The following is a 64415-nucleotide window of genomic DNA, read 5'->3' on the forward strand; positions in this document are numbered from 1 at the left end:
AACTGAGCCATGGGTCTAAGCCCGTGTTGGTTCAAGTCAATCCCCTCATGTATCACTCATTGTTTACAAATTCAGCTTTGATGATGTTTTCTAAGCAAAATAATGATCTTATTTATGGAGGGTATTTTATTCATTAATTGAAAAAACAAGAGTATTATCATTCGGAAATCTTGTGATGAAATGTGCCCATTTTCTGGCTTATGTGTTTGGTGGGAAGCGCTTCTCAACAGGCGGATTTAGATTGGGGGCACTTGCCCCCCACAAGAATTTTCGAAGTCTATGAGGATACCCGAGTTATTGCAACATAAACAACGACAGGTAAGAAAATCCGTTGCTATTGCCCCCACAATTTTTTTTTCTTCTTCTATTGGTTGCCCCCACGAGAGCTAAATCCAGGCTCCACCCGAGTTCTAAAATTTGGTACCAAATGCTAATTTGAAATGAGAAATGCTCTTCAAATGTGCAGATGCGTTCCCAGGCAGGATTTGGGAATAAGTCATTGACAGAAAATTTCAATAAAATCAAACTAGGGTTGTGGTTGTGTAATTATTTCTACAAAGTGGTGTTCTCGTATTATATCATCAAAACTCATATTAATCTACAATAATTAATCACCAAATCCTATATTTATATCATCCATGCACCCCCCACATGAATCCCCATCAAGATTCATTAGCCAATCAATATCTTCCTCATTTTGATCCTAATTATCTTATGTTTTATCATAAAATATTCACCATAAATTCATTTAGGTCATATTCTTCTACTCGTGCATTGATATCATATTTCAGTTTAATCGCAAAGTTTGTGAAAGTCTTGATTAAGTCAATGAAGGTAAAAAAAAAAAAAAAAAATATATATATATATATATTATATATATATATATATATATATATATATATATGATTAATCGTGACTTTTTCAATCGAGCAATTTGATTCTTATGCATAGGTTGATTTGTATGAGTCAAATTGTAATATATCATAAACATTTAGATAATAATTTTTAATATTTTTAAATAAATATTAATCTTGATTTGTTTTTTCACGAAAATATTATATATATATATATATATATATCTATATATATGTGGGAAATGTTCAGCACCGAACATTTTTGCAAAACATTGGTTAGAAGTTTTGGAATGGGCTGAGTTTTGGTGAGGATGATCTCTACGGTGAGGAGATCATCATCACCAAAAATCAACACATTCCATAACTTCTAACCCCATCAAAAATGATTTACAAAAAATGGACGGTCTACGATTTTTCAACTTGTAAACATGGGAGTAGAAGTTTTGGAATGGGCTGATTTTTGGTGAGGATGATCTCCTCACCATAGAGATCATCCTCACAACAAATCAGCCCATTCCAAAACTTCTAACCCATGTAAGACAAAAATGATTGGCTAAAATGTTGGCCAAAATGTTTGGTGCTGAACGGGGCCCTATATATATATTCAGAGGCACTAAAGAAAGTCAAACATTGTGCCAAACATTTTTCAGGAATTTACGAGTTGAATCGTTGAATAGAGGACCTCTCTAGGAGTTTTACCAATCAAATTTAGGGTTTGAAAACACTAGAAGTCCAATTCAATCGAATTGTCTCCACGTATACTACAAAGTACTACAAATTATGGTGTCATATTTAATTCCATTAACTGGTATGTTGACTTAAGATCCGACAGCAAAGGATGACTCGACATGTGTCAATTTTCTAACAACACGGAAGAATATTTATTTTAGATTGTTGCCACATGTGAACTTTGCCCTATATAGGTGCCCAACACCACCAACCCACCCTCCCTTCGTAGATCTCCAGTTCTTGCGATGGCGAAGAATATATTAGTTATAGGCGGAGTAGGATGCATTGGAAGCCACACAGTTATCCAGATTTTGTCGGGAGGATTTAGAGTGGGGGCAATGGGGGCACTTTCCCCCATAAGAATTTTCAAACTTTCTTTGAAGTAATGAACTATTGTAATAAATAATAATAGTGAACAATGAACTATTGCTCTCCCAATTTATTTTACACTCTTAATTGTCCCCACAAAACAGTTTTCATTGTTACGTTGCCCCCACAAAAAAAATTACAATCTTTGTTGCCCTCACAAAAAAACTTCTACTCTTACATTGCCCTCACATGAGTTGAATCCTAACTTCCCCCCTGGTCGTTATCATCGATAATCTCGATAACTCCTCTGAAATCGCCATTATGAGAGTTGTAGAGCTTTTTGGTGATCTTGGCAAGAATCTCGTCTTTCATCAGGTGAGCAACAGATCATGTTCTTCTTGTTTTGTTGTAGATCAAACTTTGTTACTCTGTTTCTGTTAACGCGTAAATGTTTGATCAGAGAGAGAGTTTTGCGTCAAGTGTGTGCCACGTCAAGCCTAACAAGGATAGTTTCGTAAATTGAAATTTTAATTGATACAAGCGGTCACATGTGATTGGTCGATCACAGATTCTGTGAGCACTATCAACCAAATTTTGTGAGCAAATTTTTTTTTTTTGAGTCTTGATAATATGACTCACCAGTTTGCATACTCAATCGATTACATGACGTGGAAAATTTGATAACAGTAGATATGTATGCCTCGGGATACACTTTTGAGGGAAAGTGCAAAATGTATCCCAAGGCCTTCAGATCTACGAACTTGTCATATCATGAAGTTGATTGAGTATACCACTCGCGAGCCATATTATCACTACTCTGGGTTATTTTTTTATTTTTTATTTCTTTAGAAGGAGTAGATACAGCTAGGGTGTCAATGGATAGTCGAAATCCGAATTCGAATTCAAAAAATCGGATATTATCCGAAATTTTCGGATATCGAATTCGGATTCGGATGTTATTTTAATATTCGAATGAGTTTTGAATATGAATTCGGATGTTGCGAAATCCGATTCGATAATATAATATATATATTATATATTCATGTTTTACAACAAAACTTTAATACATGTATATATATGGGACTGTGTATTCCTGTTACATAACAAAACTTTACTTGCAAAACTTTTATTTTCTCTCAACCTCAAACCTAAAACGCGCAGAAGCAGTCGAAGTAAACGGTAATGGAGGGTTTCGACTGTGCGAGGCTGTGAGCTCCATAACCGTCGTCGTCTTCTCCGAAGAGCATCAGATACATACAAAACTCTCTTCTCTCTCTCTCTGTCTGTCTCTCTCTCTCTGTCTCTCTCTCTCGGTAAAACCCATTTTCTCGACTTGTGCGAGCTCCATAACCGTCGTCTTCTTCCTTCCTTCCTTACTGACTGAGTTTTGTTCTCCAAAACTCAACAAAATTTCTATCTGAAGCATCGTGAGAAATAATGGGAAAGAGAAAGATTCAAATAGAGAAGATTGAAAGCCAAAGCAAATTACAGGTAACTTTCTCCAAGAGAAGAACAGGGCTTTTCGGAAAAGCTGCTGAGTTTTGCCGTCTTTCTGACGCACAGATTGCCGTTATCGTCTTCTCACCCGCTGGAAAACCCTTCTGCTTCGGTCACTCTTCTGTCGATTCCGTTATCAACCGTTACTACAATGGAGGATCTAATTCTAATTCCAATTCCAATTCAACAGTCTCTGATTCTGATTCTAACCACAAAAGATCAGAAGATCAATCGGTAGTTTTTGATCAAATTAGGGATTTGGAGTTAAATCTGAGGAAGATGGAGGAAGAGAGGACTAGGTTTTGGTGGGAAAAGATACAGGTTGAAGAGATTAATTCTCTGGAGAAACTTGAGGTTCTGGATAAAAAGTTGAGTGAACTTAGAGAGAACGTATTGAATCGGCTTGATCAGAAACAAAAGCTTGAGGAAGAATCCCCGAGGAGGATTGTTGATCCAAATTGCAGTGATGATGAAAAGATGGAGGCTTTCTTAAAAGAGATTATCTGTGATGATGATGTTGAGTGGCCTGTTGCTGTTGAAGAAGAAGAAGAAGAAGAGGATTCTTTGCTCATCGAATTTCCATCACTTTGATGGTTTGATTCTTTATGTACTGTTTTCTATTTTAATTCTTAAATTTTGGAGAAAATAAAGATGTTGATTCTTTGTATTTGTTTCATAAGGTTTGTAGAGATTTTTCTATTTTTCTTTAAATATATTTTGGTTCTGTACTTGATTCTTTGTGTTCTTTTTTATGATTTTGCTGGTTTTTTTTTTTTTTAAATTTTAATTAACGCGGTATTTGAATCCACATCTCCTTCCCTCCAACTCCAAGTGGAAGGACTTTATAGTGTTGATTACATATGAAAATCTCAATCCAGTCAAATTAAGTCAACAACTCACGAGTCAACTCTAATCTGTCAAATAATAATGTGTTAAGTTTTCATTAATAGTTTAAAATAATTATATATATTCTATTGGCACACCAACTTTTACTTACAACACACCAATGAATCAAACCATTGTCCACATACAAGATTGGTGTGTTATAAGTAAAATTTTGTGTGATAATTGAAGCTCTCAGTATATAAATATGTGGGAGGTAATTTTCCAACCAGTGGTAAAGTAACGTGTCACCATCAGATTGGCTTAATATTACTCTTGTTCAAAATGCATATAAGTGCCATAGCCAGATTCCGTGGAATCTTAAAGTGAAGGAAAAATTACTTAATGATCCCTAACGGAAGGTTTTCTTTCTAATTAGTCCTTAAGTTTTAGGCTTCTCTTATTAGTCCATTTAGTAAAACTTTCTTTTCTTAATGGTCCCTCAACCTCATCTTAGGTTATAATATTTTTGAAATACCGAAATTATCCTTTTTTCATCTTCATAATTGGGTTTTCCAATAGCGATTCCAATCATTTCCAACGATTTTTTTTTATCATGAATGATGAATGAAAATGATATACTTCTCATTTTGAATTTTTAAAAGTACTTTTTTTTTCCAACGATTTATAACAAAAATAAAGCCAGGGGTTTTCAATTGTTTTGATTTGTTTTTGCATGAAATTGTATCAAGGATGGTTATTTTGGTTTGAAATAATCTACACAAATCGTTATGTCAAGTTTTAAGTTGATCTTTCCATGCATTTTAGTTGGAAAAACTTGAGAAAACAAAAAAATGGGTGGGTTTTACCATGTTGAGTTTGACAAATTTTATTTTTGAGTTCAATATTTTTATTGTCTAGTTTCGACACTTTAAGAAAAAAAAGTTGTTGACCTCACCAATTTTTAATTATTGTCGAGCTCAGTGTGAGTTTTAGCATTCTAGGGATGATGAGTAACCAAGACACATGTGATCTTTGGGTTATGCCACAGTCAGACACAATCTCACACATTTAAGTGAGAGAACTAGATATATCAGTAGCTAAACCGACTTGGGTAGAAATTCTGGGAGCGAATCGGTAAACTTCTCTCTATATTTGTGCAAATGATCATATACCATTTACTCTTTTGACAACCCTGTATCACTTATCTTTCATGGTGTTGAACGTTGATTATAACGTTGCATTTTCCTTGTTTAGTGGTTCGTGACTTCTCTAATAGGGCACCTTAACTAAATTAATCTTCATATGCTTATTTAAGAAATTGACTAGCATACAGGGGCGGATTTACAATGGTGGGAAAAATATTAAGCAGATCATGCTTTGGAGCTTAAATTTACGGTGTTATAAGATTATAAATGGTCGATAATTGCTAAAAGGATTTCATTTATTATTATGTATTATTGTGTGTTATAGTGAATAGCTGCATTGATGTGTCCTGCAGGCTATAAATAAAGAATGCACATTTGGTTTCCGATCTTTTCTGTCTTTTGATTCACATTGGAGTATAATAGACCAGGTGAAAGGGTTGACTTGAGGAAGAGAAATCCTACTGATTTTGCTATATGGAAAGTGAGTCCATGGACAATAACTGCTTATTTTTTTCTTCAGCTATTGACAATGGATATAAGATCTATTAATAAAAACAAAGAAAAGAGTCGAGAATACCTACCTCATAAAAACACAGACTAGGAAGGCAACACTCAACACACACCCCAAAACCACCACACACAAGGCCATGACAGTCTACAAAATAACCATTTTGTGTTCTTAAAATGTATATGCACTCTGCAAAGGAGGGTGAACCATTTTGGGAGAGTCCATGGGGTGAGGAAGGTCGGGATGGCACATCGAGTGCTGCTTATTTGGGTAACTCTTTTGACATACATGGTGGAGGGATGGGCCTTGTGTTCTCTCACCACGAAAATGAAATTGCGCAGAGTTGTGCTGCCTGTAACAAGAGCAATATAAGCTACTCGATGCATGGTGGATTTTTCACTACTGATTCTGAGAAAATGTCAAAGTCGCTAGGGAACTTCTTCAATATTCGACAGGTAAATACCGAACATCCAAGTAATCTTTACCATCTACATAGTCTTCATTAAAGCTGGCTCCGTCACATCTTGAGCATTTTGACTTCCCATCTAAGCTAACTTGGCTGATGGATTATTTTAAAATTGTGAATGTGAGCCCATTCAGATTACAGACCTTTACCATCCACTGGCATATCACCTCCCTATCAATGTCGGTGAAATACTCGTAAATGGTAGCGACACAATTTACCTGGCAATCCAAATATGGATTATCTCAATTTTCAATAAACAGCATATTGTACATTGAGGTGATGATGAAATCCTTGTGGGTGTGTATTAATTCCTTCACCTCTGATGCTACAAAAGCAACTTCAAGAGATCAATGCAGTGTCAACTACTAATTCTGTCAACAACCATAAGGTAATGTGCAGTACATTACGTCATTCTGTTGTGCAGTATCTTGATATGATTGTACTTGTCAAGAACATATGCAAGACCTTGTTTATCAGTCTTCAAACTCTGTTTTTAGTATGTTGGGGAGTTATAGAAACCTTTGGACTTATAAACATCATAAGAAAAATGAATTAAATGACTTCTTCCAAGGGAAATAATATTAGCAATTCCATGTGTACCTTGTGAATTTCAACCATCTTTCTTTGTAGAGCAAGAAACCAGTATATGGTCTTAAGGGGTTTTAAAGGACTGTCATTTGTGGGCATTGAAATATGTTATTCTAGAAGATTTGCACCCACATCTTTCTAACATAATTTATTTGTAGGGTAATGGAAATATTATTTTTCAATTTTCTACGAACTTTTACAATCTTTCATGGAGGTGATGAACTCAGTTTAACTCTACCTTTACCATGTCAAATCTCTTATTTTTGAACTTAGTTATTCTGTTTCACAATATCAATAAAACTGATTTTGGGTTTAGACCATTTGATAGTATTATGATTTTTTCTCATGTCTCTTTAATCAGACCTATATGTACTGGTTGTAGGGATTTCATTTTTTTTTTTTTTCTAATTTCTTCATTTCGGTGTTTATTCCTCGGTTTACTTGTTTAAGTTATGATTCAAATTGAGTTTAAGTTTCGATTCAACCAAGTAGACTCAAGGTTGCCCTCGCTGCACTTATCCTCCTTTATCTTTGAGTATTGGAATAATGTCTTCTTCACTCTCATAAAAACTCATTGTCCTTGGCTCTTTCTTTCTGTCTTCTCCTAATTGTGCATATGCTAAATCACCCCTTCAGTATTTACAAGGAAATGCCTCCAATGTATATTTCAATCATTTTTCAGTCAACGATTTCAATTCATTTTTTGTTTAGTGTGATTCTATGGGTATTTTTGTTAATGATTTTATTAATGAAGATTAAAATTTGATATTATTTAAGTTCTGTTGTTGGGATGACAATTCTAGTGACCCATATGCAACATTTGAGAAGAACGACTTAAGAATAAAAGACATACACCCATTGAAGAGGGGTGGTCGTTTATGTAAAAGAGAACCTAAAATTAGCAAAATTTAGTCACTCAATAAATTATCATACACCCATTGAAGAGGGTGGTGGTTTATCTGACCAATACCCTTGTAACTGATGTTACACTACTTCAAATTCTGATCTACGATCAGTAACATTGCTTTTCTTAGGTAAAACCTCAAAACTTACCCACTTCATCTTTGCAAGAATAGCTCCATGACTTAATGCCTGGATTTCGCTTCCCTCTTCAGCTGCAACAAATACACCATTGGAATATCAAATAATAACACTATGGTCAGCCTTCCTTTTTACTGAAAGATTGATCCATCTATAACCCTTAAGGAGGAAGAGTACAGCGTATGGTACATGTCTCTTAGTTGTCTTCCACAAGGCATGTATTATCCCATGAGCTACTAGTACATTGTGTGTTATATATTTTTAGTTTTTGGGATAATTGCACTTTGGAAAAGGGTGATACACTACTACATAGTACCAATATCCTCTTGAATTGTAGAGTTCAAGCATTTGAAAATTTCTTTAAATTGATCATTTAAAGCACTCAAATAATTTATTTGTACTTGTCAGTCAAGTTCTAATATGTTTTCTTACAATCACACAATTAAATATTTTTTACTCACAAGTTTCCATCTTTAAATCCGGGTAAAGATAACTCCTTGAGAGTACAAATTTGGCTCTACACTAATTTATTTATCCAGGTAAATGCTGCCAGTTTGCACATGGATAGCTTAGAGATGGTTTGACTATATCCTTACTTTTCGTCTTCTAATACCTTTTTGCCGCTAGTGTTTCTGTTTTCATTCTATAGATATTGAGATTTCTGATGGCAGGTTAAGCATTTCAAATTCCTTGTAAAGAATATTGCATTAGACATCTCCTTCAATCATCTAGGAAGATTCTTTACATATATACTACAAGAAAATTGTGAATTAGGAATGAAGGTTTAAAATGGTTTTAAGCCTTTTTTTTTTGGTTGCTGATATGTTTATAGTTTTTTAGGAGACATTATTTGATGAATTTGTTCTAACTCATACCTTTGGAAGGTGGGGTAAGGCTACATTGATTCATATTCAGCCCTTTCTGGTTCATTATTTGACGAATTCATATGTTTATAGGCTACATTGATACATTGATGAATTTATTGATATATGAATAAAATCAGACTCATCATATATGATTCATCTCATAGATAAATTCTGGTTCTGTTGCAGGCTAGCATGGTTGCTGCACATGGTTTCATGTATATTGTGGATTGTAACAGGGATTAACCCGTGTTCTTGGTTTTATGCTCTCGTGTTTTGTGGATTGTTATAGGAATTAACCTCTATACTGTTATCATGTTTTAGCGGCCCATCAAATCTTAGTACAGTATTATTGCTTTACCTCTGTAATGTGATGAGTTTGATGCAGTGGCACTTTGATGCATCAAAGGTTCCTTTACAATTTTCGTTGACCACATCAACAAACAGGTATAATCCTCACATAACAACTATTTTAATTGATGAGATTTCATTCTTTTCCCTGTATCCTAAGCATATAACTTTTGTGGAACCTTCTGTTTAGATGGGATTTGATTTGTATTGAGTTAGGTAGCTCTAGCCAATTGTTTAACACATATTTTGGGGATGGTGTTGAAGTACCTAGAGATTTACAAGTTATTGTGGCGTCTCTCTACCTAAAGGATGTAGAAGAGGTATGCTTGTGTGTGTGTGTATTGTGTGGGCACTCCCTGTATGCATGATCTCTATGCCTATGAGCATCTTGGCGTTTATGAGTGGCCGAGTGTGTGCATGACTCTAAATCATTAAAAGTTATCTAACAAAATTTACAGGTTCCTTTAAATGTAGGTGGAATGATGTTAGTCTTAAATAACACCTTGACCTGTGTGATGACCATCATTTTTATGATGGTGCCATTTACATGTCTTTGTTCTTTTAAAAGGCTCAGTCTGGTAGCTTTTAAGCAAACTATATGATGGCCTTTGGTGGTTTAAACTGCTAGTTCAGATATGGAATCGACAGTGTCGAAACTTGTGAGGCCATTTAGTGGGATATTTTTTCAAGATATTGGATATATATATATATATATATATATATATATATATATAATATTGCTTCTAATTCATTGCCTTTCAAAATTTTCTTTATCACTTACGTGTCTTCAGATGTAAAATGTATGTGTATGGTGTTGATCCTGGGATATTCACCTTTTCTAAGGATCTCCTCCTGCCGAACGCAGCATGGATATTCCAGCATGGGAAAGGGGTCTGAGATTCTTGCAAGTCATGAAGCATAGCATCCCTTCTGCTGTTCACTCTATTGTGGTACACATTTCCTTGATATTAAATTTGTTCAAAATGCTGGCTGCTATGTCATACATTTACCAGTCATTTTGCCACAACAATTATGATATGCACATTTACCATAGTTTTCATCAACTACTTTTAGTGAACATATTCCACATGCTATGCCATAGACATAGCTCGTCTATTCATCATTGACTACTTAATTGATTAGCCTTCTCTTTCAGTAGGCCAGTACCAAAGCATATTAACCGGACAAATCATAGCTGTCTGATGATTGATGCAGACAGGACTGTTGACCTGGGATTCAAGAGAACAACACAAACCTTGCTCAAATTCACAGTGGGTAGATATAAGCTCTGGCATAAATTTTCAATTTTCAATTTTCAAAGCATAATCTAAAAAGTACAACCAACCAATACAAAAACCAAATGTTAACTGGCCTATGAGATTGAAAGACAAAAATGGGAGGAGTTAGGTAACCAACTGATGTTGGACAACCTAGGATTTATTGATTCTAGGATTGTGTCCCGCATTACCAACACAAAAGAGTAGTACAGGAGAAGTTGACAGAGTCATGTACTGAAACACTGCAGAGAGTGTTGATATGTGGCTGGGCTTCAAGCATTATGGATCCTCACGACCAACTAGAAAACCCAAAAGATGTGCACAAATTTATCATCATTCTTCAAAAGTATGGATTGAGTTTCCTAGATCGATTTAGTTTTCTAAATGGATTTAGTTTGCATTCCCTTGTAAAGTAAAATATCATAGAGGTAAAGAGGGCAAAGTTCTAGCCAAAACTTGCTCAGTGAGACTGGTGAAGGTGATGGGCTTTGGCTACAGATTGGCTCAGGCCTTGATGTAGAACCTCACACCGTATTCATCTAAGAATAGGGATCTCACACTTAGACCATTTTAGTGGGACCTCAGTTATGGCTTCTATCCAACATCCCTGATGAAGAACCTCATACCATACTCATCTGGAAATAGGGATCTCACACTTAGGCCATTTTAGTGGGATCTCTGTTTGGCTGAGTTATGGCTTCTATCCAACATCGATTCTCACCAGGCTGGTGAAAACTCATCTTTGAACTCGTTGCCATCCTATCTTCTCCTTTACCTGCATTTTTTATGGTAGTGATGATATAGCTTTCTCTTAGACCTTGGCTTCTTGCTTCACCGTTCAATGCCATGATTAGGTTATCCTATCTGTCTCCATTCAATTCATGTCAATAACCCAAAAATTTACATCGACAGTCTTTCCAGTCCTTGCTAGGCATCATGTTAAGATGCTGTCTTCACTATCAACCAAAGTCCCATCCTTTCCAACTTATTCAAAATTAAGAAGCTCCTTGATCTCACTTTCATCTTCAAATGGAATCATCATCAAAGATGGGGCAACCAAATTAAGGGTCCACTTTTTTTTTTTCTCTCCAGTGCTCGGAGATGTAGAGTCAAAAGGGTACGAGAAAGTTTGGAAAGTTCCCTCATGGCACGTATTGAATTGATCGACAGCTATGCAAGAGTAAGTTATCAAGGAGAGAAAACACTTGCTTCATACAGTATCTTTGTCCATTATGTTGATGAAATGATGTGATTGGTTTATCAGATTTCTTCGATGATTGAAATTGAAGTGGAATTGGATTCCGATGTTCTTGCTGCTGAAGCACTGAGCAATGTGATCTGTACCACAAAATCATATCCATAAACAGTTTTTCACGTGTTTTTTTTTTCTTTTTAATTCAGTAATCATAATGTTATGTGCAGGAAAATATTGCAAAACAGATAGAACAAATCATGGAGCTTGAGAACCTTGAACAGGCATGGTCTCCACTTTTAATTATTGTTATAAAACTTGTTGAGTCCGGTTGGATCTGAGATTAGGTGCCTCAGACATGGCTAGAGCACCAATGAAAGGTCACTTAATTATGACGAACTTAACTATTACTAAACGAGTAAACAGTCTCAAACTGAAAAGCTTTAGTTTCAGAATGACAATTTTGACCCCAAGCATTTTTTTTAAAATTTTCTATCCATTATTTAATCTTTACTATGTCAAGTTCTTTCTTGATACATGCATTGAGCTCACAAAAGTTATTTTCTTGATATGTGCATTGAGCTCTCAATGTAACTTATTTTAATTAGTAATCATTGATTTTGTTTTTGTAATGCTTTTCTATTTATGTAGCGATGGAGGATGCAAGCTGAGGCGAATGATGAGGTCGAAAGACTTCTCAGTTCTGAGCCTGTGCCTACCGAACAGATCTAGACATGTCATGGTATTGTACTTGGCCCAAGTTTAGCATTGCATCTTTCCCATAGATATATTTTAGGGTTTTGTTAGGGCACATGTTAAAGTGCAATAAATACACCTTGGGAATAAGCATCTGAGGGTATTTTGTAAAAAAAAATATTTTTTAAGGACATTTTCAGTACAAAATCCAATTTCCAAAGTGTATTTATTACATTTTGACGTGTGCCCTAAGGCACACGTTGACAAGACCCTATGTTTAATAGTGTATTAATTAATTTCTCCTAAGAGATTGCCTTGGTCATCATCATCACAACCATATCCCAAAAATTTGGAGTCAGTTGAATGAATTTTGTTCCTCCATTCAATTCTGTCTGAAGCCATGTCATTTGTTAATTGTACTGTGAATTCATATCCACTCTCACTATCTCGATCTATGCTCAGGAGATTGCATTGGTTTGACCCGTTGGATGGCAATCCTCCAAAAATTTCTAATTGATAGTTGATCGAAGATGGATAGAGAATATGATCATCAATTGGCATCATACGCTAGGAAGGAATTTTTATCGTGTACACTCATGGACAAGGGTGAGGGCTTTATTGAAATGTAGAAACCATAGCTGTTGTGGGTAGGGACTGCTCTTATGGCTTCCATTGAAGCAATGAGCACAAGTAACCAGGCAATCTGAGCGAGCGATCTTCAAGTCATCTTGCCTCAGATCACAAAGAGAGGAGCCGGTCCCAATCCTTTTATGTAAATGATGTTGGTTCAAATTTTTTTTTCTTGGATGGGTAAGCTGGACTTAAACCCCTGACCTCAAAGTTGAGCTTCAATATGTCAACCAACTGAGCCATGGGTCTAAGCCCGTGTTGGTTCAAGTCAATCCCCTCATTTATCACTCATTGTTTACAAATTCAGCTTTGATGATGTTTTCGTAGCAAAATAATGGTCTTATTTATGGAGTGTATTTTATTCATTAATTGAAAAAACAAGAGTATTATCATACGAAAATCTTGTGATGAAATGTGCCCATTTTTTGGCTTATGTGTTTGGTGGGAAACGCTTCTCAACAGGTGGATTTAGATTGGTGGCACTTGCCCCCACAAGAATTTTCGAAGCCTATGAGGATACACGAGTTATTGCAACATAAACAATGACAGATAAGAAAATCCGTTGCTATTGCCCCCACAATTTTTTTTTCTTCTATTGGTTGCCCCCATGAGAGCAAAATCCAGGTTCCGCCCTTGTTCTAAAATTTCATACCAAATGCTAATTTGAAATGAGAAATGCTTTTCAAATGCGCAGATGTGTTCCCAAATGCAAATCAATCTGTTCGGGTGGGTTGCATGGTGCCCATGTAGATTTTGGTGTTCCCTTGGTGGGTTGCAGCCCCAAGGAGACCAAAGTGTTCTACTTTTTTTGCACTATTAACATCTAAGGGCTTGTGGTGTATTGCTTAGGTTGGTATCAAATGGTTGCAAAGGTCACATGATCACTTGAGGATACCATCAGAGTTGAAATTGCCACAGAATCTTGGGAGAAAAGATGATTTGTGGGTGCAAAATGAAGTGCACCTCCCCCATGAAAGTTCGCATGGTATTACTTTGCTATCGGTCACCTAGGAATATTTATTTTTAACTTATTGTCATACATAATTTTAAATTTTAGTACTCTAAACATCAAATCAACTCAAATCCTTGTCGGGGTTTATAGTCATCGGGCGGGATTTGGGAATAAGTCATCGATAGAAAATTTCAATAAAGCCAAACTAGGGTTATGGTTATGGAATTATTTCTACAAAGTGGTGTTCTCGTATTATATTATCAAATCTCATATTAAACTACAATAATTAATCACCATGCACCCACCACATGAATCCGCATCAAGATTCATTTGCCAATCAATAATATCAAAATCAATATCATCCTCATTTTGATCCTAATTATCTTATGTTTTATCAGTAAAATAGTCACCATCATATTCATTTAGGTCATATTCTTCTACTCGTGCATTGATATCATATTTCATTTTAATCGCAAAGTTCATGAAAGTCTTGATTAAGTCAATGAAGATAAAAAAAAAATCATGATTAATCGTGACTTTTTCAATAGATCGAACAATTTGATTCTTATGTATAGGTTGATTTGTACGAGTCAAATTGTAATATATTATAAACATTTAGATAATAGTTTTTAATATTTTTAAATAAATATTAATCTTTGTTTGGAGGCCTAAAGAAAGTCAAACATTGTGTCAAACATTTTTCAATGTATGGGTTAGAAGTTTCAGAATGGGCTGATTGTTTGTGATGATGATTTCTATAACAAGGAGATCATCCTCACCAAAAATCAGCCTATTCTGAAACTTCTAACCCCATCAAAAGTGATTTACAAAAATCGAACTGTCCACAATTCTTCAACTTGTAAATTAGGGTTAGAAGTTTTGAAATGAGTTGATTTTTGGTAAGGATGATCTCTTCACCATAGAGATCATCCTCACAAAAAATCAGCCCATTATATAACTTGTAATTCTTATTTTGAAAAATGTTTGACTCTCTTTAAGGCCTTCGGACGCTTCCATATATATATATATAGGGAAATGTTCAGCAACAAACATTTTGGCAAAACATTTTTCCAAACATGGGTTAGAGGTTTTGGAATGGGCTGATTTTTGGTGAGGATGATCTCTACGGTGAGGAGATCATCATCACCAAAAATCAGCCCATTCCAAAACTTCTAACCCCATCAAAAATGGTTTACAAAAAATGGACGGTCTACGATTTTTCAACTTGTAAACTGGGGCTAGAAGTTTTGGAATTGGCTGATTTTTGGTGATGATGATCTCCTCACCGTAGAGATCATCCTCACCAAAAATCAGCCAATTCCAAAACCTCTAACCCATGTTTTGAAAAATGTTTTGCCAAAATGTTTGTTGCTGAACGGGATCCATATAATAATAATAATAATAATAATAATAATAAAAATAAAAGACAACTGAGTTGGTACAATTGTGAGATACAAACCTTTGTGTGGGACTCACTTCAACCATTTTATTATTATTTTTTTTTCTCTTTCAACTTTATTTTCACACATCTAATTTTATTATATTTTCCCTTTTACCCTTTTTAATTTATTTTCTGATTTTTCTTCTTTAACTTCAAAATTCTTTAATTAGATTATTCCAATTTTGTTTTTTCACTTTTATATCCTTAACCCTTCCATCAAGTTATAGTTTTGAAGGACCCATTTTATTTTTTTTACACTTCACCCCAATAACTTTACTATATTTCCTCTTTTATTCCTTTAACCCACTTTATTGATTTTCATCTTTATCTAATTTTAAAAATTAATTTTCAATAATACCTCAAACACACTAATTTCATGTTGATTTCAAGTCATATTCGTTGGTGATGTTAAAATTGCAACCACCTACTTTAATCTTTTTTTTTTTTTTCGCTTTTACTCCTTTAACTTGAGAAAGGATACTCGTGCTGTATGCACAGGTGAATTCTAGAAAACATAGATTTTTTTCTCGAAATACACAATTGTACGTATTTATGGTGATGTACATTTGTGTATCTCGAGAAAATCTATGATTCTAACCCATGCCACGTCAGTAAACATATGTCAGAAGGGGCGTCAAACGAATCATGGACTAAAAGTTTTAGAATGACCTGATTTTTTGTGATGATGATTTCTATAGTGAGAAAATCACCCTCACAAAAAATCAACCTATTTCGAAATTTGTAATCCTAATTTATAAGTTGAAGAATTGTGTATCCCCAATTTTTTACCGTTACTTTGTAATCATTTTTTATGGAGTTAAAAGTTTTGGAATGAGCTGAGTTTTTGTGAGGATGATCTACTCATCATAACGATTATCCTCACAAAAATCAGCTCGTTCTGAAGTTTTTTAATCATATAAGATAAAACTTTATCTACAATGTTGTCTCTAATCTTACCATATACACATATAGAGTAAGGATAAATGGACACTATTTTAGGCCAACTTCCCAACGCCCCTTTCTCTCTCCTGCCCATAGGGAAAAAAAAAAAGAAAAGTTTCTGATTTGAACACCCTGTGACATTAAAAAACATGATCGATGCAGTGGAGTTGTATATGACAAATAGCTCGGTTCACGATTCTGATCCGACTTGGTACATTTTTCGAGTTGAATCGTTGAGTAGAGGACCTCCGAGTTGACTCCAGGAGTTTTACCTGCAAATTTAGGGCTTGAAAACACTGGAAGTCCAATTCAATTGAATTGTCTCCACGTACACTACGAAGTAGTACAAACTATGGTGTCATATTTAATTCCATTAATAGGTGTGTTGACACACAAAAGTCAGTCTGACAATATTATAAGATCTGACACCAAAGGATTACTCGACATGTGTCAATTTTTCAACAAAACTGAAGAATATTTATTTCAGATTGTTGCCGCATGTGAACTTCGCCCTATATAAGTGGCCAACACCACCAGCCCACCCACACTTCGTAGATCTCCAGTTCTTGCGATGGCGAAGAGCATATTAGTTACAGGCGGAGCAGGATACATCGGAAGCCACACAGTTATCCAGATTTTGTCGGGAGGATTCAAGGTCGTTATCATCGATAATCTCGATAACTCCTCTGAAATCGCCATTAAGAGAGTTGTAGAGCTTTCTGGTGATCTTGGCAAGAATCTCGTCTTTCATCAGGTGAGCAACAGATCGTGTTCTTCTTGTTTTGTTGTAGATCATACTTTGTTACTCTGTTTCTGTTAGAGATTATTGGTTAGATTGATTGATGGATGATTACTTCGAAATGTTGGAGGTTGATTCGTTTAAAACCACATATTTGATCTGTTTATGTCTTTATGATGATCGCAGACTACCCATATGTGTACTAATTTGGAAAATTTGAGCTAATTGGTGAATTGATTAGATCTTTGATGAATCTCCTTAATTTTCAATACAGAAAGATTTCTTGATTACTGTTCTTAAACTATATTTCTGTTGGAGATTAATGGTTCTGTATTTTGTGTAGCTTCAAATGTGACCGATTACTTTGAAAACTGGGAGATTAATTCGTTATGTAATTGCGTGTTTGATCTATATATGAAGATCAGAGTCTACTTATAGGTGTATTAATTTGGAAAGTTTGAGATAGAAGATTGGTGAGTTGCTTAGCTCTTTGATCAGTCTCCTTAGTTTCCAGTACATAGATTTCTTGATTTTGAGGTGGATTCCACTTTGTTACACTGTTTCTGTTGGTGATTATTGATTCTGCTTTTAATGTAGCTTCAAATGCAATTCAGATAATGTTGGAGGTTTATTCTTTAAATAATTACGTGTTTGATCAATGTATGAAGATCGCAGTCTACCTACCGGTGTATTAATTTGGAAAGTTTATTCTGGATCCGTGAGTTGATTAGCTCTTTGATCAGTCTCTTTAGTTTCCATACAAACAGATGTACTTATTTGGAAATTTTATTAGCTCTTTAATTTATGTTTGAGTTTGATTTTTGACATATTTCTGTAGCGTATCAATTCAAAAAGTGTGAGCTTAATTGTTTGTTGATAATGAAATTCGATCTATCTCCTGAATATCCAAACCTTCGTTTAATGGTCCAGATTGCTAAATTTTCTGTTTTCCATTGCAGATTGACCTTTGTGATAAACCAGCATTGGAGAAAGTTTTTGCTTCAACGAGGTATGGTTTTGATTGAACAGTTTTGTTTAATACCAAGCCACTTCTTTCAAAACCTTTATAAAATAAGAATCTTGGCAGTTATAAATTTCTTTAATTTGCTGCTCTAATAACATGGTGCATTTTGCCTTTAGATCGGTAGAAGAAATTTATTATAGTGAGTAGAAAGTATAGTGTACCAAAAATGGGTGGGAAATGAGAGAGAGCCTCACATGGACTCAAGGCTTGAACTGAAAATAAACTGGGGAGAGAGAGAGAGAGCGAGGGGGGGGGGGGGGGGGGGCTATGAATCGAATTCTCCCATCTGACAAAGTCTTCAAAGTAAATTCCCCCAATATCTCCTGAAATATAATACCACTTGTACCATAAAGCTTTGATCATTAGAAGGTGCCACCTCGGAAAGGTGGTAAAGTTTTTGTGTGGTAGTACCACAGACTTGGGATACTTAAACCTAAAAGATAATAATGGTAATAACAGACCCTTGGTCTTTGCTTGACACTATTGAACCCTTTTCTTCTTGTCGAAAACTGATCATTCCTCATTTTCAATAAAAACCAAAATAATAGAAAAGAAAGAATCTTGTAAAGCAAGTTCCCTGTGTTAGAAAAAAATAAAAAAACTTAAGCATGTTAGCCATGGAACATGTCAAAAAAATTTCTTGGCAGCATCTTTTATGCATTTTGTCTTCCTTGATGTTAGAAAGTTTTGCATGATCTTCTCATTCATATTTGTTATTAATTTTTCATCAGTTTCTTTGATATTAGCTGTGATGGATCTATCCTTTATGAGTTTTTAGTCTTTTTGACTCGCCAAATCTTTTAAAATTGCTAAGCTTTGAGCAAGTGCTTCTGTGACCCCTAACTTCTTTTAATGACCATTAAGAGTCCTTAATATGACATTAGTGGAAGAATAATTATTTGGATATCTAAGAGAGATTCTTTACAAAGACTGAGGGTATGACTACCTGATGGATTCCTTAGGTTTGCTCTCTTGTTTTTTGCTATATTATATGCTCTAATCTTTCCTGTTTCCCTTCCCATTTGCATTGCAGTTTTGATGCTGTAATTCACTTTGCTGGATTGAAAGCTGTTGGGGAAAGTGTCCAAAAACCATTGCTTTATTATCATAACAACATTATTGGCACAATAAATCTTTTGGAAGTCATGGGCGCTCATGGGTGCAAAAAGGTATTAATCTCATCCTGTCTACTTCATCTATGTTGTCAAAAAATTTTAGATTTTATAAATCTGTGGTGATATATAATTCTTAGATTACTTCCCAGTTATGATTGCCCTTCCATTTTGCTTCAAATCATTCGTTGATATGTTAATGTTCAATTTTTTTTTCAGCTTGTATTCTCATCATCGGCTACCGTTTATGGATGGCCAAAGGAGGTTCCCTGTACAGAAGAGTTCCCCCTATGTGCAACAAATCCATATGGACAAACCAAGGTATATTTTACTCAATGATCGAACCACTAAAAGACAGATGTTGGACTTGCGACCGTGATGATGCTTTTTTATTTCCACTTCTTCGTTGCGCTGGTCTCTAACTAAACACTTATTCAAGATAATTTTTTTCTTTTCCTGACAAGTATCTTATACTCTCAAGCATCATCATCATCTGAAGATTGTGTTCAATAATCCATGCTTACCAAATTAGGATTTAAAAGAATTCTGTGCTCCACATTCCATGATGTTGCCTGCCCCTACCAAGAGTATCTTATTATGTCTATCCTTGCAGCTATTCATTGAAGAGATATGTCGTGATGTCTACCGTTCAGACTCTGAATGGAAGATTATTTTGCTTAGATATTTCAATCCAGTTGGAGCTCATCCCAGCGGCTATATAGGAGAAGACCCCCGGGGTATCCCAAACAATCTTATGCCCTTTGTACAACAAGTGGCTGTTGGCAGGCGACCTGCACTGACTGTATATGGTAATGACTATTCAACAAAGGATGGCACTGGGGTATGATTTTCATCTTCAGCATGTTCATTCATTTAATTTTATATATGTTTGTTTTCTTAAATTTCATATGGACAGGCTTTCAGTGTAGCTAAAAGTATAACAATATTTTCAAATGAAAACCCAGTTCACAGTTTGTATGCACACATCCCTTTATGGAATTATCTCCTCACAAGCAAGGCAATCAGTTCCCCAAACCCGAAAACATCAGTGGATCTTTTTTTTTTGCTTGAATATTATGCCATTGAGGTTATTATAATAGGCCAGGCCTTGGATTGGTCAGCGTCGGAAATTCTCACTATTTAGATGACCTAACTAGTAACTATCTCACTTGACTGAAACCTCCATCGAAATAAATGTGGAAAACAGTCCAGAAGTCAGTTGACACAAGTGCATTCATGGTCATCAATCCAGAATTTCCTTCTGTCACCCTCCAGATAGACATGTACCCAAATGTGCACTGTTTCCTAACTCTATGGTCAATATAATGCAAATAATGGCAACATTATATGATGAGGTGGAAATGTGCAATAAAAAATAGCTGGTCTCACCTAAAGTGGATGACTTTGAGGCCTTGGCCGGTCCAAGGCTTGGACAGAGAGTAGTGCTTCCACATCACAAATAAAGTCACTACATTTTCACGACCAATGTACATTTTCTAGTTTTATCATACATACAAAATACCAAGTTCGTTGCATTGAATTTTAAATTTCAATTTTGTCATCACCGCCCTAGTTGGTGACCGTTACTTCTATTACTCATTTCATATCTGAAATACGAATCTTCCATTTCTTAGTAGAGCTTCTACAAGTGCCTAGTCTATGATTGTTTTCAATTTTCCTTCCGTTGATCTGATCTGTTTATTCTCCAATTTGCAGAGTGAATTATATTTTTGTGTTCATTTAAATTTATTTTAACTTTTTCTTTGGGGAATTTCCTTGACAACCATTTTAAAGAAATAGCCCCTGTTCTCACCATTGCATCCACCAATTGACCTTGCACAATTGAGTGCAAATTTTCAGTATCTTTTCCAAGTCTCTTATTTCCATAAAAAGGCATGTTATATCGATCCTTGATGTTTCCTTTCAGGTACGTGATTACATTCACGTTGTTGATTTGTCAGATGGACACCTTGCTGCATTGCACAAGCTATTTGATGCTAATATAGGTTTGTGCTTTGAAAATTGTCTCTTTTGTTCGTATCTATTTCGCTGGAAGAATGTATATGAATATCTGATAGCTTAACTGTTTCAGAATAATTACTGTAGTCATGTTAATCCATACTTATCTAAGTGGGACGCAATGCAAGAAATATTTTTAAGGCCCTTCCAAAGTGCTAGGACCTGCAAAGGAGGTTGGGAAACATAATAGGTACTTTATACAATGTGTATATAGAAGACCCTAAAGTGTTGTAGAGCATCATATGAGCTTTGAAAAAATGTTGAGGAGACAAGGGAGAAGCATAAAGGACTTAAAAGACTGCCTGTAACGTGTACGACTCATTTATGAAATGTAAGATAAAGATAGTAAGTTATGTTCATGTTGCCAACTCCAATATTGGGAATAAAGCATATATGATGATGATAATTTTTATTTTTTATTTTTCATATCATCACCTATTTCCGTACTTTTAATATCAGTATCGTTTATTGTAGATTCCAAACATGGATTTTTGACATATTTCATGTGTGTCTCTCCACGTGCATGTTCGTGCAGACACAATTTTTTCCAGCATTTGCAGCATTGGCAATTCTATTCAGAATCATACAAAATTGCAATTCCATGTTATCGGCCTTCAACTTACTTTGGATATAACTAACTTTTAAGAACCATGTCATAGGCTTCACGGTTCATGCTTTCAGTGATCTTACAGTTCATGCTATTTTTTTCCAAATACGTTTCAAGTTTTACAAAGATTATAATTTTTTTTTGGTTACCTGTCCAACCAAATCCATATCTTCCCAACCAAAAAGGGAAAAATAATTCAACTTAAATCTTTATTTTTCTTCCGGGGATTTCCACTGAATGAAGGATTTAGGCTTTGCAGTTCATGCTTTTAGTGTTCTTACAGTTCATGCTATTTTTTTCCAAATACGTGTCAAGTTTTTGTACAAAGATAATACTTTTTTTTGGTTAACTGTGCAACAAAATCCATATCTTCCCAACCAAAGAGGGAAAGATAATTCAACTTAAATCTTCATTTTTCTTCCAAGGACTTTAATTGAATGAAGGATTTAAATGAATGGGTTCTGACGAAGCTGTTTGTATCGCTCAGGTTGTGAAGTGTACAACTTAGGAACTGGAAAAGGGACCTCGGTCTTGGAGATGGTTGCTGCATTTGAGAAGGCCTCTGGAAAGGTGCTCTCCTCTTTAACAATGACTTTCTAGTAAATACTTTTTAACTTTACAAAGTAAATTTCCCCCCAATTCTAATTTCCAAAGAGAGATGAGCTTTCCATTTTCATGGAAATTTAACCCATCATGAAACATATCTGAAAAATTGGACTGCCAGATTTTTTGGTGCAAGTAGTCATCACCATTTGATTTTGTTTCATCTCACCAAATAATTGTTTTGAGTTCTGAGTGTTGCTTATTTAACTTTGGCCTTTTTCTCCTCACCAATGAAATAGTTCCTATTGTGGATTTCCCTTTTTTTTTAATCCTGGATTTTGGTTTCTGACCTGAAACATTTTGCTTGTCCCAGAAAATCCCTCTGGTTATGGCAGAGCGACGACCTGGTGATGCTGAGGTTGTCTATGCTTCAACAGATAAAGCAGAGCATGAACTGAACTGGAGGTATGTCTGAACCTAAACACACATGAATATGCTAATAAATAGAAGCATGTCTATCAATGATGAACTGGAGATACTTTCATGATCGACTGTGGAATAGCCCAGTCCCTAATAAAACTGATTAGAAGATTTTAACCTTTTCTTACTTTTTTTTGTGTGGTTAAATATAGAGATTATATTATGAGGTCGAGAGGACTTTCCTGCAATAACATCATTAAAAGAGAAATAACAAAAACAGAAAATACATTATCAATGACCACAGCAAGTGATTGGATTCATTACAAACAAGCTCCCATTTGAGGGGTTAAAAACCCATTGAAGAAGACACCCTTGAATTCCTCAAATTGCTTGCACCAAAAGTAGAGAATCTCATGACACTGATGATCAATGCCTGCTAGTCCTTTTCTTTTCTTATGAAAGCTCGTCAATTGTGCTCTTTCCATATCCCCACTATGACAGAAGGGATTGGTGAACAAGGGATTTGTTTCCTGCCAAGAAAACTACATTGCTACAACTTTTAAATAAGGAACAAATTGATTTGGGGAGAACCCAAATATGAAATAGACTAAATAAATAAGACCCGATAGAATACACACAACTATAGTGAATCAGAAGGGGACTGACTGACTATTATTTTTGCATGTATTAGAATTGTGACTAAAATGATACCCCTATACCTAAGAATAAGATGTTCCAAAGTAAGAACTCTATCAAGTGTGGCAGACCAAAATTAAGAGAAAAAAATAATCTTGGAAGGTACACGTGGACTCCAAATGGAATATGCCGGAAACTCAGGGCGCAATGAATCCTTGGCTAAAACATGGTAAAAGGATTTTACAAGGAAACACTGTCCTTACTATATTTCTAATACCATTGAATCCTCATCAAGGGCGAGATTACACGGGACGATACAAAGTTGATGGGACTGCTAGCTGAACCCACTTTCCAATTATTCAAGTTCCTCCTAAAATCGAGATTCCAACTGTTATCTCCACAATGCTGATCCTTGAACTCTTGCGCTGTCAACTTCTTCATCAAGATGGAATAGATAATCAATGGAGTGTCACCACACCAAGTATCTTCCTAGAACTACGCCTTGAGCACTCCTTTCCAAAACCAACCTCCATAGGGCTCTTTAGCATCCTTGTTTTCTAACCTTTTTATTATCTTATTCTTGAAAAGTTGAAATATGGACTGCTAAAAGAAAACCAAAAATACAGGTTGAGGAAAAGAGTTCATGCATTAGGCTATTGAAAGTTTCTAATTTTTCTGATTTTCTATCTATACGAATCGATGAAGTTGCGATCTTCTTTTGATTGATTTGAACTTGCCATCTTGGCAAGTTGGTTGAAGTCTGTTTGCTGTATTGCCACCTACCTGGGTTCAATACCCTCCTTCATCTGCTTACTTATTGGGGGGTGGCCAACAAATTCAATAGTCCAGAATCCAGATTGATTAGTTGGTGGGCCATTGTTACTAGTTCATTACATGTGCAGAATTTAATTTTTGCAGTTTAGCCTTCTTCTTTTTTTTCGGTTTTAAATTATGGATTTTAATTAATGGACTTGCAGAGCAAAATATGGGGTTGACGAGATGTGCAGGGATCAGTGGAACTGGGCAAGCAAGAACCCTTGGGGCTATGGATCTCCAGACTCCACTAATTGATCAAAATTCTGAGTATCATCTCACAATAATCTCATTTCATCCTCTTTTCCTTTCCCACCATCTTTCACTTATCATTCACATTTTACTTGTGCTTTGCTCAGAAAAGCTATTGATGTTTTGAGCTCGCTATTCTCACACTTATATTTAACTGATTAACAGTGTACTTTGCATTCATGTGTTGGTAAGCTGGCTTAGGCAGAACCCAACCCAACCAGTGAAGTACTAGCTGTGTTGCCAGCATTAAAAAAAATGATATCTGGTTTTTCATTTGCTCAGTTTGGCTTGCGGGTTGCTGCTTCGTAGGGGACATGGTTCGTCAGGTTATGATAAGATAAGGAGTCGTGCTGCTTATCAAAAAGAAAAAGGTAAGGAGTTGTGCTGAAGTGACTGCGCAGTACACTGCGTTTCACACTGTGCTGATGTGGAGGTGCACACAGAATCATAGATTCTTAACTTGTATCTCGAGGAAAAAGCATCCGTGCACATATCCACGTCATTGCAGTGTGAAATGCTGTGCCTTGCACAGTCACTGGAGCATTTCCCTAAGAATAAGACTCTAATTGGTAACAGGTTATCAAGAAAAAAATGCACCCACTTGGCAACTTAGTATGGATTGGTCTAAATAGGTTCAATAGGAGGACACCGAAAGGACCCATTCAGTATCTATTTTTCCTTTAAATAGGGTGCATTTTGCAAACATGTGAGGAGGTTGGTTATATAGTAATTAGTTTATACCAACAAACAGTTTAGATTTTTCAAATGCAATTAAACTCTTAATGCCATTGTGTTAGAAAGGATTGAAATATAAGAATGATATTGAAGTTGTGAGTACACTATCCTAACTGTGTAAGCATGGAATCCAATTGTTGGGATTTACTTGTAGGGAAGCGTTCAGAGGCTCTAAAGAGAGCCAAACATTTTTCAAAATAGGAGTTATAAACTTCGGAATGGGTGATAATGGGTGATATTGAAGTTGTGAGTACACTATCCTAATTGTGTAAGCATGAAATCCAATTGTTGGGATTTATTTGTAGGGAAGCGTTCAGAGGCTCTAAAGAGAGCCAAACATTTTTCAAAATAGGAGTTATAAACTTCGGAATGGGCTGATTTTTGTTTTTTTGTTTTTGTTTTTTTGTTTTTTGTTTTGTGAGGATGATCTCTATGGTGAAGAGATCACCCTCACCAAAAATCAGCTCATTTTGAAAATTTTAACCCTAATTTACAAGTTGAAGAATTTTGAACTGTCCAATTTTTGTAAATAACTTTTTATGGGGTTAGAAGTTTCGGAATGGACAATGTTTGGCTCTCTTTAGGGCCTCCGAACGCCACCCTTACTTGATAAGGTCACGATGGTAAGTTCTGGTAGTTGGGTTTTGCATTTAAATGGTTGGTCATGTGTTTTCTCGAGTGAGTCATTTTTGTGCGACAATTGTATATATTTAGACACTTGGATTGCATATAATATGTCAAGTGGAGAAATAATTTTAAGAACTCAAAAAAAGAAAAAAAAATATATTTATTTTTGGTTGATGTATTTTAAATTTGAAAGTTTCGAGCTCATCCATTTTCAAAGATTTTGATTTGATAAAATTTTTTTTCTTATTAAACCATGAACACTGTAGAAATGAGGTGTCATTTAGGCCAATGTGACAGTAAATGTTCAAATGAATTAAAGTAATTATTAAGTAGTGGTGAACATTGACCTCAACTTCAATCGTGATTGTTTCACCAAAACAAGTACAACTAGCATCTCCTTAACGACACTGTCACCTTCCATTATCTTTTACATTACCTCAATGAAAATTCAACGTTTTCTTTTTTGGTTTTGTAAGGAGTGAAAATTCTGCATCGTTTGATAAAACTCGACCTCTCCTCTCCTTACTGTCATTTTTTTTTAAATGATTTTTTTTTTCTTTCGAATTAGCAGGAGGTCTTTTGTCAAAAAGTTAAGCGTTCAAGTCTTTTAATTAAAAAGGTAAGACTGACAAGCACACTGTACATGTCTAAATCTTGCAAAAACAAGTCTTTAACTTTTAGGCAAATACAGTTAAGGTGATAAGTCTTTTTAATATCAACTTTTTAATTTATTTATTTTTAACTATTAAATAAAGAAAATCTATAAAATAGTGGTTAGTAAAGATTTCAAATTTCCTTATATTTTAAATAATTTTAGATTTTTTTATAGATTTGTTTCATATTTATAATATATTTAGTTTTTTTTTTTTTTTAAAGCTAAAAACTTATCTTTAATCTAATACCGAAGCCCTGCCTGACAGGTTGACCCAAAACCTAAACCCTAGACGGCTTTGCCTTGGGTCCTGTCCTATATTTCCCACTAAGCCTAGACCGATTACTAGTAAGGCCCAGCCCAATTGAAGTAGCCTGGCCCATTTAAATCGCTAACCACAATGCTTATATATATGTCCATTAAATTAATATCATAAAATACTAGTCGTAATGGTAACTGTGTCAGTATCTTTGTACATAAATATAAGGAGTTGTGTGAGTACTTGGAGAAGGTAAGGATGAAGTGGATCCGGTTTCTCGATTAAATTGAGAAAATAACTATGCAAGTCATAATCATCTTCGTCTTTGAATCTATTTCCTTTTTATATCTCCCATTGATTGTAGTTTGCCATCAAACTACAAAGTCTACATGTGGACCGATTCGTTTCGTACTATATGGTTTTATGTATGTTGTGCTAATATGAAAAACTGATACACTTATTATTATTATTATTATTATTATTATTTTTTTCCTTTTTCGGAATGATCATGTGTAAAGAACATTTATTATTAATTCCTTCATTTTCATATTGATAAGGAAAAGGAAAAAAAAAATTACTTAATGAACTCTAATATAGGGTTTTTTATGTCCCCGATAACTTAAGAAGTCACTTAGTAGTATTTTATTTTAACTTTTTTAATTTTGTCGTCTCACACCTTAAGAAAAGTTTTGAAGAACTCAAAAATATTATTTCACACCTCTTTTTCCTTAAGTGGCAATTGTGATCCTTTCTGTTTCCGACTATTTTTAACAATGAATGAAGAATGGAAAATGATACTCATAATTTTGGAAGAGTTAGAGATGACTTTCTATTTTTTTTCTAATAAATTTTGACTATGAGTGATGAATAAATAATGATCTACACATAAATTTAAAGATTTAGATGTAATGTTTGATTTGAAAATCCATTTTACTATTATAATATATGCATTTTGAATATTTTATGAAGAGATCTCCAGGGCGAGCTTGTCACCTTTCAAAAATTATTAGTTCATTACAGATCCCAAGCAATGCATTCGTCACTTTATTTTTGACAAAAAAATAAATAGCATAGTTTTAGAGAACTATTAATACCACACCAATTCCGATATAAATCACCAAAGAATTGCATAGAGTTAGTGTGGTGTTAGCAAAAGTTGGTGTGGCAATAGCAACACTCTAGTTTTAATCTCCCCAGTAAAACTGGAGAGCTACTATTGTTGCACCAACTTTTACTAACACCACACCAACTATGTGCAATTCTTTGTTATATAGGAATTGGTGTGGCATTAGTAGTTCTCTAAAATTTATACTTGTAAAGAGGGGTAATCTTCTTGTTAAAAAGTAAGGGTGTCAATGGATAGTCGAAAATTTGAATCGAATTCAAATTTAAAAAATCGGATATCATCCACAAATTTTGAATATTGAATTCAAATTCAGATAGTTTTATATATTCGAATCCTTATCGGATACGGATTTAGATATTAACATTTTAAATCCGATAATATCTGATTCAATATTTAATTTATTTTTTATATAAATAATATAATATATATTCTTTTATTTGATTTATTTATTATATATATATAATATAATATATAATAATTTTTTTTAATAATGAAAAATCAATTAGATAAGAAAAAATTATGTTTTTTTTTTAATATAAAAATTATTCGAATTCTAATAAGATATTATCCGATATTCGATAAAATAATCGGATTCAAATTCAGATCAAATTTTAGAACATCCATCAGATTAAATTTTAAATTTGGATATCATATAAAATTTTTGAATTTGGATTCAGATATTATTATATCCGAACCAATAAACATCCGTTGACAGCTATATCTAAAAGTAAATGCTCGATTGAGTGAATATATGTAAAGAAAGTTGAAAAATAAAGACTTGAAGAAAAGAATTCTAAGCTTTAAAGGAGAATATGTAACTATTACTGACATTCGGGCCGACAGAGTAAAAGATTCTATATTTGAACATACGAATCTTTTGATTGCAATGTTTAGTATAAAAGAGTTCAAACTCATATTTGTCATAAAAAACTATTCTCTTTTTTGTCGTAACAGTAGGGGCAATTTGGTCAAATGACTGGTATCAACGGACTTAGAATTTCTTTCCTTGCGGTCGCATCTGTGTGTCAGATATAAAGATCACAAACACCGGACGCACAAAATACAAATTACAACAGAAAATAATTTGAAAATGGACGGTGTTGGCGTTGCCAAGACTACTCAGTCAGTTTCATAGTAGTGGGACGTTAGATTCTTCTAGAGACGATTACACAAGGTTTTTAAACTCGTCCGATACCGAGATGTATCGCCCGAGTTAATTCGGTATCAGAGATGAAAGAGACCAACTCACAAAATCATTTTTTTGATCGAGTTTATGTCTCATGTTATATTTTTTGAGTTATCTCCCGAGACGTCTCAAACGTATAGAAAAACTTGTCCGAGACGACTCGGTATTGGAGTTCAACGAGACGAGATACGATACCGAGTTTAAAAATCATGTGAATACATCAATCTTTAATAACATTCAGGTCATAGTCACAAAATCCTCCAATTTTTAAAAAATTTATAAAAAATTCTAACAAATGCAAGAAATGATGAATCAATCAACCATTAATCTATCAATTAAGGGATATGATAATATTTTTACTCTTTTGCCAAAGTTTTTTCGAAAAATTAATTAAAGGATCATGACAAAGTGAGTTATTTCTAATTAGCCCCTAAGTTTTAAGATCTCTTTTTATAGTCCATTTGGTAAAATTTTTATTTTTAATCAATCTCTAAATCCCATTTCTTACATTTCTCACAATTGAATGTCCCAACCGTTTAAATTCATCGTTTTCATCTAAAAAATTTAGATTTTTAACATCTCAATCAAGTTTTTGAGACTCTAATATATCGAAAAGGATTTAAGAAGAAAGAAAAAGTCATTTTTAAAGATTTTTACAAATATTTTGAAGACGTATGCAAAAAATTAGGTTTTTTTTTCACTTATTTTCTTCGTTTTTAGATGAAAATCGATTAAGAATGATTCTTTTGGTTTAAAATCATCTAACCAAGTCATCATCTCAAGTTTTTAGTCAATCTTCTTTTCATGTATTTTATCGAAAAAAACTCGATAATAAATAAAAAGTAATAAGTTCAATAATAAATAAAATTGTGGTGAATATGACAATAAAAAGCAGTGAGAGATTTGCTAAGAAACACAAAAACATCATTTGTGTATTTCTTGAAAATTTCCCTATCTTTAAGACTTCAACAAAACTTTTACCAATTTATGCTCCATTTAATGGTTATTGAATCCAAACTTTATTACAATTCCAAGTTAATCTAGGGATGACAATTTACCTTATATCATATTAAGTTTTTAGAGAGTTTTAAGATACCCCTCCACGTTGTGGAGAATATCAGTCTTCTATTAAAAAGATTAATAAAAACGACATGGATGCCATTACCTTCATACGAGCATTGAAGGTGAACTAAATTAAAAACAAAATATCATTTATGTAGACGTTATAGAGCTTGAACATTGCTGATTTTGGTAGAAAAATAAATGGAGTTACTATTGCCACACCAACTTTTACTAACGCCACACTAACTGTGTGCAACTCTTTGGTGATTTACATAAAAATTAGTGGAGCAATAGCATCTCTTAAAATAATGAATAATTTATCAAAATGGTAGAGTTTTCGAAATTAATTCCGAAAACGGCACACTGTAGCAATTAATTTCGAAAATGGTAAATTTACCATTTTCGGAATTAATATTTTTATCAAAACGGTAAAAATAGTAAAAAAATTTTTTTTTGGCGAAAATACCCTTTTTTTGTTTTACATATATATTTACAATTTTTACCTTAAAAAAATGAAAATCCAACTAAAAAGATTCACTCTCTTTCGGTAATCCAACAATCATATGTATTTATAATTTTTTTTTTTACCAAAATCAATTTTATTTTCGTAATTTCATTCAAAAAATAAAAAAGGGCATTTTCGGTATAAAAAAAATACATTTTACTATTTTTACCGTTTTGTTAAAAAAATTAATTTCAAAAACGGTAAATTTACCGTTTTTGAAATTAATTGCTACAGTGTACCGTTTTGGTAAATATTCGAAATGTTGTGCATGTTTTGGTAAATCTGCCATAAAGAATAAAAGGTGTTTCCCTTTAAATGGTTGAAGATGAGAGCATTGGGTATATTTGGAAATGGCAGTTAGTGGGAGTTAAGTTACAACTCTCTCCTTAAAATTCTTATTGATTGTTTTGGTTCATCAATTTCATGGAATTGCAACTCTATAAAGATCTTCAACTCCCATTTTTATAGGAGTTACAATTCCTACCTATATAGGTGGGATTTACAACTCCAGGCAAAAATCTTTAATCCCAAAAATTGAATAGATTCAAATAAAAATATGGGTTGTTGTGTCTTAATCCAAGTTATATTCCAATCAGATACAGATCCAACCCTATTTTCGCCTAGATCCAAATGATATATTACTTTGAAAATTATTTTTTTTTACTTTTCAAAATATCTTTTACCTACTACTTTAACATAACATGGATTCTTAGAAAATAATAATAGTAAAAATGAATATTATAGTAAATAGGAAATAAATATAACAAAAAAAAATGTTGAACAGTCCAAAATTGTTCGACGCGAGTCAAGTAAATCAATTGGTCTAATCCAGATTCGAACATAGTATAATTAATATGGTTCAGATATAATTTTAGTTAATAAGATTCGAGTTGGATTTAGATCCAAATCCAAATAAAAAATCCGGATATAGTTATACTTAGATCAGACCGGAACCCAACCCATTTTAAGCCCTAGAATATTAGAATATATTTCATCACAAAATCATATTTATTTTAGATAATAAATATTTAACTGATCAAAAATAAAATATTTTTATCAAAATATAAAAATCCCAACTGACTCGATCGAATTTTATTGAATATGATAATATTTTCCAAGTGATGAAAGAGTCATATCGGATCTCAGTCAAATGCAAACAATTCATCGACTGAATTCCAAACGAAACCAAAAACTGGAGTTTATTTAAGGAGTTAGAATGAACGTCGACAACTCCAACTCCAACTAACTACCGCTTAGTATTAATCAACAATAGAAGACGAAGGTCAAGGGTTCTTGTCATCAATTTGAAAACACATAGGGTGTCTCAAATATTAACGAAAACATGGAGGGGTATGTATAAATCACCCGCTTTCAAATATAACGGCGAACAAGGCGAAGACGCGGTTCATTCGCATTTCTCTCTCTCTTTCAATTCTTAAATCCATTTACACCTGTTATCTTGTGGGGTGAGCAAGGCTGGTTTCACGGATCTGTCTTTGGTATCACTCCCGATCTTCATTTTCGTCCAAATTGACAAGATTTCACCTGAATACGATCGAAATTTGTCTCGGTTTCAACGTATGAGTCTCGAAGATCTTACATTCCATTTGATTTTCTAAGAAATTTTCAAGGAAGGAGTAGATCAACAATGGAGAATTTGATTAGTCTGGTGAACAAGTTGCAGAGAGCTTGTACCGCTCTAGGTGACCACGGAGAAGAGAGCGCATTGCCGACTTTATGGGATTCGTTGCCTGCTATAGCTGTTGTTGGAGGACAGGTTTGATCCTAATCTCAATTTTAGGTTTCTATTGAAGGATCTGATCTGTTGATCTCTTATTTTGGTTTTTATTGATCTGTCGCTTTTTTGATTTTCTGTTTTGAATCTCGTTTCTGTTAATTTGAGCTCAAAGTTTAGTTTTTTATTTTTATTTTTTATTTTTTGCGGATTTGGATTAATATATATTCGAATTCCGTGTAATTCTGTTGCATTTGATTTTATTTGGCGCGCTTTTCTCATGATTTCGTTGAATTTCCCTGCCTTGTGTAGTATCTGTGTCGGTTTTAGTTGGAATCATTCTATCTCGTTCTGCCGTATTTGTGAACTCAGATGATGGAGATCTTTAGGATTCTATTGAAGGATCTTGTCATTTCATTCGGTTGTTTCCGTAGTTCTTTTGATCTTATCTCTTGTCTTTTGGTTTTACTGATCTAAAGCCTTTGAAATTTTCTGTTTTGAATCCCATTTCTTTAATTTGAGCTGTTTTTTTTTTTTTTTTTTGGATTAATATATCACATTTCGTGTACTTCTGTTGAACTTGACTGTGTTTGGTCTCTTTTCTCAAGATTTCATTGAATTTCCCTGCCTTGTGTAGTACCTGTGTCGGTTTTAGTTGGAATCATCTCTTAGGGATCTAGATTTGTTCTCAGATGATTGTACTCTTGTACTTCATGGTTTTAGTGATTCAGGTGGAGCTTTAGGTTGACTTTTGTTTTATCAGCCTTCTTGAAGGGTGCATCAGGAATTTCTGCAAGTCCTTATGCCGGCACAAAATTTTACCATTGATCTGTCAAGATTGGATTGCAGTTTACTATTGTGCCTGGGTTTGTAAAATTAGTTTGGCGACTTGATCTTTCATAGATCTTCTATTGCCTTGATCACGTTTATGAGGAGATTTTTGTTTTGTCATCATCACCCCAATGCATTTAGTTTTCAATAATTAATAGAGTTGTTTTTTCCCAATGTTTGATCAAATTTCAGAGTTTTTAATTTTGGGAATGAGGATCACATCTGCATATTGGGTATTCAACTTTTCTCTCGGAAAATTCACATTGTCATGTACTTAGAAGATACTCCTTATAGTTTTTTGCTCATATTTAGTCGCCAAAGACTGTTATTGTTTTCTTTAATCAAAGTAATTATGGAATTGCTATTATTTTTCTTATTTCCTTTCGTTGGATTTGAGTGAATCACAGCCATTTATTGGGAAGTTGTGATATTTTTGAAGGCTTGGCCATTGTCTGCAGTGTTGTAGAAATCATATTATCCTCCATGAAATACAAACATTTCTCTAGGAAAAGTGAGTTTTTATGGGAGTTTTATGGAGTGATGTTGGGGAACCTGTAGGATGGCATGGTGCATGCTCAAAGATTAGGGGGGAGTAAGGAACCTCATCAGTTAGAGTTCTAGGAAGGAGTAAGGAAGGTGGTTGGCAGTTGCACTTACAATGTACCTGGAAGGGTCTTCGGGGTTGTCACCTTGCAGGGCTCTTCACTCGCCTTAAAGTGGGTGAGGTGAGAAAAGTAGTTATTGTAGTCCACACTACCTATCTGTAATCATTCAGCTTAGAGTTGTTTGCTGGCACACAAGATTAGCGCCATAGTTGCTTCTTTCACTATGATTTGGCGGGGATTGGTCAAGTTATTGATAGATTAGAATTCTGGTTTTCTTTTTCAAATTTTATGTAAATAGGCTTGTTTGGCAAACTTAATTGGTGGTTTATTGGTAAATTTGACTAATATTGTGATTTGAGAGGGGAATGGATGTTGGCAGTTCAATTTGCAGATCTAGGTATTTGCATAATAAATTCTCTTTATTTGGATACTCTAGATCATGTAAAGTAATTGAAGTTTTTAATCTCTCAGAAATTTCCTTAGAAGTTGAATATCATTGACCATAATTGTCTCACATGGTTTTTTTAAATGTAGTACTAGGACTTGGGAGGGGTAGTACTTTGGATTTTGTTCCATGCTTCTAATTGATGCTTGATAGGACCAAAGCAAAAGAAAATTATTGATGTCAAGTATGATTTCTGTCAAATTTTAGAATTCCTTGCGTCCTTGTTAAACTTGTTAAACTTTTATTTGGTTTCCTTCATAATGTTATACAGAGCTCTGGGAAGTCTTCTGTGTTGGAAAGCATTGTTGGAAAGGACTTCTTGCCTCGTGGATCTGGTAATCTATGGAAACCTTACATCTATGTTATTACCCTTTTCCCTTCTCACATATTTTTCTTAAACATTGGGGAGTGATGCAAACAAAATTTCTGCAGGAATTGTTACTCGACGACCACTTGTTTTACAGCTTCATAAGATTGATGAGGGAAGAGAATATGCAGAGTTCCTTCATCTCCCGAGAAAGAGGTTCACTGATTTTGGTAAATTTTTCTTGTCCAAAAAATGATGCAATCAATTTCTATTCTTTGTTAATTATGAGTTTTGATTTCTAGAATTGTCATCGGCACTTCAAAGTTTTCCATTACATGTTATAATCCCAATTATACTGTATATCTGTATTATAGTTTCTGGATTCAATATTCAACTCACATGCTAATCTTCATGTCAGTGTTAAGTATTCATTTGATAGTGTATCTATTTGTATTAGTTCATTCCATTTGTGTGGATTTTATGTATCTATATCGTTGATCTGCCATTTAGATTTTTTTATTTCCATCTGACGTGCTAATCATAATGATATTTATGTAGCTGCTGTGAGGAAGGAGATCTCTGATGAGACTGATAGAGAGACAGGCCGCACCAAACAAATCTCTACTGTTCCAATTCATCTTAGTATCTATTCTCCTAATGGTGAGATTGTGATGTGGATTCCATTTGGTTACTGTTCTCGTTTATCTCCACCTCAATGTGGAACTAGTTCATTTGAGTATTTATTTGTATGGATTGCATGAATTGCAGGAGTTATTGGAGACTTGCCTTAGGGGATGGTCCTCTTAGTCTTTGAGGAAACCATTGGACTTGTTTATTTTGCAATATCAGTGATTTGTGTAGGTCAATCCTGAATTACTTAAGCATGTTTCTAGAAATTCAAAATCTACACTGGTAAACATAGTGCTTCTATGCTTCCTATATTTTGGCCCTGTTTGTTTCCATCTCTGTTATTTTTGCTTGAATCATGTATTATGTTGCCAATTTCCTATATTTTAGCTATGTTTGTTTCCATCTCAAAAGTATATTGCCAGTCACACTTTGGTTAAATCTCGTGGTATGTTGCCAGTCACACTTTGGACTCATGATTACATTTGTGGGCCACATATTAATTTTTTACCTCTTCGTGATGTGATCATTTTTTTCTTCTTCTTTACCCTTTCCCTTTGGTACGGGATGCACCTAGAGTTTAATCCTCAAAGCACTTGTACCCTTCATGGAAATATGGATGGCGTTTGGATAGGACTCCTTGGCTACTTCTGACTCTTGCGGGGAGTTAGAAGTCGTTTGGATAATTTAGATAAACAATTTTTTCGAAGAATTACTCCGCGCAAGAGCAAAAAATTGCTCTTTATGAAAAAGTCGTTAAAACCTACTTCTCAATTTCGCATCTTGCGGGGAGTAATATTCTAACGGCTCATTTTACCGAAATACCCCTAACTTTATTAATTTTCTACGAAATACCCCTAACTTTACCGAAATACCCTGTTTTATTAATTTTCTACGAAAATACTCCCGTTTTAAACACATTATATTAATATTTAATAATTAAAATATCATATTATATTATATTAATATTTATAGTTAAAATGTCAAAAACAGTATAGTTTGAAGGCATATTATGATATTAAAAAGCAAAAAACAGTAACTAGTATAATATAAGGGTATTCTGGTCTTTTTTCTAGAAGTCAGTATGGTTCCCAAGCAGACTTCTAGTACAAAAGTATTTCTGCCAGTACTTTACAGAGTTGATTGCCAAACGCCCTTTCTGCACATAATTACTTTTCCAGCTCCTCCACAGAGTACTCCAGCACCTGCTCTTTGGAACAGTAGTTTTGCTCCTGGTATCCAAACACGCCCATGATGTCTCCAAAACGAACTCTGCTTGGAGTAGCTTTTTTTTACTTTTCCCCTTCTCTTGAAAAGTCACTAAACTCTCATATTTGTATGACTACCCATATCTGTCCACTTCTTTGATCCCTTTTCAGTGGAGATTCATAGGTAGAGCACATTGAACAAGGGCAAGGCAGTTATGCTTTGGTTACTTCCAAGTTTAGTGTTTCCTCCATAAAAAGTTTGTCTGCTAATAGTTTTTTAGATGTGCTTCACTTGTATATGCAAGATTGAAGTTACTGTCTTCGACTATTTGCAACTAGAACGGTAGTAAGCGGGGGGATGCATTTCCCGCAATGGTTGATGACTAGATGTTAATTGTGTTTGGAAAATAGGTGCGATCTAGTTTCCTTGAGTCTGCGAAATGTATAGGTAACAGTAGGAAATATGCGGGAAACTTTGGGGAAAGCAACGAGAAATGCTAAAAGAATTGTCTAAGAAACATTCATGAAAAGCTATGAGTAATGTTTGAGAATTTTATGCATAATGCAATGTAAACGCATTTGAATTTATTTTAGATTTTATACACCTTGGCTTTATCATGGGATTGGACGTATGTATGTGTTATACCAAATTTAATATAAAAAATGCATTATTCCAATTTAAGAAGTGGTTCTTCACATCAATCAACAGTCCATCAATAGAAATGCTTTTCAATTTATTTTAGATTTTACACCTTGTCTTTCCTTTTTATTTTATTTGTGTCTCTGTTTCTTTTGCATTCATGATGTATGTAAAATAGCATTTTTGCGTTCTTTTTGTGGAATTGGACATGGTGTATGTATCTTGTGTATTTCAATAGAAAAAAATGTAGATTAATACAATAAAAAACCAAAAGTGGAGATCTTGACCTAGTTCTCTGACTTCTTTAGATGGGTTTTGAAGCATGCTACTCTTATTACAAAGAGATGCAAGCTAGACTTGCTCGGTGCTGTCCTTTTTGATTCACCCTCTTGGGCTGTTTTCCTTATTTGTTGATAGTTGTATACTAAAATCTTCCCTATTAACATTATTCTATTTTAAACTAGGTTCTCAGCTATACGCGCTACAGTTGCCCTTGATAGCTTCGATGACCTGCCTTCCCTACCCTAGATAAGAGTACTACTTATCAACCAATTGGTTGTGATAGAACCAAGAAGGGGAATTTGCCTGAACTTTCTCTTCATGGGAGCTGTGCTGTTGAGATTACTCAACTGGTACCAATTGGGATCATAGTCACCAAGTTGGGGTTCGGGAAAAAGTCGGCAAGGGCAAAAGTTGAAAAAAAAAAAAAACGAACAAATCGGGAAAAATCGAGAGAAAATCGAAATAGTGTTAAGACAATATATTTTTTTCTACTAAGTGGTGTTATCATTTATATCATCAAATTCTATTTTAAACTTAAGAATAAATGGTCTTTGAAAAAACCCTTTTAAAATAGCTTGCTTAGAAAAAAAAAATTCACATTTTTTGTGTTTAAATCGTGACTTTTTCAAAAAGTTGGGATTAAATAGTGATTAAAACGTGACTTTTGTTTAAATCACGACTTCTTCAAAAAGTCTTGATTTAATCGTTAGCCTTTAAAATCACGATTTAAACACGATTTTTTGAAAAAGTCGACGACTTTGGTGACTTTGATTGGGATCTCCTTTCTAGGGTTCGTGAGGGCTTAGTTGCTAAAGGGGATATTAGATAATGCTCATTCATACCTATCCAATTGTTCAACTAGTGGATATATTTAAAGATTTATTAGACTAAAAATGGCTTGGAGGAAGCCAAACAAAGATCCATAGCCTTTGAATGTTGTATCTTATGTGTTTCCTACCCATTTCTCCTAACGGCTGCCTTTGGTTTGTAGTAAGTGGAGGGAAGCCAACATTTTCCTAGAAAACTAACCTTTCCTAATGTTGTGTACAAATGGAACTGAAAAGAGATGGAAATGGAAGCTGATTCCCAAAAGGGGACTGGGTTAATATAAACGACTACTTTAAAAACCAAAGGAAGTTTTGTTCCTTTAATGCCCACTTCATTCTTTTTGTCAATTTGGAAGGTTGAGACACTCGCCAACATCTCTCCCCAGTGGACAAAATGGGTTGAACGATCCAACTTATAAATAAACTGTATGAGTTGTGCTTCCTCTAGATGTCTTTTAGCAAACTTGACTCTACCCAGCCGACTTGGGTTGGGATACGAGTTAGATATGGTTTTAGACATTAGGGTCCCAGTCGGTTTCATGATTTGGTTGTGGTGGAATTGTTTTCCATCCTTTTCTTGTACTCGACTAAACGTCAAGAAAACAAATTCCTTATAAATGATTTCATGGAAAACTCACTTTCAGGAAAATGAGTTTCCACTTGAAGTGCAAGTCTTGTGAACCAAATGCTGCCAAAGCTTCCTACTTGTTTCGTGTTTTTAGTTTTCAGGTATATACTTTTTAAGGGTCATATCACATTTCCGTTTCTCCCACCTTTCCACACAGCTATTCCCTTAATTGGCAACTATGCCTATAAGAAGTGATATCCCCACTTGAGTTCCGTCGCCTCACCAATGTCTATTTTCAATTCTCAAGATTTTGTGCATAATATGAAGTATAACTTCAGGATTCATGTGCCTAAGACTTAGTATATTCTTTACTGAATATTTATTTAGTTTTTCTTTTTTCTGATGATGGTTTGATTTATCGACAGTTGTCAACTTGACTATGATCGATCTTCCCGGGCTTACAAAAGTAGCTGTTGGTAAGTAATATGCATTTCTTAGATTTTTGGCGTGTCCGCCATCGTTATATCTTACCCCCCCCATAATTTTCTTTCTAATGAATACTTTAACATGATACTGACTAATTAACTGGTGAACTATAGATGGTCAATCTGACAACATTGTGCAGGACATTGAAAACATGGTTCGCTCATTTATCGAAAAGGTAGTTTCCACTATACATCATGAAATTTGTTTGATTATATGACTAGAGATATTGACATGCCGGTTCTAAATGTTGTGCTTGTATTGCTATGCAGAAATTGTTGACTACAATATGTAATATGACTATTAGCAATCGAGCAATTTTCTACATATTAAAGAGACTGGTTACTAATGCATATTCCCTGGGTATTTAAATTATAAGAGATTATTATTCTTGAATCCAGGGGTTCAAATGCATTAGAAGCAACACCATCAGAAAAACCTTCTAGTCACTTATGAGTATGATAAATACAGTTGTGATATCGTTTGGGTAAAATACAAGGCATCAATTACATCTTCATATATTTTTCTGTTATGCGTTATAATTGCGAATCTGCTAAATTATACTTGTTCCCAGTATTATGTATCCTATCAAAAGATAAAAGGTGGTATGTTCATCATTGAATCCCAGATATGACCTTTGAGTACTTGACAAACAAATTGAAACCCCATATTCCTTAGAAGCTTGTATGTTATTGTAAATGCAGAATTTCCGATCTTTATATTTCTTGAGTTCAAGATCATAGCCCATATTCCTTTGAAGCTTGTATGTTATAGTAAATGCAGACTTTCTGATCTTTATATTTCTTCAGTTCAAGATCATTTTAGTGTCTGAACAATCGGTTTTCCATGTTTGTGGACGGTGGACCTCTCTTTTCCTATACTCCATATCTTTAATTTCGTGCCATCCATATTAATGTTCCTAGTGAACGTATCTTTGTTGCTAGAAACTAGAGGTTTGGGTCAGTGCTATATGAAATGCTTCTATATATTCTTATGCTAGTGGTCATTTTCTCTTTTCTGCTACGGAGTTTTCCTTTGAGCATATGCATTTAATGGGACATTCCTTGGTTTCTTTGGCTGTCTACTTTATGTCGCAGCCCAATTGTATTATTCTAGCAATTTCACCTGCGAATCAAGATCTTGCTACCTCTGATGCAATTAAGATCTCTCGTGAAGTAGACCCTAAAGGTACTGTTTCTTAACTTTGTCTTCTATTCTTGCAGACCTCTTTTCTTATTGCATTTCACTAGTCTTGTTTCAGGCTTGGCTGCATCCAACCAAAAAAAGAAAAAAAAAATCTTGTATATGTGTTCCAATATGTGAACTATTTCTATCCTTAAAAAAGTAGTGAAATTCTTAAGACTAGGCTTGTAATTTTTGAGAATCTAGTAGATTACATGTACAAGATGTAACCATGGATAGTTTCTGACCTGTAACCAGTGCTGATTCTTAGTTTTTTTTTTCCCCATTTTTCAGGAGAGAGGACATTTGGAGTCTTGACAAAGATTGATCTTATGGATAAGGGTACTGATGCAGTTGAGGTAAGTTAGCTTACTGTTTTTCCAAACCCCGTGATTAAATGAGGATGCTTTTCTCTTTTAATGGAATCTATACTTAAAAAAATGAAGATGCTTTGTTGTTCTGTTTTAGCAAACTTTCCTTTCTTGTTTCATTAGAGAGATGGAAGTTTTACCTATTCTACCAAGACTACGGCCCATTTGGATACAAAGTAGAAAGTAACTGCGGGAGAAAATACTCTTTTGGAAAGTAGAAAGTAGTTTTTCTTTCTCTTTTTAAAAAGTTTAGATTTTTTTACTTCTTAAAAGTAATTTTAAATAACCTTTTTAACTTTTCAACTTTTAAAAGTAAAGAAGTTACATTTTAAGTGTATCCAAAAAGTTACTTTTTTAAGTGTATCCAAACGAGCTCTACATCTTGTTATGGTCTTGGAGTATTTCCCTATGCTACAGGACTGTGCTTTAACTGGCATTATTTGGGTTTTAGATATTGGAAGGAAAATCCTATCGCCTACAGTTCCCTTGGATTGGTGTTGTTAATCGTTCTCAAGCTGATATTAACAAGAGTGTTGACATGATTGCTGCTCGACGTAGAGAGCGGGAGTATTTTGCAAATAGTCCAGAGTACAAGCATCTAGTTCACAGGATGGGTTCTGAGCATCTAGGGAAGATGCTTTCAAAGGTACATTAGTTCACTACGTGGAATTCTCTATGCAATTTAATTTGCGGGGACCACAATGGTAAATGCTTGAAATATTGGTTTCAATTTTGAGCTCCGTAATCTATAATTGTATACTTTTGTAAGTTATGTTAGTTCATTCAGCACCTAACTTAATTGTAATGGTTATTTTTTGCAGCACTTGGAAACTGTAATCAAGTCTCGCATTCCAGGCATTCAATCCCTCATTAATAAAAGTATTATTGAGCTGGAATTGGAATTGAGCCGTCTAGGGAAGCCTATTGCTGCTGACGCCGGAGTAAGTGTCGTTTCAAGTTGTGTCCTTGTTCTTGTTGTGCGTTCTAGAGTCTCAGCTGCTTAATTTTTCTTCTAGTTTTTTTTTCTTCTTCCAATTGTTAATTTTGAATACTTATTAAAGTGAAAGATCTCAAGAAAAATAATGCAAAGGTTCATATCTTTAAGAATTCTCCCCTCAAACTCCCTTCTTCTTCTTCTTCTTTTTAGAGAACACAATTTTCCATTCCTCCAAGTGGTGCTAGTCTTCATCTCCCAAACCTCTCCACAAGAAATCCTTGGTCAACCTTTTGGGCCTAATAGCTACACCCTTGGAATTGAGACAGGCATAAGAAAAGAATAAGTAGACTAGACAAAGTGCTTCTAAGTAAGCTCACTCCCTTTCAAAAAGTACCCTTTCTTCCAAGATTCTAGCCTCCTCTCAAATCTTTCCACGAGTGGACCCCAAGTTGCCCTGGATCTATAGATTTCACCAGGAGTAAGACATACGTATATTGATGGCACCTAACCTAACACCATATCTTAAGTATCTTAACTGAGAATGAGATGCTTTCAAAAGAAATCTCTTATTATGAAACTTAAGATGGGATATAATAGGATCTTACTCACACTCTTGAACCTTGTCGATGCCCAATTTTTGTTATGTACACGAAAAATAAGATCTTTGCGCATGTCACGTGCCAAGTGGTACTTAGGTTAGTCCCACCTCTCCTAAATCACGTTTCATGGCCGTTTAGTGTAGTTATTACGTTGAGTTTTGATTGTGTCTGTGCGGTCCTAGCCTATGGCGTCTTAGGTGAGTGATACCTTAGCTAAGGTTTGAGTGTGGTGCCGTAAGTACTGAGAGAGAGAGAGAGAGAGAGTACAATACAAGATTTGTTCATGGGGTTCGTCCAAATTCCGAACTATGTCCTCGGGCTCCGAAGAGCCTTTCTACAATTCTCGAAGGTATTACAAAATCTACAATACATGTGAGGGAGAGGGTGAGCCCCCTTATTACAAGATATACAATACATGAGAGAAAAATAGATAGAGATAGAAAAGTCTAGCCCCTTCTTTGTTGCCCTAGTGTCACAAAAGACTGTGAAATGATGTAATTGCCCCTTCTCCCATTGACTATGCTTTCCACCTTACGTCATCTCATAGTCTTTTGTGCCTATAAATAACATGGTCATATGCCTTCTCCATCTAGATTGAGTACCAAGCCAGATTCCCCCGTTCTAACATTGGAATCAATAAGCTCATTGGCAATGAGATCCTCATGTAAAATCTGACCCCTTTCACAAACACACCATGTTCAAGGAAATCACAAAATCCGTCATTTCCTTGAGTCTAGCTGCCAAAGTTTTAGCTATTATTATTTATTTGGTACATACTTCCCGCCAAAATTACAGGACAAGTGTCTGATCTCCTTCGACCCCTCCTTAGGTACTGATAGAAGTGCTATTTGAACTCGTCAAAATATGCTTCCTCTTGGAATTTTTTCACTACTTACATAAAATCACCCCTAATTGCCCCCAACCTTAAAGAATGTAATAGAGATCCCATCTGGTTTGTGAGGCTTATGCCCTTCTAGGTTACCCATTGAATGCAAGAGCACCTCCTCACCACTCTCTCCAATTAAGCACTCAACTCCTTACTAATTCCATCAAAATCCAAGTTGTTAAGACCTGGTCTATAATTGCAATGCTTAGGTCTCTCTCTCTATCTTCTTTTGAAATGCTCAAGCTACAAGCTAGAGTAGAATTTGACCACCTCCTCCTTGATCCTCTCTTCCGTTTTTCAAATGTTTTTATATAATTTTATACTGACCTGCATTGAATTTCTTATTCTGGCAAGTCAGAAAATGTTTACTCCTTAAAAACGCTATTATTATTATTATTATTGTTGTTGTTGTTGTTGTTGTTATTTTAACTCGTGTATAAATTCAAGATCTTAATCAATTTTTTTGACAAATGACCTTCCTCAGTATTTTAGAGCTCAGTCTCACAATCTTCACTTGTTATATGTATATTTATCTTCACATTCAAGCAATTGGCATCTTTTCTGTCACTTCTGAACTATGGGATGGCTTATTCATCACATGCAGGGAAAGTTATACATGATCATGGAGATTTGCCGTATTTTTGATCAAATATACAAAGAACACCTTGATGGCGTGTATGTGTTCTATTTTTGCGATTTTTCCACAATTTATTACTTTAACTCAGAACCTCGTTTGGTTTGTTATACCTCTTAAGCTTTAGCATTCATTCATGTCCATATGAGAAGTAATCTTAGGATTTAATGTTTCTTTGATGTGAGCAGGCGCCCTGGTGGAGATAAAATCTACAATGTTTTTGATAATCAATTTCCTGCAGCTCTAAAAAGGTTGCAATTTGACAAGCATCTTTCAATGGAGAATGTAAGGAAGCTAATTACTGAAGCAGATGGTTACCAGCCTCATCTGATAGCTCCTGAACAAGGATACCGCCGTCTCATTGAATCTTCTTTAATTTCAATCAGAGGTCCTGCAGAGGCAGCCGTTGACGCGGTATGCATTGATATTGGTTCGATTAAATTTTAACTCTTGTAGGGCATTCAAGAATTATACTGGCTTAAATGCTTGATAATTTTTAGTGATTTGTTGATCGACTTGTGTTTCAAATTAACAAACAGTTGGAGTTCCATTAATTAGGTAGCATCAATCATATATTTCACAGTTTTCTTGGATGATTGCCCATCCAAAATAGTGTGACATTTAAGTTCAATTTTTTTGTAACTTCCTTCGTCATAAAATAATGTGGGGATTTTCTTAACTATAAAAGCTACTTAATCTAATGTTGTGAGGATTTTTCTCATAAGTTCAATCGCTGTCACCTCCTTGGTCTTACAATTTAAATATTCTGGGGATTTTCTTCACTATAGAACCTGCCCATTCTAATGATCTATTCTTATATTTTTTCTCTCCTTTTCATTTATGATTTATGAGATTTCATTTGAAGGTGATTTTGTATTTTCTTTCCTAATGTTTTGTTGACAAATGCTAACAAGAGTTCCTGCAATCCGCTACTGTTTGGTATTGCTCCAATCTAACAATTTGCTTGACTTTATTTTTTTCCTTTCCTTTGATTCATAAAATTCAATACCTCTTCTCCTTAAGATTTTTCACCGTTTTATCTCTATTTTATTCAGTTTTATAGAGCATTATTATTGTTTTGTTCTGTCATTAATCATGCTATTACCCCAAACCTAAAAATAGAAAGAAAAACACTACTGCTACTTTGTTGGATATGATTTACTGTTGTTTTTCCTAGAATTACACTTACATTTTTCTTAAGCCTATAAAAGCCTTTTCTCTAAAATTTGGGTTCAGGTGAATGAATCCTGTTCCTCCATTCGATTCCGCTTTTCTTAAGATTAGCATTGAATGTAAATATCTGTTTTTTATGGATCCGTACTTGTTCCTGGTTTATAGTGCACTTACTTTTTTCTTTTTGTTAATTGGAACTTCTACTCTCTGCATATACTCCACAACGGACTGCTAGACTTTTTGTAACAGAAATTCCATTTTACATGATCCCAGGTTCATGCCATTCTGAAGGAGCTGGTGCACAAGGCTGTAAGTGAGACTGTGGTATGTCTCTCGACATGATAAATGTTGACCTCACTTTTATAGAAACAGGGTTATAGGAAAAAAACAGTTTCTACATGAAAATTTTTGCCTTATAATTTTTTTTGATAACCAAATTTTTTGCCTTTAATTGTAACTGATTAGATATAGTTTTTCTATTTTGATATGGCCAAATACCTATTTTTCAGGCAATGTATCATGGTTTGGAGTTTGAATCACAAAACTGACACATTTAGGGTTTTCTGGTTTTAGCCAGTGCTTGCTTACTAGACAAAAATACAAAGCAAATTTGAATTTCTTTTCATACTTGGATGTACAAAAGAAATTCTGAAGATGATGAGACCAGATCTTGGGGTTGTTTTTCCTTGTTTTGTGCCTTTTCTGATAATCCACCAGTTAGTTTTGTCATCGTTCATCTATATGATTGGAAAGCTTATACATCTAGTTGATTTTACTCTCTTTTCTGAATCATAGATGTTTATTATGATGTCTGAAGTATTGATATGGATAAGACCTATGGGACAGTCGTGTAATACAATAAATGACAAAAAAATGTATATATTTGTAGTTCCCCAAATTTTGTGTATCTGATGCATTAGAGCATAAAAACAGGCCATGAAGCATCAAATTTTGTGCTGCTTCGGTGGCTTGTGTCAGAACTGGATAGATTATTGGCCCTTTCAGAAATCTCCATAAGCAGAATCGTTAGGGCCTGTTTGGAAGGTCAAGTTGCGAGTGTTGGAGTTGCAACTCCAGTGATTCACTTTGCAAAGTACCTGGAATTGCAACCTCTCAGACCCCCTTCTGCCCCCAACTACTCATATTTGGTGTCTGGCAGAGTTGCAACTCCCACCGAAATATAAGGAGTTACAACTCCACCCCTGGAACTCTGGCTCTGCCCATGCTGCCCAGTCCACTCAGTGGTGACTGTTTTCAGCATTGTATTGGATATTGACTCCATCTCTAGCCAAACTCCAACTCAAATTGCTTCAACTCTGCCCTCCAAACAGGTCCTTCGTGTTTTAGAATAAATAGGGTGAACGGCATTATATTGTATTTTCTGTCCTTTCTTTTTGTTTTTCTTGTCAGCATTTTTCATTTATTTGATGAATTCTGAAATTGGGTTTCTTTTCAATGTTGTATACAGGAGCTAAAGCAATATCCCACCCTTAGAGTGGAGGTTGGAAATGCAGCTTGTGAATCGTTGGACAGAATGAGGGATGAAAGCAAGAAGGCAACTCTTAAACTTGTTGATATGGAGTGTGGTTATCTGACTGTTGATTTCTTTCGAAAACTTCCTCAAGATATTGAGAAGGGTGGAAACCCAACACATTCAATATTTGATAGATACAATGATTCATATCTCAGGCGTATAGGTAAGTAGTTACTCACAATCTACTAACCTCTATAAATTCTAAATTAAGTCATGGCAGAGTATACACAATATACCAGCCAAGTTAGCTCATAAGGAGGTACTATTGCCAATGACGTTTTTATTGGGCTAGGGACATTAAATGTATTGCGGTTATTTTATCCATTGAAATTTTCTACAATTCATTTAATGTCCATCATCATCGGAGCCTTATTCCAAAGATTTGGGATTGGCTACACGAATCTTGTTCCTCCATTCAATTCTGTCCGGAGCCACATTTTTTGTTATTATCTCAATCCACGTTCTTTTGAGCCTTTCTCTTGCTCTTTTAGAACTTCCAACTTTTTATTCCTTCTAATTAGGACTGTAATTGGCCTTCAATGAACATCAGTTACTCCTACATTTTGTTGAATGCTATTAACACAATGCTTCTTGACTGTCCAACATTCAGCTTATGAAGCATTGTTTGTTAATTATTGTCTTATAAAAAATTTCCCTTTAATTTAAATGGTATGCGTCTGTAACATAGCACTATAGAAGTATACCTCCACTTTAATCATCCAACTCTGATTCTATTAGAAACATCTTCGTTTAATGTCCTTAGTCCCATAAAAATGCCTCATCATCTTATAGTATTCGCCTACATGGTTCAATATTATCACACTAAAGCCTGGCTGATTTTGTTGGTTGTATCTGATATGGTAATCATGGTTATCTCTCCTTTTTTTTTTTTTTCCTGAAAAATGAACAGGAACAAATGTTTTGTCTTATGTCAATATGGTCTGTGGGACCCTGCGGAATTCCATTCCGAAGTCTGTAGTTCATTGTCAAGTCCGTGAAGCCAAACGCAGCCTGCTTGACCATTTCTTCACTGAGTTGGGTAAAAGGGAGGTGAGGATGGATTAAGTTCTCGTACACTATTCTTATTTATTTCAATTTATCAGACCTATTGCCTTGTTTTAAAAAAAATCGGCCAATCAATTGATTTTTAGCCATGAAATGGATGGCCATGATTAAGTCATTACAAAGGAGATCCATTATGTGGGACCCATCTTATGATTGATACTTTTCACCAAATTTAACTCCATTTTCGAGAGAATGTGCCCATCTTTTGTGGCAATGGATCTTCAAAATTTAACAAGGGACAAACATTCTAACTTTGCTCCAGAAATGATAAAATATATTACTAATGAATTGTTTTGCATTGAAAGAAGAATGTGTAGTTGACTGTTTCATAATTCTATTTTGCAGACAAAGCAGTTGGCTTCATTGTTGGACGAAGATCCTGCAGTCATGGAGCGCAGGACTGCCCTTGCAAAGAGGCTGGAATTATACAGAAGTGCTCAAGGAGAGATCGACTTAGTTGCCTGGTCCAAGTAGAAAGGGTATTTATTCTTTCTTTAGTTTCACCATTCTTTCATTCTTAATAACTAGCATATCTCGCTGTATTCACACGTGAGGTCGAAGGGCCAGTAGTTTTTTCATCAATTTTTTTATTTTAATTTTTTATTATCACTTTCATCTAAGGCTACCGTGTTATAACTTAATACGAAGCATTTTTATATTAAGCTCATGTTTGTGATATATACAGAACATGGTTTTGAATCTTGGTTCCCATCTTGCTTTCTTCATGAAGGAAATACTATTGTTTGTGTCTAATTTTGTACTTTGCTATTTTTAACAATAATAATTAATTCTGATGATAAATTTTCAGAAAAAAAAAAGAATGAGACTTGTTGGACTTAACATCATTGTATTAATAAAAAAAATTTGTTGGACTGAAGAATGTTTTTTTTTTTTTTTAAATCTTATTTGAAAGTAATTTTATTATTTATGATAATAATTAAAATGAATTAAAAAAAGGACTCACACAACATAGGTGCAAAGAGCAAACAATACCAGCCTGCAACTGGCATGTATGTGTACAGTGGGCTTAGGTATACTGATCTTTCTAAAGGCTTGACACCTCATAATCTGATTAATAAATGGACACGTCTTAGTTAATATTTTGGGTTAAATAAAAGGTGCCCAGTTAAGGTCCGGGCAGTTTCGGCCCATTGATACCTGTACTTGTGTAGGGCTGTTAATGGATAGGTATCCGATCGGATAGTACTATATCTGAATTTGAATCTGAAAAAAATAGGGATATCTAAATTCAAATTAGAATCCGATTGGATATTACTAACTAATATTCGAATTTACATCCGAATGAATTATCGAATATTCGAAAATATTGGATTCAAATTTAAATAATAAAAAATCTTTGATTTAAAAAAAATATTGAACTTATGGAAGAGGTAGTTGCGAAGCTCTTGATTTTTTATTAAGCACAATCAGCCATCTTCAACTCTAGATTTTCATCTTCAAAATGTATCAAAATCCCTCATCTTCAACTTGTTTAAAAAACTCTTGTTATTTGCTCAAGTCCATTCATCTTCAATCTATATCAAGTAAAACCTAAAAAAATCGTGATTTAAGGGAAAAATCAAAGATTTTTGGGTTGAGATTGGAGATTGGAGATGGAGAGAGAAAAAGAAGGGATAGAGCGAGATTTACCTATGCTGGAGAGTATGTCGTCGTTTGATCGTTAGAAAAATACCGTCATTGTTTGTTAACCGTTTAGGGGAGATAAGGCGAAGAGAAAAAGATGAGTGTAAGTGGAAAATGAATAGTTGTCTTTACTCTTTTAATTTGAAAGGATGATTGTTTAAATTGAATATAGTAAGTGAAACCGTGAAAAATAAGTAATTGTCTTTGATTTTTGAAAAGATGATTGTTTTAAATCTTAAATGAAAGGAAAACAGTTGTCTTGTCTTATCTTAATTAATATTTATATATGTATAGAGAGAGAGAAAGAAAGAGAGATATTTATATATTTATTATGTATGGCAATCGGATCGGATATTAATGAATCGGCAACATCCGAATTCGTATCCAAAATCTATTTGAATCCTAAAATCACATCCGAATTCGAATTCGATATTCTAATTTTTCGAATAATATTCAAAATTTTAAATGTGAGTTCAAATCAAATTCGAATTTTCGAATATCCATTGACAGCCTTATATTTGTGGGCTGAATCAAAATGCCTTGGGTGGCTATGTTATGGAGTGGTTTCTTTTGTCCACTTGTTGTATTAGAACATTAGTTTTAAAACTTGAACACTTGACTCTAACTTGAATGTTTGATTGAGTTGACTCAACTTGTGGAATTCTTAGTTGATTTAGGCAAGTCAAATTAATATACATTCATTTAAAAAAATATATTTGTTGAGTTGATTATCAACCTCATTTTTTTAAATAATAAACATGTCAAAAGTTTCATCCTTACTTTTAAAAAAAGTATACATAACTGTATCTTGTGTTGTTATTAATAAAAATAATGAAATATTTTTTACTTCCTCTAGTTTGAACATATTTTAGATTACAAACATCATTATGCATTAAATTTAAAGGTTTAAATTTTTTTTCAATAGATTTGAATGATTGTTTTGAAAATTTAGATTTCATACAAATTTCACATTTATGACTAGTATAAAAAAATAAATTTAAATAACAATATTAAATTTGCCAATCTTCTTAAAGAACCATAATTACCATTCACTAATCTACAGTGCTAGACATAAGGCAATTCAAGCATGTAAGTAGAAAAATTAAATTTATTAATATTGAAAATTTTGGATATAATAATCATACATTCAATTTAAACAGACCATCGGTTAAAAACCATTTGCCCACATACATCCCATTCTTAATAAGTACAAATTTGCCTATTCAATGAATAATTTGATACCAAATAGCATAATAAAGGGAAAAAACAATCTAAAATATTTTTTTCCCCAAAATTAGAAATTTGGAACGGCTAGTTTTCATCCAGTTGAGTCAATATTTGTTTTCTTTGAATTTTTTTTTTCTTATTTTTCCATGAAATCTGGAAGGTTATAGTGAATTTTTGTTTTGTTTAATAAATATATTTTTATTTAATAAATAAAAATTTGTCCACCGAATTTAACCCCGGTCGGACCAACTAAGCAAAATTTCGGTTCAATTATGGGTTCGGTTTTTAAAACATTGAAATAAAAAACATAGACTTATTAAGAGGTACAGCTATTAAGAAGCATCAATCTCCAGATACAAGAAACTCACGGAACTACCACCTCACAGAAATAAACTCACTTCAATCTGACGGAAATACCACCTCGCAGAAATTTTCAGTTCCTCCATTCATTTTGAAGAAAAATGGTGAAAAGAGGAAGAAAGAGTCCTCACATCAATAAAGAAACTTGGATCAAGGATGATTTGCTTAAACTGTGGGTTATTGCTTCCACGTTGGACGTCAAGAAGACAGACAACAACAACAACAACACCACTAGTTCTTGTTCTCTTTGTGGAAAGTCCTTCCCCTGCATGGATTCATTGTTGAATCACATAACACGTCACCCTGAAAGAGCTTGGAAAGAATTTGATCCTGATAAGCAAGAAGTTCTTCCAATGGAGGCGCCCAAGAAGACATTTGTCATGGACCCACAACAGCAAAAGCCTGTTCTCCCCATGTCAGATAACAATTTCAGCAAAGCTCCAGTACTGGTGACTCAGAAGAGCTCGCTGCGCATCAAATTCAAGTACTCAAAAAAAGATATGCATTGGACTATTTCTAAGGTACCGGCTGATTCACATAAAGAACACCATGACGTTGGAGAAGCAAGGAAGAAGATAGTAGTAAGGAAGCTGAAGAATATAAAATAAATAATTTAACAAAATAATAACGAGGGTGGTGCTCATGTAATTACTTTACTATTTTTATTCGTAGTGGATACTTTGCACTTTGTGCCGTGGTTTTTTCCCCTTGGGGTTTTTCCACGTTAAATCTTCGTCTCCTTTCTTTCTTTATTTTTTGGAAAATGCTAGCCTCAATCCACAGGTTCAGGCTCTACATGAATGTGACCATTAGGAAGTTAGGGACTCCCAAGAAAAATGAATCCACAGGAAAATGGTGTTAAACCCTAGAAGATCGGAATCGAGCAAAAATATTTTTGCTAACAGAATTTTTGCTCAGAGAATCCAGGATCCTCCAATCACATGAGCCTGTGTGTATTGAATGACATCCCCAGTACCCTCATTAGGCTTGACGTGCCACATGCCAAGAAGTCTATGAGCATTTTGATGAAATTCTGTGAGCAGAAAAATCACTCCTAGGAAACCTGTGTTTTTTTTTCGATGGACTGAAACTGTTAAATTAATGAAGGATGAGAGAAATTTGATGGCTCTAAGCCGTTGAATTGGGGATCATCAAAAATTTCAATGGCCATAGGCCGTCAAAATTAGCTTTCTAAAATTTGTGGGCTTTGGACCGTCGAATTTTCTTGTCAAAATTTTCAGTTTTCACATAGTGCACAAACCACAATAGAACACCAGCAACATATGATAACAGGGTGGAATCCATAAAATTTGAAAATTAATAGTTGTTAAAAGGCCTCTTGGTGTCAATAATCAAGCACGAGAAATAAATCGTTGAAGTACTAGAGTGAAATTCAAAAGATTTAAGAGCAAACCAAACACCATTGAATGCATGTAATCCATAACTTGTTCTTATTTATATGTTCATTAGTTTTGGACTGTAATTGTTTTACATCAAAAATTGTAAGACAAGAGTCAAGAAAAAGTTTTCATTAATCACAGATGTCCCAAAGAACTTTCCTTTAATAAACAAACCTTCACTCCATATTCTGATCAGTAGTGCAGTAAAAGGTGGAAGACAGGTAACAAAAGTTTTCTCACTTATTAAAAATTGCAAAAGAAAAAAAGAGTTCATATTTCACAAGAACAGAAAGTTGGCTTCCATCACAATTTGAAGGTGAAGCAGTTGGCACAAAACCATTTGATGAAGATCATGCAATCATGGAGCGCAGGACTGCTCTTGCAAAGTTGCTTAAGTGCTAAAAAAAAGAGCAGATTTATTCTTCTTTTTTTTTTTGTAACCACAAGATAAGTTTATTTATTGGAAAATTAGAGAAAAACAAAATACAACTGATCTCTATACAAATGTAGAGCTAAAAACACAACCAGGAGAAGAGAGAAGCTACTCTCCAACATAATAACTCCATCAAATTAGTTTTCAAAATGAAGTTTTTCAATGAGCATATGCGTGCATTTGTCCATCTTGCAGGCCTAGAAATTCCCCTTGCCAATCAAGAACTAGTGCAACCACTGATAGAATCAAGATCCCTCGTAAACCCTGTAAGGAAGGTTTTCAAATTTCTCCTTTAGGTCTCATAGAATTTTAATTTTAATCCATAATTGTTGTTCTGACCTCAAGAATTGCCGCTTTATTGCAAGAAAAAAATAAACTGTATGTGTTCAAATACGTGAAATGCGTCTATCATAAGAAATTTGGTGTGAACTGACAAAGAAGTTTGGACAGTTGATAAGTGAACTTAAAATTTGTAATGGCTCAAAAATCTGTTTTTTCGCATTGATGTGTAGGAGGTCCTACTTTGTAATTTGAATCGGTATAAGTGATGGGATTATGAGAAATGTTTTTGATATAACAGTTATCAAACTAGTGTTCCTCGTCTAGCAGTTACAGATATTGTTTTTTTTTAAGCTAATGGAAGTTTTAAGTGGTTCCTTATCAGCGGTCAGTGGACACCATTGTCTTATATGGTTAATTATATTGATTAGACCAAAAATGAACTGAATTTGGCGATAGTATTACTCATTCCAAGACATTCTTTTGCATGGTTGAAAAAGAATGTATATATGTGCATTGTGACGAGAGCCTTTTGATGATTTTTACAGTTATAAGACTGACAAGTGGATGTATAATGGGGCTGTGTGCTTAAATTATCCTAATGATGGATCAACAACCTGTATGGATAGGTCTGTTGGATCCCATCGTACACGCCAAGTGCAGATCATAGGATTAAGAGACTGAGATTGAGAGATTGTAAACCTGGCAATCATGCAGAACCACATAAATACTGTGTTCTCTTTCCTTATGACTTTTATTTTTTGTTCATCGATGTGAGCTAATTTGAGGGATTTTTGTGTTGTTGACATGAACAATCCTCATTTTCCTAGTCATCTCTATTTATTGGGGATCCTTCAAAACTCTTCACGTGTTAAGAAACAAAATATGAGGGGGCAACAAATTGGAAATATTTAGTTTTAAGTGAGTTTTACTAGTAATATTTTGACCTTTTCAAGGTGGTGTATTTTAGAGGTTTTAATTTGGGTACCCCAGTTGGAGGTGTATCCTTCTAAAGGGATATGTAACGTTCATGTACAGAACGTGCGTAATTCTAATAAAGATGATTTATCAAGATCAAACTTGATCATTTCGAGATGATCAATCCTCCAAATAACACTAGCTTTGTTTTCTCAAAACCAATTTCTCCCACGTGAGCTATTTAACACGTTGACAGAACTGAAAACACCAACCTGTACTACAACAATTTCTCCAACAATAAACCAATTTATGAAGCCCATTGGCCTCATTGTTGGACAAGAATCCGCAATCATGGAGACTGGGGTTGCTCTTGCAAAGAGTCTCTAGTGCCTAGGTAGAGATAGATATGGTCACTTGGTCTACATAAAAAGAGCATATTTATACTTTTTGCAGTTTGAACTGGTAGATATGGAAGTTTCCATTTTGTCACATTTTTTTTCTGCCTTGTGTGTGTACGTGTGCGTGCCCACTTGACATGGTGATTATTGGCAGGAATTGATAGAAAATTTACCATGGGCTCATGAATGTACATGTTTGCCTTTTCCCCCATTTCCATTGTTAAAGTTGTCAATGAGCATATGTGCAATTTTTCTAGATCTGCCTACCTCTGATAAAATCATGATCTCTTGTAAATCACGTAGTCAAGGTTTTGCAAATTTGCCCTTCATTTGATAGCACTTGATTTATAATGCATCATTGTTTACTTTTATTACAATTGCAGCGTTCTGGTAAGAATTCAAATACGTGAAACATGCAAAATGGAAATACCTTTTCTTGGGTAAAGGAACAAATGACTCGATCCATTTATGTATCGAGAAGTATATAAAAAAGCACTCAGATATCTATTTCAAATGCATATCCAATTTTTGCATAGCGCAGCTGGAGATTAGTTTGGTAGGTTTGTGTTAGTTGTCTGCTATAAGATAGCTAGTTGTGAAGCTTGGATAACTGATTCTCTAGTTCTCAACTCCACACATCTATATTAGAATTTGAAGATCACCTTCGGAATTGAAAGAAATTTTTTAATTGACTGTTTTAAAACTCTGTTTTACAGTCAATCCAGTTTGGATCCCATTCTTTTAAAACAAGCTCAGGTATGCGATTCTATCATTCATGACGTGTTTCAATTGCATGAACTTAACCCGATATATTCATGGATATATCATACATTTGATAGAAAGTATATTAATCTAAACCATCTTTTCTTCAAGGAAAGGGCCACTTTTTTTCTTTGATAGAATCAAGATCTTGCTACCTCTGATAGAATCAAGATCCATTTTATACTTTGTAGGTAAGGTTTTGCAAATTTCACCTTTTTCTACAGAATTGCTATTATAATCTCAAGATTGGCCTTGTTCCGGCAAGAAAAATTATGTTTTCAAATACATAAAAATTCTTGTAACTTAGGAAAGTTAATGACGTAATTGAAATTTTTTAATGATTCAAAGTTCTGTTATGCATTGTTGGATGAGGATCTTAAATAATGGAGTTCTGCTAGGCTGCTCCATAACAATTATCGAACTAATGTTACTTGTCTATAGAGAATGGCGGATTTTCTTTCTTTCTTTGTGAATTAATAGAGATGGGAGTACCAAATGTTTACAATGTAACAGTTCTAACTAGCGTTCCTTGACTAGCATATGAAAAGGTGAGAATATTGTTTTAGTTCTTAAAAGGTACAACTTAGTGTTCTATTCAGACAATCAATTGTGGCAAAAGTGACTGAATTTGTTAACAATAGTACTCATTCTATCACATTCTTTTTTATGGTTGAAAATTTTCAACTTTCCTATGAATCCATTCAAGTTGGCTCAAGGAGGAGAAAATCTCTTAGAGGGATAAGTCAAATGATGGAGCCTACCTTGTATGCAGAAGGTGCCAACTTAGCTAAGTTGGTAAGGCTTGAGGAGTGTTGATCCCACCACCTAGGTTCAAATCCTATCGAACCCACCTTTGCCTCAACTAACCATTAATCCCTTGCTTTCCTAACAGAAAAGTACAGGGGTGATTTTTGCTGAGTTTTGAGTTGTTTGTTTTGAACTTCTATAGCATTATTAAAGGAGTTTTCTAACGTAAAAAAGATTCAAACTTTTTTAAGAGCAGCGATGGCGTGGCAGAGCAACCAAATCATGGCATTAAAAATGCGGGAAACTAGTTTCACTTTCAAAATAAATGATAAGTGATGAAAAGCCCATGAAAATAATCTTAGTTCAAAATGTAATAACTAACAAGCACTTCAATTGGAATAGTGAGTATGATGCTCATTCAAGTAGCCAGTGACGACATAGTATATGTACCACACACACGACTAATAGAAAGTGTTTTTGTCTTACCAGTTAGTTCTGTTTTATGTGAAAATCGATATTTAGAGAATTATTAATAATAATTAAAAAAATTACTTGTGTCTACAGAATATCCTGTTAGTAAAGAATTTGGAAGAAACAAGGTTGATAGTTCTTAGAAATGATAATGATTTTAGCTCAAGAACATGCACGATGTAGAGTATTGATATTACATAGAATTCTATATATATAGTGATTGTTCATATAGTTTTGTGGTTATAAATTGCTCACAGCTTGACTTCTTGCAAATTTTTATATAATCATCATCATCGCCTTATCTCAAACCAAATAACTCGCATGAATATCCTTATTGATTGTGGAGTAGAGCCATCAATTACAAGTTTCCTCCCCATCCATCAAATCATTATCTCTATCTTCTCCCATGTATCAGGCACTGCCCACTACATCATGGATATTGATGTATATGCTGTGTCATATGTGTGGGCAAAACTACATGCATCATGGATCGAGTCGAAGATTCTTAGGCCCTATTCGTTTGAGCTTCAGGAGTCAGCTTTTTTTTTTTTTTTTTTGTTGCTTTTAAGCCAAAAAACCTAGATAAATGATGTTTGTTTGGGCTTTTTTGGCTCTTGTGGATTTCAATTGAAGGCCAAAAGTAGCTCATAAAAGAAGTCGTCCAAGAGGGACTTCTTTTTCAAATGGCTTTTGCGGAAAGCCAAAAATATAAAACGGCTTTAGTGTAGTTACCAAAATACCATTAATCTTTAATCAAATTTCCAACTAAATTTAAACTTAAAAGATGAAATGAGATTACTAAAATACCCTTCATTTTTACCAATTACCAAAATACCCTTCATCTTCCAAAATACCCTTCATCTTTAATCAAATTTCCAACCAAACTTAACCTTAAAAAATAAAATGAAATTACTAAAATACCCTTCATATTTATCAAAATACCCTTCATCTTAATTAAATTTCCAACCAAACTTAACCTTAAAAAATAAAAATGAATTACTAAAATACCCTTCATGTTTACCAAAATACCCCTCATCTTTCAAAATACCCTTCATCTTTAATCAAAATTTCACCAAAACTTAATCTTAAAATATAAAAGTGAATTACTAAAATACCATTCATCTTTAATCAAATTTCCAACCAAACTTAACCTTAAAAAATAAAAAGGAATTATCAAAATACCCTTCATCTTTAATAAAAATTTCAACCAAACTTAATCTTAAAAAATAAAAAGGAATTACCAAAGTATCCTTCATCTTTAATCAACTTTCCAACCAAACTTAACCTTAAAAAATAAAAAAATTATCAAAATACCCTTCATCTTTACCAAAATACCTTTCATCTTTCAAAATACCATTTATCTTTAATCAAATTTTCAACCAAACCTAACTTTAAAAAATAAAAGGGGATTACCAAAAAACCTTTCATCTTCCAAAATGGGATTACTACCAAAATACTCTTCATCTTTACCAAAATATCATTCATCTTTACTACCAAGACTAAAAGTAATTCATCATCACTATTTTATTACTAAAACACTTTCATCTTTATGTGGATGTTGGATTGTGTATTATACAGGTATTTTTTTTATCAGAAAAATTTCATATATTCATTTTTAAGAAGAGATGCTACTGAAATTTCGATAGAATTATAAAATTTATTTAAATTGAAAATAATTATTTTTATAAGTTTTTTTTATAAATTTATTATATATATATAGGGGGCGGTTCGAGGTACGTTTCAAAAAACAGATGAGAAACTGATGTTTCTCGGCCGTTAGATGGATTGAAATCGACGCTGCACACGCTTTCTCACGTCAGTTCGGTTATTAATAATGGAGTTTCGAAATTTGCAAACGCATCCCTCACAATTTACAATTTTCGAACGGACGTCTCCTTCTCTCTTTTCTATTCGACAGATGAGACTGAACTCTCGTTCTCTCATTCTCTCTCTCTCTTCGTCTCCATCGAAATACAGAGAGTCATCGTAGAGATCATCGGCTGCTCGCTCTCTCTCCTCTCTCTCTCTCTCTCTCTCTCTCTAGATCGAGTCTCGTTTCAAAACCAAACCCCGAAAACCCTGTTTTCATCTTCGTCTCCATTGAAAACCCCAACTGAACTCCCTCTTCTCTCTCTCTCACTCTCTCTCTGTTTCTCTCTCACTTTCTCTCGACTCGACAGAAAACCCAACACATTCATCTCGATAGATAACCCTTCGTCTCATACCGAAAACCAGATTTGGTGGGAATTCAACAGAAAATTCGAAAAATTGAAGGGGATAACTCAGAGAAACCGGTCGATAGACTTCGATCTCTTTCTCATTCGATTGATCGATTGGAACCCAAAGAACCTGTACAATTTTGGAACTCGCACAGGTGACTTATCGATCCCAAATTTCTATTAGATATGATTGTTCTTGTTATATAACCGAAATGGTGATTCTAAAATGTTTTTGAATTAAGAATCTCAATGGGTCTGAATTATATTATAAAATATCACTGTTTTTGTATGTTTCTGCTCTATTTTTAGAAGTAATTTGATGAATGGTGTGTGTTTCTTTGTTTATTCTTTGTTCACTTTCTCTTAAACTAATGTGATTGAATCATGTTTGTAACTATTGCAATTCATGGTGTTGGGGGTGTCCTCTCTAATAGCTTTAACTCTTATTCATTGGTTGTTAGTGTTATGGTTCTTGATGTGTTTGCCCTCTACATAGTTTAAATGTTTGAAAATTGAGTTTTAAAATCTATAAGATAATCGGGTTTTTTGGCTCATCCTTGTTTACTCGAGCCCGGACAGTCTTTAGCCCATAATGCTAAAAAAGAAATTGGAAGCATTGCTTGCTTGTAATACTTGAAATAAAAGAAATAAAAGAATAATGAATTATTCAACCTTACATAATACTTGAAAGGCTCCCAAATTGCCCATTCTTTTCTAGATAATTAAATACTTATTTCAAAAAATAATTCACCCTTACTAATACATTACAAACCATTATTAAACAAAGTACAACACCATCCGAACTTATTAGGTCCATAATCCAAAGTTTTCTCTAAAGATTCCAAGTGTTGTCCAATCATTCACGTATAGATCCCATAAACTCGCATTCTTTGATAGATTTGATGTGTGGTGATTTTTCCTCACGAAGTCTCCTTTCTTTTGAAAGTAGTTTTGCAAACCTACAAGATTGGAAAAATAAAGATTACAATTATAAATCAGATGCAAAAGGCATGGTTTAAAAAATATCCCTAGTGCCATTGCAACATTATTGCTACAATCTTATACATTATTTGGTATATAATACGTGTATGATGACCATTTTATTGTTTATAACTTTCATTTATAAGGCGTTCAATTCCGAAGTTAAAGTTTTGGAACTTTTATTTTATTTTAAATATGAATGTCATTTCGCTTCAAATTCATTTTTTTGAACTCTTATTTTTAATGTTATTTGACATATTGAGGGATTCCAACGTTTATATCTTTATATAATGAAAATTGATTAATTGATGTCATAACATGGGATTTTAGATAGGTTTTATGAGTAGAATATGGATAAAAGTGTCTTGAGATGGAATTGTTGTTGTTGTAGAAATAATTATAATGTACTTGTTATTACAAATGAATTCTTCTGAATTTGAAAATATAAGTTTTCGTCTCTTATCAGTTGTAGAAATCCATCATAGATACTATCGATGTTGAAACTTTTGGTGACGTGCCTATTGATGATATTGTGGGATCTTCGACAATGGAAGTAGATGGGGGTGAACATATTGAATGACAGAGCCCAAACAAAGACGTCGAAATTTTAACACCGTATGTAGGGATGATTTTTGATTGTAGTATGGAAGCTCAAAAATATTATGAAGATTACGGACGTCGGAATGGATTTTGGATTCGTATTCGAGATAATACGAAATCACGACGAGGTTCAAATGAGGTGACTGGGATAACATTTGTTTGTTCACATCAAGGTAAATATACATCAAAGATGGAAAAAACTGAGGCAACAGTTGGGAATGAGATTGTAAAAAAGATAAGTAGGAGTACTTCAACTATTAAATGTGGATGTGAGGCAGCAATGCGAATTATACATGATGTATATAGTGTCCGATGGAAAGTGACGGTCTTCAGAGACAACCATAATCATAAGGTCGTTACACCAGGGAGGAGAATGAGTATGAGGTCAAATAGAAACATGCCAAGAACGGCTAAAAATTTAGTTGAAGCATTCCAAAGAGAAAATCTATCAATTGGTAAAGTTTCAGCAATCCTTGGTGGTGATACGATTGGTTTCGATAATAGGGATTGTTACAATCATTTGAGAAATGTTAGACACAAGCAGTTAGAAGGGGGAGATGCACAGTCAGTGCTCATGTACTTCAAACGAAAACAACTTGAAAACCCACAATTTTTTTATGCAATACAGTGTGATGACGATGGGAGGGCAACTAACTTTTTTTGGGTTGATGCTAGGTCACGAATGGCATATCAATCTTTTGGGGATGTGGTGACATTCGATACAACTTATCGTACAAACAAGTATGATATGCCATTCGCCCCTTTTACTAGAGTAAACCACCACTGGCAATCTATACAATTTGGGGGTGTACTTCTACAAGATGAAACTAAGGTGACCTTCGTATGGTTGTTTGAGACCTGGTTAGAAGCAATGGGAGGACGACATCCAAAATCAATAATCACCGATCAAGATTTGGCAATGAGGAATGCGATTGCCAAAATTTTTCCAAACACTCGTCATCGTCTTTGTATATGGCACATCGAGAAGAAGTTCGCCGAGAAGTTATCAAATGTATACTTTAAGAAGTTTGAATTCAAGAATAAAATACAAAAGTGTATTTGGTCGACATACACCGAGGAGGATTTTGAGAAGGGGTGGAAAGCTGTGATCGAGGAAAATGGTTTGGAACAGAATGAATGGCTACAACAGTTGTTTCAAATACGGGAGTCGTGGGTACCTGTTTATAATCGTAATATTTTTTTTGCCGGTATGAATACTACAGGCCGTAGTGAAAGCATTAATTCTTTTTTTGATGGGTTTGTTACTTCGAGATCAAATCTTAAGGAATTTGTTACTAAGCATGAGCAAGTTTTGAAGAAGAATATAAATGACGAGAGGAAAGAAGATTTTCATTCAGAGCACAGGTTTCGATGTGTCAAAGATAACGAATTACTTCTAAAGAATGCTGCAAATGTGTACACTAGAAATTTGTTTGAAAAATTCAATGATGAATGGGTGAATGTGATGAATTATAAAATTGAAGAAGAACGAGTAATGGATGGTGGATATCAATCGTATATTGTGAAAACTAAGTTTGGTGCGTCCGAGGAGTTTGTAGTTGAATTTAATTTAGAAACATACGAGGGTACGTGCCAATGCAAGAAATTTGAATTTATGGGAATACTTTTGTCGACATTTTTTAAAAGTTTTTCTTCGTTATGACATTGATTTTATTCCATCTCACTTTATTTTGGAAAGATGGACGAAAGAAGCTAATCGTACTTTCAGAGTAAAAGATTCACTCAAAATGGGTGATGAGAAAGAACAGTCTGAACCAATGAGACTTGAATACCTGTGTCAATACGGTACCAAATTAGCATGTATGGTTGCATCTTCAATCGAGGGATTTAAATTATTACGGGATAATTACGATGAAATGTGTAAAAAACTTAGTGAACTTGCACCTCATGTAATGTCAGATCCTACAATTGATTCAGGTGGAAAGTTTATGAATGATGAAGCTCAATTGTCCCAAGTGTTACTCTTAGATCCCAATATCTCTCATACGAAGGGTAGGAAGAAAGATGAAAAGGGAAAAGAAAAGATTCTCAATCCTGGTAGATTGAAGAGCAGTATTGAATTAGTCCAACAGAAGAAAAAAAGGAAATGTGCATTATGTCTAAAGTTTGGCCATGACAAACGAATTTGTCCTGAAAATCCTAATAAAAAGAAGATTGGATCTACCCAAGGTAAGTAATTTCATGTTTATCGTATGAATTATAATTTCAGTGAGATGTTAATTATAATTTTAGTTGAACATCACATGCATGTTTTTTCCTTTTTTCAGATGACGTAGGGGAACATCATGCATGGACGGATGAATTACAACAACCTTTTGAATAAGAAGGTTCTATTAAAGCATTGATCATGGTTCAAGATTTTTTGTTTAAGGTACTTCCTATTGAAATTCTTCACCTAGATCTATTTTTAGCTTTATATTTCTTGTAGTGTTGTTGATTCCCACTAAACCATCATTTTATTGAGCTTACCTTGATAGCTTGTGAATATCATACAAATGACGATATAAAAGAAAGAGAAAATATTTATATTCTTCACCTAGAACATGGTCAATTGTTTCATTGTTTGGATCTACTAATTGTTTGCTTTGAACAATGTTGCAATAAATGTGATCTCTGTCTTGAGAATTACATTGAAGGGAAAAGCTGTTCTAATTCAATTTCTAATTGTTATTACTTATTAGCAACCAACCAAGAACCTAACAATCAGTCAAGGTCTGAGGTTCAGAACTATTGCAATGGTTCTGACATTGACACAAAATTGACCAGCTCACTTCTTTCACCAGTTGGGAAGTGCTGATATACTTGTCACTCAACCCTCATACCATCAAAGATTGGAGGGATAGTTACTGATCTGGCGATTGATGGGTCAGCAATATCATTAGTATATAAGGGATATTCACTAGATTGGGTGATCATGTTTTACATGTATTAGAAGTATCTGGCAAGACAATTTAATTGTAAACAGAATGGAGGAAGGTGTAATTTGCTTCTGTTAAGCTGATGGAAACTACCTTTTCTTTGCAAGTGAACACGGGAATCCTTGCCGGATATGGGCTTTTGGAAAGCCATAATTATTGCTTGACGGAATGTTAAAATCCTTTTAAGACTCCAAAGATTTGGAGGTGCAGCTACTCGGATAGAATATGCCAAACCTGCAGATTTTCTTTCCCCTTTTTTGGTAAAACTTTAAAGATTAGATTTACAGATCTTCTCATTATGTTTTTGGAGATTGGGAGGAGCGTCATACCATTGAGAGATGCTAAGGATGTTCTCGAGAGGTGGGGTGTTGAACCCTCGCATACAAAGGAATTATCGCATCTATAACAGGGGAAAACAATTAGTTGGGGAGATGATGGAATGGTATTATGTATTGTAATTTTTTGAATATGTATGTCATTTTCTGAAGGCTGCGTTCGGACATGTAGGGGAATAATTTTATGATAACGTAGTCTACCATATAATATGTGGTATTTATCAATACATGTTTTATTGCTGGTGACAGTGGAGATGTATGTTGGTTGTAGGTGTGCAATTGGTTTGGAGTCATGAGTATGATTTACGTTGGAGCCTTGCATGGTGAGTTATAGCCATTGTCAAAACAACTAAATAGTCTTTCTTATTGATTGACAAAATTCTGCTCTCTGTGGCCGAGAGTCTAGGTTTGATCCCAACTTAGTTTGGTCCTCTATGTAGTACACTTTCCTGATTTCTTTGTGCTAACATAGTTAATGTAAAACACTGATGGTACCTCTTTAACCAGTTCTTTAACCACTTCCTAGGTTTGCTTATCCAAACAAAGATTTTTTATACGCTCTATTAAGGCCAGACCTATCTATTTGAACTTTGAACGACTGCGCTTCTACTATATAGAGGTACAAATATTGCTAACTGGTTGAGAAAAGCAGAAACATCAGAAAGCTTTGAAAATAGTATAAAACAAACTCCAACCTGACACAAGGAAAATCAAGGTTCACGGTGGTATTATGGGGGATGTCATTTATCACTGGTAGTACATAAGCTGCTGGGCTGCAGCAACATTCTGGAAACCACCGTCGTAGATCGCCTGGCTTGCTTCAGCTGAGCCCATTCCCATGGGGGGTGGTGGCTGCTTGAGAACATGCTGACCCTGGGGGTGGTGCATGAGGGCGGCCTGCGAACCACCTCCCATCTTGCTCATTGCCAACTGCCTCTGATAAGCCAAGAGGTCATTTGCTGAAAAACCTGGGAATGATGCAACAGCAACAGCAGGAGGGGGCATAGGACCTTTATTACCTTTATCTAAACATGAAAGCCTCAAAACATCTTTGGTGAGAGAGAGGCACAATGCCTATTTGAACCCCTTTTCAATAAATTAAGATTTTCTTTTAGGTAGGTAAACAGCTGAAGGTGGGTT

At 34.4% G+C, this 64415-nt stretch overlaps 4 protein-coding genes and 1 long non-coding RNA gene across 5 annotated transcripts; all 5 read left to right on the forward strand.

Annotated features, from left to right (window-relative positions):
* Positions 1-3185: 3185 nt before the first annotated feature.
* On the forward strand, positions 3186-4038 carry LOC147381760 (agamous-like MADS-box protein AGL61). Its single transcript, XM_086430007.1, has 2 exons — positions 3186-3383; positions 3456-4038. The coding sequence occupies exons 1-2, from the start codon at positions 3330-3332 to the stop codon at positions 3978-3980; spliced, it is 579 nt and encodes a 192-aa protein (XP_086286133.1). The 5' UTR covers positions 3186-3329; the 3' UTR covers positions 3981-4038.
* Positions 4039-11519: 7481 nt separating this feature from the next.
* On the forward strand, positions 11520-13354 carry LOC147381761 (uncharacterized). Its single transcript, XR_015174377.1, has 5 exons — positions 11520-11633; positions 11718-11788; positions 11875-11929; positions 12297-12387; positions 12804-13354. It is a non-coding gene; the product is annotated as an uncharacterized LOC147381761 (long non-coding RNA).
* Positions 13355-16752: 3398 nt separating this feature from the next.
* On the forward strand, positions 16753-24752 carry LOC147381762 (UDP-glucose 4-epimerase GEPI48-like). Its single transcript, XM_086430005.1, has 9 exons — positions 16753-17060; positions 18005-18054; positions 19103-19238; positions 19401-19502; positions 19795-20022; positions 21109-21187; positions 22295-22377; positions 22724-22815; positions 24384-24752. Exons 1-9 carry the CDS (start codon positions 16878-16880, stop codon positions 24475-24477), a joined length of 1047 nt encoding a protein of 348 aa, XP_086286131.1. The 5' UTR covers positions 16753-16877; the 3' UTR covers positions 24478-24752.
* Positions 24753-32119: 7367 nt separating this feature from the next.
* On the forward strand, positions 32120-48182 carry LOC147381763 (dynamin-related protein 5A). The gene is made up of 16 exons (XM_086430004.1): positions 32120-32400; positions 34511-34574; positions 34672-34776; positions 35105-35206; positions 39124-39174; positions 39298-39359; positions 40279-40369; positions 40658-40722; positions 41186-41380; positions 41556-41675; positions 43761-43831; positions 43979-44204; positions 45237-45287; positions 46432-46660; positions 47408-47547; positions 47908-48182. The coding sequence occupies exons 1-16, from the start codon at positions 32272-32274 to the stop codon at positions 48034-48036; spliced, it is 1830 nt and encodes a 609-aa protein (XP_086286130.1). The 5' UTR covers positions 32120-32271; the 3' UTR covers positions 48037-48182.
* Positions 48183-60191: 12009 nt separating this feature from the next.
* On the forward strand, positions 60192-62345 carry LOC147381764 (protein FAR1-RELATED SEQUENCE 5-like). Its single transcript, XM_086430006.1, has 3 exons — positions 60192-61587; positions 61922-62191; positions 62290-62345. Exons 1-3 carry the CDS (start codon positions 60192-60194, stop codon positions 62343-62345), a joined length of 1722 nt encoding a protein of 573 aa, XP_086286132.1.
* Positions 62346-64415: the final 2070 nt, after the last annotated feature.

This window comes from Akebia trifoliata, unplaced genomic scaffold, assembly GCF_017979445.1.
Source record: "Akebia trifoliata isolate Shusen 1 unplaced genomic scaffold, ASM1797944v1 Contig00274, whole genome shotgun sequence".
Classification (NCBI taxonomy): domain Eukaryota; kingdom Viridiplantae; phylum Streptophyta; class Magnoliopsida; order Ranunculales; family Lardizabalaceae; genus Akebia; species Akebia trifoliata.

Excerpts from the sequence above, each read along its gene's own strand:
- LOC147381760 (XM_086430007.1), top strand. The coding sequence starts at position 3,330 with ATGGGAAAGAGAAAGATTCAAATAGAGAAGATTGAAAGCCAAAGCAAA. Across the intron at positions 3,384-3,455 it reads AAAGCCAAAGCAAATTACAG|ATTGCCGTTATCGTCTTCTC; the intron begins GTAACTTTCTCC and ends TCTGACGCACAG.
- LOC147381762 (XM_086430005.1), top strand. The coding sequence starts at position 16,878 with ATGGCGAAGAGCATATTAGTTACAGGCGGAGCAGGATACATCGGAAGC. Across the intron at positions 17,061-18,004 it reads AGAATCTCGTCTTTCATCAG|ATTGACCTTTGTGATAAACC; the intron begins GTGAGCAACAGA and ends TTTCCATTGCAG. Across the intron at positions 21,188-22,294 it reads GCTATTTGATGCTAATATAG|GTTGTGAAGTGTACAACTTA; the intron begins GTTTGTGCTTTG and ends TGTATCGCTCAG.
- LOC147381763 (XM_086430004.1), top strand. The coding sequence starts at position 32,272 with ATGGAGAATTTGATTAGTCTGGTGAACAAGTTGCAGAGAGCTTGTACC. Across the intron at positions 32,401-34,510 it reads TAGCTGTTGTTGGAGGACAG|AGCTCTGGGAAGTCTTCTGT; the intron begins GTTTGATCCTAA and ends AATGTTATACAG. Across the intron at positions 46,661-47,407 it reads TTCATATCTCAGGCGTATAG|GAACAAATGTTTTGTCTTAT; the intron begins GTAAGTAGTTAC and ends AAAAATGAACAG.
- LOC147381764 (XM_086430006.1), top strand. The coding sequence starts at position 60,192 with ATGGAAAAAACTGAGGCAACAGTTGGGAATGAGATTGTAAAAAAGATA. Across the intron at positions 61,588-61,921 it reads TAATTTAGAAACATACGAGG|ATCCTACAATTGATTCAGGT; the intron begins GTACGTGCCAAT and ends ATGTAATGTCAG. Across the intron at positions 62,192-62,289 it reads GAAGATTGGATCTACCCAAG|ATGACGTAGGGGAACATCAT; the intron begins GTAAGTAATTTC and ends TCCTTTTTTCAG.